The following is a 72,089-nucleotide window of genomic DNA, read 5'->3' as shown; positions in this document are numbered from 1 at the left end:
TTAAGATCAGGAACAAGACAGGGATGACCACTCTCACCACTCCTATTCATCATTGTTCTGGAAGTCCTAACCGGAGCAATTAGGTTAGGAAAATAAACAAATAAAAAGCATCCAAATCAGGAAGGAAGAAGTAAAACTACCCCTTTTCGCAGATGACATGATTCTATATATAGAAAGCCCCAAAGAATCCACAAGAAAGCTATTAGAACTAATAAATGAATTCAGCAAAGTGGCAGGGTATAAGGTCAACACACAAAAATACCAGCCAAGTTTCTCTACATCAGCGGTGAGCAAGTGGAATAGACTTGATTCAAATGTCACCTCCTCTTGGTAGCCGTCTCTTACCCCAAGGCTGGATTAGATGTCTCTTCTCTGGCCCACAATGCCTTATACATATCATTATCAAAGCATTTGCCGCTTCGTTCTAATTGTCATTTTATGCCTGCTTCCCACTCTTGAGTGTGAACTTCTTGAAGGGAGAGCCCAGTCTCACTCACCTATGTCTCCAGCATCCCAAATAAGGCCTCCACACCTGGTGGGTGCTGCATACCTGGTGGGTTCTGCATAAGTCTGTAGAGCACAGTGAGTCCCCGACTTACGAAGTATTTGAGTCAGGAGGAACCACACTTATGACTGTCCATTTTTTTACACGTTATAGTTAATAATATGTACTACATAGAATGTTGCAGCGCATAATTTGCTGATGTTAGCATTCTCGTGCCAACCACCCAAAACAAAGAACCAAACCAAATCCACTGCTGTTGAGTCGATTCCAACTTATAGTGACCCCAAAGGACAGAGAACTTCCCCATAGGATTTCCAAGGCTGTAATCTTTATGGAAGCAGACTGCCACATCTTTCTCCCTCAGAGCAGCTGGTGGGTTTGACCTGCTGACATTTTGGTCAGCAGCCGAGTTTTTAATCACTACAGGATCAAGGCTCCTTAAAGACAAATAAAGATCAGATTTATAAAGGTACTGATAATAAAAGGCAATAATAATGAAAACTGAAGGAAAAAAAAAAGAGGTATTCGACTTACGTCAGAACCGACTTACAACAGAGTCCTCAGAATGGAACCCCGTCTTAAGATGGGGACTACCTGTACAATGCCTAAGAGTGAATGATTGAGTTTGTTGTCTTGTGTTGGGGGTTTCAGGTGATGATGGGAAGGAGAATGTATACAGAAGATGATAGTACTGGGAAGAGCAACCTAAGATCTCTTTAGTGAAATTTACCCAAATGGCAGTCATACTACCCAATGTATGGAGACTGTCTTGGTTATCTAGTGCTGCTATAACAGACATACCACAAGTGGATGGCTTCAACAAACAGAAATTTATTCTCTCACAGTCTAGGAGGCTAGAAGTCCAAACTCAGGGTGCCAGCTCCGGGGGAGCTCTTTCTCTCTCCGTTCTGGAGGAAGGTCCTTATCATCAATCTTCCCCTGGACTAGGAGTTTCTCAGCACAGGGACCCCATGTCCAAAGTACGTACTTTTCTCCTGTCACTACTTTCTTGATGGTATGAGGCCCCCCGTGTCTCTCTGATCCCTTCTCCCTTTTATATCTCAAAAGAGATTGATTTAAAACACAATCTAATCCTATAGATTGAGTACTGGCTCCTTAACATAACTGCCTCTTATCCCACCTCATTAACATCATAGAGATAGGATTTACAACACACAGGAAAATCACATCAGATGACAAAATGGTGGATAATCACACAATACTGGGAATCATGGCCTAGGCAAGTCGACACATATTTTGGGGGGACATAATTCAATCCATCACAGAGGCTGAGTTGGGTCATATTTTCTCAAACCATCTCCCAGGTGAACTATTTCTCTTAAGTCTGTTATAATGTTCCTCTTTCTCATCTCTTTCATCTGGTCTTTAAGGCTGCTGAAAGGGGATTCCTGCACAGGTTTTCATCTGAAATAAATTCCACCAAAGGCTGGCAGAGCCCCATGGCTTTAACTCCTTGATGACACCCCTGTTTCAAAAGGGCATCAAAACTCTCTACCCACTCTTGAAACCGGCAGGGATTTTCTGAAAAGAGGCACTGGGGAGTTCATTTTTTGAAGGCCTGTTCCCTTCTTCAAGACAACAGTTACAACTCTTCTCTTGAGTAGCATTTTGCTCAAAATTCCGGTTTTACCTCTCGTTACAAGTAGAATTAGGGGAAGTCCAAAGCTTTCACCCATTTCCTCTTACTTCCTGTTTCTTTGAACAAATTTAAGGAAAAACTCTCATTTCTTTTTTTCTTAATATAATTTAATGCTTATTCAATTACTCATGAAAGAATATTTTAAAACACAGAAAAGTGGAAAGTAAAAGAGTCCCATTACTAAAACATCATTATGTGAAGAGTGAGCTACTTGTATCAGGTGGACACTTGAGACTGTGTTGGCATCTCCTGTCTGGAGGGGAGATAGGAGGGTAGAGAGGGTTAGAAACTGGCAAAATTGTCACGAAAGGAGAAACTGGAAGGGCTGACTCATTAGGGAGAGAGTTAGTGGGAGTAAGGTGTATATAAGTTTATATGTGACAGACTGACTTGATTTGTAAACGTTCACTTAAAGCTCAATAAAAATTATTTAAAAAAATAATAAAAAAATAAAACATCACTATGTTTAGAGTTCTTCTAGCCTTTTCTCTATCTTTTTATTATGTAATATTATATACACACCAAACAAGTGTATTTAACATGTATGTGTAACTTAAAAATCGCCACAGATTTGTTGTACTATGTTGCTGTGATGCTGGAAACTATGCCACCAGTATTTCAAATACCAGCAGGGTCACCCATGGTGGACAGGTTTCAGTAGAGCTTCCAGACTAAGACAGGCTAGGAATAAAGGCTTAGTGATCTTCTTCTGAAAATTAGCCAGGGAAAACTGTATGGAGCACAAAATATTACCCGAGACTTCAGCTTACTTACTTTTGATTCGTCCTCAGGAGAAATCGGTCACTGGTGAAGGACATCATGTTTGGTTGAGGGTCAGCAAAAATGAGGGAAACCTTCAATGAAATGGATTGACACAATGGCCACAACAATGAACTCAAGCACAGCATTATAAAGTTGACGTAGAATGTTTTGTTCTCTTATATGTGGGGTTATCATGAGTTGAAGCTGACTGACAGCAACTAACAGCAACAACATAATTTAAAGCATAGTAATAGAGAGAATACCCATGCACCTATCACTAACACATTCTTTAAGAAATAAACTATCAGTAACAGTTTTGAAGGCCCTGTGTGGCACCTCCCTGATCATGTACCTCTTCCTCCCAACCCACCCAAAGATAACCACCATCTTGAGTTTTCTGTGAGCATTCCTCTGTTTTTCTTTATAGTTCGTATTGTGTCCCAAAACAATACAATGTGTCTGATTTTTACATCATTGGAATGTACTATTTTGCAACTTGCCCTTTGCATGTATTATGTTTGCGAGATTCATCAATGGGTGTGTGTGTAGGTATAGGTCATTCATTTTCATTATCGTATGGTAGTATGTTATAATGGTGGTGTAGTGGTTAAGAGCTCAGCTGCTAACCAAAAGATCGCCAATTCGAACCCACCAGTTGCTCCTTGGAAACACTATGGGGCAGTTCTAGTCTGTCCTATAGGGTTACTGTAAGTCGGAACTGACTCTGTGAGTTTGGTTTCGGTTTGGTTATACTGTGCTCCAATTTATTTATCTGTTCTCCTGATGATGGGCCAATGGGCATGGGGGTGGTTTCCAGAATTTTTAATAAATAAAAAAGCTATGACCATTCTCATACAGATATCCTGGTATACATGTGAACAGTTTTCTAATTATGAAATTAGAAAGGAATTGCCGGATCATAACATATGTGCGTGTTATTTTCTGAAGTGGCAGTACCAGCGTACACTACCTTCAGGAGTCGGTGGTCTTTCTAGAAGCTCCATATCCTGACAGTTAGTATTGATATTCTTTACATTTTCACCGGTTTGGTGGATGTGAAATTTACATTTTCACCAGTTTGGTGGGTGTAAAATGATATTTCATCATGGTTTTATTTTCCATTTGTATGAATAATATTGAGTTTGAGCATTTTGTCATGTATTCCTTGGTCATATTTGGTTCCTCTTATAAAACTATCTGTTTCAGTCTTTTGCCCATTTTTCTATTGGATTGTTTGTCTTTGTTTACGGATTTGTAGGCCTTCTTTATCTATTCTGGATATCAGTCATTTGTTGATTATGTGTTAAAAGTATCTTCTTCAAATTTATGGCTTGTTATTTCATCTCTCGTGATTGTCTTTTAATGAATAGAAATTACTTTAATTTAGACAAATTTACCAGTCTTTTTCTTTGTGGTTGTACTTTATTTTGTGTTTATAACTTATCTTGTTTAAGAAATCTATCCGGAGATTATAAAAAAAATTCTTTTACATTTTCTTCTAACGATTTTAAGGATTTTCTTTTCACGTTCAAGGCCTTGTCTACTTTGAATTTTTTTGTGTGTGCTAAGGGGTATTGTTTTTCCCATTCGGATAGCCAAGTGTTTGAATTTATTGAACCATTTTTTCCCCTATTGGTATTCAGGGCCTTCAGGTTTTCTAATAAGTGTGAATCCGTTTGGAGGCTCTTTACCCTGTTCCATTCATCTATTTGTCAGTTTCATACTGTCTTAATTGTGGTTACTTTATAATAAATCCTGATGTCTAGTAGGCAATTCCCTGCCCAGAATTCTGCTTTGGGAGTGTCTTAGCCTTTCTTGGCTCTTTGCTCTTCCATATAAATTGCAGATTCAGTTTGGGAAGTTACCCGAAAAGCCGTGTTGGGCTTTTGATTAGAATAGTGTTGAATCTTTAGGGCAATATGAGGAGAATTGCCTTTCTATCCATGAATATGGTATACATCACCATATATTTAGGTTTTCTTTAATGTCATTCAATAAAATTTTATAATCTTCTTGGAAAGGCCTTGACAATTTATCTTATGTACCTTATATTTGTTGTTGCTTTTGTAAATAAAAAAAAAAAATGTAAATAGTATCTTATAAATAGTATAGGTTTTCTAAAATGTACTTGTAGTCATACTGTATATATGTGCTTTTTTCCATTTACATCACACATTACATAACCCTTTTCTAAGGGTCATTTAACATTTGCAGGCAGGATTGACTATTCCACTGTTATTGGACAGCTTGGATTTCTGGTTTTCATTTCATTCCAGTCTCATTAGATGTTGGTTTTACCCTAAGAACTTGCACTCTGGAGTCTGATGAGCTTGAGTGCAATCCCAGCTCTGTTCCTCACCTTAGGCCCTGTACGTAACCTCTCTGAATCTAATGTTTCTCATTTATAAAGTGAAGAAAATGAAGATACCCCCCTCAAAGGGTAATCGTGAGGATTAAATGAAATAATGGATGTCAAAGGCCCAGCATGGAGGTTGGCACATAGTAAAAACTCAGTGAAAGTTAGTTTTTATTATTATTGCTCTAAGAACTCAATGAAAGTTATTATTATTATTACTCAACAGAAACTTTTACTTTACTTCTATATTTCAAGGTATTGATTGTGCCAGCTGAAATCAGTATTTGAAAAATTGGGAGAAAAAAAATCAAGATTTCTGTTTTCCGTTTCACCTTCTCTCTCACACACACACTATGCCTCCTCCTACCCTCCCTCTTGGTGTAGTGGTTAAGAGCTACAGCTGCTAACCAAAAGGTCAGTAGTTCAATTCCACGAGGTACTCCTTGGAAACCATATGAGGCAGTTCTATTCTGTCCTAGAGAGTTGCTATGAGTCAGAATTAACTCGACAGCAACGGGTTTGGGGTCTTTTTGGTTAACCTTCTTGGCCAGGGTTAAATCTAGGTAGTCAGTATTGAACAGAGGTCTCTCAGGCCTTCCAGTTGTCAGTAAAGTAGAGAGTAAGAAAGTGGAGAGGATACCAAAATGTGACACAATTTTTAAATAGATGTAGACTTATCTCATGGACTTCAAGATGCCCAACTTCAGATGGTCCTGAAGGCCCAAGGATGCCACCCCAGGCTGGCTCTTGAATCTGTTCTTTGCTCCCCACTCCCCAGCCACTGCTTGAATTCAGGCCTCGCAGCTGCTCCTTGATCTCCCTGCCTCCTAACTTTCCTGAACTTGCCACGTGAGTAAGCCTTCCCACATCTAAACTCTACCTCCCGATGGTGTCCCTCCTTATATAGAGCCTTTCATGGCTCTTCATTGCTCTCTGGATGAAGTCTAGTTTCATTACTATGCTTTTGAAAACCCTGCATGATCTGGCCACCACCTAGTTGCTATCACTGACCCAACTCCCACTCCATGTTTTACACATGTTATCCAATGATTAGTGATACAAAGTTGTGGGTAGAAATCATTCTTCCATTTTATAGCTGAGGACAATAAGGCTCAGAGAGGTGAAAGGACTCATTGGAGATCCCACAACTAGAAAGTATAGGTATAGGATTTGAATCCAAGTCACTAGCTAGCTCCCAGGCCAGCTTTATTTCCCTGTACCTTGGCTCTCTCAGAGCCCCTGAGTGGTGCAAATAATTAACGCCCTCAGCTGCTAACCAAAAGATTGGCAATCTGAGTCCACCAAGAAGTGCCTTGGAAGAATGCCTGGCAATCTACTTCTGAAAAACCCTATGGAGCACAGTTCTGCTCTGACACACATGGGGTCACCATGAGTTGGAGCAGACTTGATGGCAACTGGTTTTGGTTTTATTATTACTTACAGAGTGCTAAGCACTTGTGGAGTAGTGGTTAAGCACTACAGCTGCTAACCAAGAGGTCGGCAGTTCGAATCTGCCAGGCGCTCCTTGGAAACTCTTTGGGGGCAGTTTCTACTCTGTCCTATAGGGTCACTATGAATCAGAATCAACTCAATGGCAGTGGGTTTGGTTTTTCTTTGGTAAGCGTTTGTATGAGGGTAGTGGTGGTTCAGTGGTAGAATTTTTACCTTCCATCAGGGAGACCTGAGTTTGAGTCTCAGCCAATTCACCTAACGTGCAGACACCACCCGTCTGCCAGTGGAGGCTCCTGTGTTGCTATGATGCTGAATAGGTTTCAGCAGAGTTTCTAGACTAAGGCAAATTAGGAAAAAAGGCCTGGCGATCTACTTCTGAAAAGTCAGCCACTGAAAACCCTATGGAGCACAGTTCTACTCTGAACACATGCAATTGCCATGAGTTACAGTCAACTTGACAGCCACTACTGTTTTGGTTTTGGCTCTCTCACCAAAGAATAAAGCTCCCTTCTCCTCAACTGAATCTAGTTTAAAATGCAAATTGCCCAGGGAAAGGCAACACAAAGATCTAGCTCAGTCACACTGACTCTTATCCGTAGCTGGGAGTGAAGGTGAGTAAGAGTGTCTGAAATGATTCAGGAAGAGGGTAAAGGTTAAAGAGCAGCCTGAGGTAAATGAAAAAGTATGCTGAGTTGCCTAAGCCTGAGCCCTGGGGTAGGCTGGGCCAAGCCTGGGAGCAGGGAGTGGTGGCCGGCTAATGGGAGGGGCAGGGCGGGGAGAGTGGTGTGGTAAGGACTGAGGGTGATGTAAATCAGGGGATGGAGGAAGTGATTATGACCAGGAAATAAGCATGCTGAAACCACCCTCTGAGGACTGGCAGTTTCCCCAGCATCTATTGACATTTAGAAAATATTAATATTTTGTGCCACTCATTTGCCGGACCACTCAATTATTCCAATAATCTTGAAAAGTGATTATTACTATTTCTGTTTTACAGAGAAGGAAATGGAGGCTCAGAGGGCTAAGACAACTCGCTCAAGGTCCCTCAGCTAGGAAGTGGCAAAATCCGTACTGTGTACAGGTTGGCCTCATTGTGCTTCTACTGTGCACCACTCTACAGGTTTTGCATTCCTCCTAATGTGGCTGAATAATTCGAGGGCCACAGAAGGATCATGAAAGTATCCTATGTTCTGACCGTGGCAAAATAGTCCAACGATACTGAAGAATTTAGAGGAAAACAACACTGGTAATCCTACCATTGGGTGGATGCAGCCCTAACCACCCCACCCCTCCCCCCATTCTGGGCATTTCCAGTACGGTTGCGATGGAGTTAACTTCAACTCATGGCAACCGCATGTGTGTCAGAGTAGAACTGTGCTCCAGAAGGTTTCCAATGGCTGATTTTTCAGAAGCAGATCGCCAGGCCTTTCTTCCAAGGAACCTCTGGGTCAATTTGAACCTCCAACTTTTCAGTTACCAACTGAGCATGTGAACGATTTGCATCAAAGACCTGGGAATTCCCTGCCTAAATGTCCCCGATTAAAGCCTGCACATGCCTCTTTCTGAGTCCATCCTTTCAAGGGTAGACTTAGTTCAGAGGAATGATCAAGGGCCCACTTTTGGGTGTGATTTAGGAGATAATATGGAAGCCATTATTCCCTGTCCTATAATGTGACCCAGCTGAATCTGGACTCACAAAGACACATCAACTGGGCCCTGAGGTATAAAGGCAATAGGGAGGAAGATGTTTTAGGGAACTTTTCACATACACTAATCAAACAGAACACAAAAGACTTTTCACTCTTATCTTTTTCTATTAGCATTTAGTGAATAGATTTGTTGGACCAGTGAAGACCCTCCTGACTGACCCTACTGAAAACTGTACCAATGATTATTAAGAAAGACAATTCAAAATGTAGAATCATGGTGATTTGGCAGTTTTTAGCCAGTTTTTTAAAAAGGTGAAGCTTTCAGCGGTTTTGCCCATTTGTAGTGTTAATATATACTGATGATTCTGTAACCTTCCTGGCTCTGGCTGCATGCTTGTCCGTTTTCTCACTTTTGTCTATTCTGTAATATTCCTTGGACTTGGGCAGACAGGCTTGTCCATTTCCTACTTTTGCCTCTTTGAGTATATGCTGAATAAAACCTTTCCTTTTGCTTTACTAAACTTTGTTGTTTTTTTTTTTTTTTTTTCAATGTAGAACAGGTGTCAGGGGGTGGACAGAGCTTGGACTTGCCCACACACAGCTTCTGGGTCAAGGGCAGGGGGGGAGGGGGCTAAGCTGTGGTTAGGGGCCTCCTTCTGCTCTCTTTTCTGGGCCCTGCAATATTAGGGACAGGTTTGGGTGGGGGTATAATTATTATTATTATTATTTTAATTGTAATGTACATCCATGGGAGAAATTCATTATCCCAAAGAGTGGGAAATGGCAAGCCAAGATCCCTGGCTCCTGCCCAGAGGTAATCACTCCGAAGAGTTTTAATAGCTCTTCTCCTTGGGTCACAGCAACGCCCTGGGGGAGTTCCAAGGGATAGAACTGTCCTGATATGACCATCAACCTAGTGTTTGATTTGCCAACTGCTCAGTTCTCTTAACTTCCGTCTTGCCCAGTGGGGAATGCCAGGATGAACAAGGAGAAAACAGGAAGCCAGAATGCTTGGAGAGCTGAGAAGAGAATTTGATAGGTGGGAGGGAGAGCCAGGAATGAGGTGGAGAGAGGGACTTGGGGAAAACAGCAGGGCCAGTTAAATAAATGGTGTTTTCCAAGGCTAGATGAACCCTGTGCAATATAATGCTCTCCTTGGCCTCCACGGGGAATCTGCAGTAAACTATACGGGACTGAGACTTCCGTTTCTGGCAATATGGTGGACCAGATCCTGCATACTCTTTGATATGTATATTTCACAAGAAAGAAAATTTAAAACAAAACCCCCTGACATTTGGCAATGAGGAGATGGTCAGGCTATACTGAAAGGAGCAGGGCAGCTCCAGGGGCCACCTCCATTTGTATAACATATCCATCCAGTTTTCTCTCCTTCCTCCCTCGCTGCCTTCTTTCCCCCCTCCTTCCTTCCCTTCTTTCTATTAGCTAGCGAGATGGAAAAATAACAACAACAGTTGCCACTGAGTTGATTCTGACTCATGGTGAACCCATTAGTGTCAAAGTAGAACCATGCTCCATGGAGTTTTCAATGGCTAATTTTCTGGAGGTGGATTGCCAGGTCCTTCTTCTGAGGCGAACCTGGATGGACTTGACACTCCAACCTTTTTTTAGCAGCTAAATGGTTAACTATTTGCACCACCCAGGGACTCCTATCCATCATCCAGTCACTTTTTATGCACAAAATGGATTATGCCGTTCTGCAACCTAATTTTTATATTCAATACTAGTGTTTGACGGCTAAGTCAGCCCACGGATATCTATCACATTTGATTTAAAAGCTGCATGTGTTAGGAGATATATTCTTTGTGTGTGTGCCCTTTAGGTGAAGGTTTATAGAGCACATTAGTTTATAGAGCACATTAGTTTTCCAATAGTTTATACACAAATTGTTCCCTGACATTGGTTGCAATACTCACAATGTATCAGCACTCTCCCCATGACCAGCCTGAGTTCCCCACTTCCATTTGTCCGGTTTTCCCGCCCCTTCTTGCCTTCTCATCTTTGCTTTTGGACGTATGTTGTCCTTTTGTCTCGTGTGGATGAATGTTCTAAGGAGCACTTTCCTCACATGTATTATTGTTTATTTATAGGCCTGGCTGAAAGGTGATCTCCAAGAACAGCTTCAGCTCCAAGTTAGAGGGTGACTAAGGGCCATTGTCTCGAGGGTTCCTCCAGTCTCTCTCAGACCAGTTAAATCTGGGTTTTTTTGTGAGAATTTTTTTTCTACTTTTTTTTCCCCCTACTCTAACCAGGACCTTCTACTATGATCCTGGTCAGAGTGATCAGTACTGGTAGCCAGGCACCATCTAGTTTTTCGGGTCTCAGGCTGGTGGAGGCTGGGGTTCCTATGGTCCATTAGTCCTTTGCACTAATTGTTTCCTTATGTCTTTGGTTTTCTTCACTCTCCTTTGCTCTGGATGGAAAGAAACCAATGGTAGTATCTTAGATGGCTGCTTGTAAACTTTTAAGACCCCAGATGCTATTCATCAAAGTTGGACACAGAATGTTTTCTTTATGAGCTATATTCTGGCAATTGACCTAGATGTCCCCCAAGACTATGGTCCTTAGCCTTCAAGCCCAGTAACTCAGGCCTATGAGGTGTTTGGTTATGTCTAGGCTGTTCCCATGCCTGTACACACTGCGTGAATATACATGCAACACATACAAATATGTATGTAGAAATATTCACAGCCAAACCTGTATACGCACATGGGTGAACTCCCATACACCCTCCCACACCTATTCAGCATACACACCTACCTATGTATCCACTCATAAATTATTGTTTGTTGTTACTATTATTGCAGGATTATGTATGTTACAGTATTTATCTTCGTTGCCTTTTATTCTTACATACCTCTCAGTATATTTCTTTGCCTTGGTCGTGTTGGGCTGACTTGCCTCATATTGTGTATTGTCTTTCCCTTCACCAAAGTTAACACGTTATCTCACTCTCTAGTTGGTGATTTTCCCTTCCTCCCCCTTTCATCCCTGGTAGTCACCAAAGAAGGTTTCTTTCTGTGTGTAAACCTTTTCTTGTCTATTTATAATAGCAGTCTCATACAATATTTGTCCTTTTGTGACTGACTTATTTTGCTCAGCATAATGTCCTCCCAATTCACCCATGTTGTAAGATGTCTGGGGGATTCATCATTATTCTTTATCATTGCGTAGTATTCCAGTGTGTGTAGGTACCACAGTTTGTTTAGTCATCCATTCGTTGATGGACACTTAGGTTGTTTCCATCTTTTTGCTATGTGAATAATGCTGAAGTTAACATGGTGTGCATGTCTATTCTTGTCACTGCTCTTATACCTCTAGGATATGTACCTAGGAGTGGAATTGCTGGTTCACCTGATATTTGTATTTCTAGCTTTTTGAGGAAGTGCCATATTATTTTCTAATGGCATTCCGTTAAAAAAAAAAAAAATTTTTTTTTTTTTAGACAGATACAAATCAGAATGACAATGAGGTACCATCTCACTCTGACAGTAATGGCACTGATCAAAAAAAACAGAAAACAACAAGTACTGGTGACGTCATGGGGAGATTGGAACTCTTATACGCTGCTGGTGGGGATGTAAAACGGTACAACCACTATGGAAAACAGTATGACGCTTTCTTAAAGAGCTAGAAATAGAAATGGGAGCCCTGGTGGCACAGTGGTTAAGAGCTCAGCTGCTGTTGGTTTTGTATATATACCCTTAATTATGGTGAGGAATTTCCCTTCTATTCCTGTTTAGCTGAGAGTGTTTTTTAATCAGTAATGAATGTTGGACTTATCAAATGCCTTTTCTGCATTGATTGAGATGATCATGTGATCCTTGTTCTTGGTTTTATTTACATGGTGGATTACATTGCTTGATTTTTCTAAAGTTGAACCATCTTTGCATAACTGGTATGAATCTCACTTGATCATGATTTTTTTTTATTATTATTCTATTGTATCCTATTGGCTAGAATTTTGTTGAGGATTTTAGCATCTATATTCATGAGGGATATTGGTCTATAACTTTCTGTTTTTGCCTGATCTGGAATCAGGGTTATGCTGGCTTCATAAAATGAATTCAGGAGTATCCCTTCCTTTTCTATGTTCTAGAAAAGCTTGAATAGTATTGGTGTCAACTCTTCCCTGAATGTTTGGTAGAATTTTCCAGTGAAGCTATCTGGGCCAGGGTTTTTGTTGTTGGGAGGTTTCTTGTTTTTGTTTTTTTATGACCTCTTCAAATTCTTCTTTTGTAATGGGTCTGTTCAGATTTTCTACCTTAGTTTTTTTAGTTTGGGTAGGTAGTGTGTTTCTAGAAATTTGTCCATTTCTTCTAGGTTTTCAAATTTGTTGGAGTACAGTTCACAGTATTCTGTTATGATCCTTTTTACTTCAGTTGGTTCTGTTATAACATCACCCCTCTCATGTCTTATTTGAGTTATTTGCATCTTCTCCTTCTTTTCTTTTGTCAATTTGGCCAGTGGTTTGCTGATTTTATTAATCTTTTCAAAGAACCAGCTTCTAGTCTTGATTCTTTTTCTGTTATCTGATTCATTTATTTCTGTTCTAATCTCATGGCTGTGGGCTTCCTTTGCTGTTCTTTTTCTATTTGTTCGAGTTGTAGGATTAAGGTATAGATTTTGGCCCTCTGTTCTTTTTTGACGTGTGTGTTTATTGCTAAATATTGACCTCTGAGCATTGCTTTTCCTACCTCAGGAAGGTTTTTTATTTTTTTTAACTTACTTTTTTTTTTAATTGTACTTTAGATGAAGGTTTACACAACAACCTAGTTTCTCATTAAACAGTTAGTGCACATACTGTTTTATAACATTGGTTAACAACCCCACGACATGTCAACACTCTCCCTTCTCGACCTTGGGTTTCCTATTACTAGCTTTCCTTTTCCCTCCTGCCTTCTAGTCCTTGCCCATGGGCTGTTGTGCTCCTTTAATCTCATTTTGTTTTATGGGCATGTCTAATCTTCGGCTGAGTATGTCACAAATGTTTTGGTATGTTGTTTTCATTCTCATTTGATTTTAAGAATTTTTTATTTCACTTTTAATTTCTTCTATTACTCAAATGTTTTTTAAGCAAGGTGTTATTCAGTTTCCATGTATTTGATTTTTTTCCTTATTCTTCCAGTTATTGATTTTTAATTTTATAGTGTGATCTGAGAAGATGCTTTTCATTATTTTGATATTCTTGAATTTATTGAGACTTGCTTTGTGACCTAGAATATGGTCTATTCTGGAGAATGATCCATGTGTGTTGAAGAAGAATGTGTTCTGTGCTGCTGTTGGGTGAAGTGTTCTGTGTATGTCAATGAGGCCAAGTTGCTTGATTGTGATATTTAGATCTTCTGTATCTTTGTTGAGTTTATTTCTAGTTTTTCTCTTCTTCCTTGAAAGTGGTATGTTAAAGACTCCTACTGTTACTGCAGAATAGTCTATTTCTCTTTTCAATACTATCAGAGTTTGTTTTATGTATTTTGGAACTCTCTCATTGGGTGCGTAAATATCTGTTTTGCTTATGTCCTCTTGTTACCAATTGCCAATCTGACACAAAGGGTCCTTGTCTTTTCTCGAGTAAGAATACATGCGAAAGACAAACGTTATCTTCAGCAAGCTTTATTTTGCTTGAGTCAAGCAAAAGGAGTCAGCGGGGATCTAAGCCTCCCCAAAAGACTAACTTGAGGGAAGCAAGGCTAGGGCTTATATGGGTTCAGTGGAGACAATAGAGTAATGGGCTTCTTCATTTAGCGGGCTTCTTTCAAGGGTGGGTACTTCTCAGAATGGCAGTGGTGTGTGTAAATTAGGTTGCACACATACCTGGAATCTAAGATGGAACCCACTGATATTCAAGATGGAGTCCTCTTGGCAGCCCTTGGCATCACTTATTATGGGATATAGCACAAGTGCACTTTATCTTCGACACTACATCACCATCTTCGGAGGGCTAAGGAAGGTCAAACAGCAGTCACACTCTGCTCCTCTGCGCATACAAAGCCTGCAAAGGAGGAGGGGACCAGAAAGACACTAAGAAGGAGATAGTAATTCACAGGCTGCCCCAACCCTATCTCATGTTGACAGGGTGGGTTCCTGTTTACCCAACTTCTAGATGGTAATCTTTTAAAAGCTCTTTTGTTCAGCCACCAGGCACAGTTAACCCTATCCGTCTCACTCTTACGGATTTGTTACCAATTGTCAATCTGACACAAAGGGTCCTTGTCTTTTCCCAAGTAAGAATACACCTGAAAGACAAACTTTATCTTCAGCAGGCTTTATTTTGCTTGATTCAAGCCAAAGGAGTCAGCAGGGATCTAAGCCTCTCCCAAAAACTGACTCTAAAAGGGAAGCAAGGCTAGGGCTTATATGGGTTTGGTGGGAACAACAGAGTAATGAATATTTACTGGGCTTCTTTCAAGGGGCTAGTATTTCTCGGAATGCAGGTGCATGTTAATTACATTGGTTGCTCGTGCATCTGGAATCCAAGGTGATATTCAAGATGGAGTCCTCTCAGCAGCCCTTGGCATCACTTATTATGGGATTAGCACAAGCACACTGATCTTTGGCACTACATCACCATCTTTGGAGGGCTAAGGAAGGTTAAACAGTGGTCACACTTTGCTCTTCTGTGCATGGGGGAGCCTATAAAGGGGGAAGGGACTAGAAAAACAGTAGGAATGAGATAGCAATTCAAGGGTTGTTTCAGCCTTATCTCATGTTGACAGGGTGTGGTTCCTGTTTACCCAGCTTCTAGACGGTAATCTTTTAATAGCTCTTTTGTTCTGCCAGCACAGTTAACCCTATCTGTCTCAGATTGACCATTTAATCATTATATGGTACCCTTCCTTGATTCTTATGTTGGATTTTACGTTAAAGTCTATTTTATCAGAGATTAATATTGCCACTCCTGCTCTTTTTTGGTTACTGTTTGCTTGGTGTATTTTTTTCCATCCTTTGATTTTTAGTTTACTTTGTGTCTCTTGTAGGCAACAAATTGAAGGCTCATGCATTTTTATTTATTCTGTTATTCTCTGTCTCTTGACTTGTACGTTTAATCCATTTACATCCAGTGGGATTATTGATAGGTATGAATTTACTGCTGTCATTTTGTTGTACTTTTTTGTGGTATTGACAGTTTCTTTGTTTCGCTTACTCTTAAGTGAGTTCTTTTTGTTTATGGATTTTCTTTTCATTTCCTTCATTGTTGTTGATGTTGTGTTTATTGAGTCTTTATGGTTTTCTTCTTTTTTATTTTGGTGAGTAGGTTTATTAGTTTTCTTTGTGATCACCCTGAAATTTACCTCCGTCTTCCTAAGTTTAAAACAGTCTGTTCTCTACCCTGACAGGGAGCACAACAGAGAATCCCTGAGGGAGCAGGAGATCAGTGGGATGCAGACCCCAAATTCCCACAAAAAGACCATGCTTAATGGTCTGACTGAGACTAGAGGAATCCCGGCGGTCATGGTCCCCAAACCTTCTGTTGGCCCAGGGCAGGAACCATTCTCGAAGACAACTCATGAGACATGAAAGGGACTGGACAGTGGGTAGGAGAGAGATGCTGATGAAGAGTGAGCTATTTGTATCAGGTGGACACTGAAGACTGTGTTGGCATCTCCTGTCTGGAGGGGGGATGGGAGGATAGAGAGAGTTGGAAGCTGGCAAAATTGTCACGAAAGGAGAGACTGGAAGGGCTGACTCATTAGGGGGAGAGCAAGTGGGAGTACGGAGTAAGATGTATATAAACTTATATGTGACAGTCTGACTTGATTTGTAAACGTTCACTTGAAGCTCAATAAAAGTTAATAAAAAAAAAAAAACAGTCTGTTCTATCTTGATATCACCTTGACTTCCTTTCCATATAGAAGTTCTGTAGCTATACCATTTATTACCCTCTTTTTTCTCTGGTCTTTGCTATAGAGGAACAATATGGTGTGTCTGACTAATGTGCCATCTTGGCTCCTCCTAGGAGACATATTCTAGGAGGGTGAAGTGCTCTCTTCATGTACACATGTCTGCATCCATAAAGCCCTGACATCTGCCCATTCAATTTTTTTAAAAGTGCATTTATTGGATTCTTGCAGTAGCCTTCTGCCTGGCCTTCTTTCTCCTCCTATGAGAGTATATTCTCAGTACAGCAGCTGGAGTGATTTTTCTCTCTCCCCTGCTCAAAACCCTCCAGCGGCCCCCACCTTCTTGGGCTAATAGGCCAAGGCCCTACAATGGCCCCCATGCCCTACATGATCAGGCCTGGTTAGCTCCCTAACTCCACCCATCTCCTCTGTCACTCACACTACTCCAGCCACTCTAACTTCTTGGCTGCTCATCAGATAAGCCAGCCATGTTCCACCTAAGGGCCTGGGCACTCGCTTTTCTCTGTGCCTACAACTTTTCCCGCAATACCAGCAGGACTTGCTTCCTCATATTCCTGGGCTTTTTATTCCAATGTCAAGTTCTCACTGAGGGCTTCTCTCGTTGTTGCAGTGTGCTGTTGAGACAATTCTGACTCATAGCGATCCTATAGGACAGAGTAGAACCGCCCCATGGTGTTTCCTAGGCTATAATCTTTACCGGAGTAGAGTGCCAGATCTTTTTTCCCATAAAGCGGCTGGTGGGTTCACACTGCGACCTTTTGGTTAGCAGCCGAGCACTTAACCACTGTGCCACCAGGGCTCCTTAAGGCTTCCCTGGTTGCCGTATTTAAAATCGAAACCCCTGTCCACCGCAAGCTCTCTCTGCCTGCCTTTCCTGCTTTATGCTTTCAGCATCACTTATTACCTTCTGACATATTGTGTATTTTATGTATTTATTTGTTTACTGTCTGCCTGTCCCCACTACCCTCCATGAGGGTAGACATTTTTGTCTGCGCTATTATCCCTGGAACCTAGAAAAAGTGAGCATCAGGGATGTTTACTAAATATTTGCTGAATTAAATAGATTATAGAAGCTGATTTCTGTGGCTATGTTTCATCTTTGCTTGTTGAAGAGAGAGAAACATTCTGACCATTAAAACATCTACTTTTGACTTTTCCTATTCAAGGTTGAATTGTTCTCTCTTATCTTCATTTTCCCAAGCTTCTTTTGCATTTTATAATATTTTATAATGACTCAAAATGAGAAGAAACAGCTGCAAACATCCATTAATAATTGGAACATGGACTGCATGTAGTATGAATCTAGGAAAATTGGAAATTGTCAAAAATGAAATGGAATGCATAAACATCAATACCCTAGGCATTACTGAGCTGAAATATAGACTAGTATTGGCTATTTTGAATTGGATAATCATGTGGTCTACTATGCTGGGAACGACAAACTGAAGACGAATGTTGTTGCATACTTCGTCAAAAAGAACATTTCAAGATCTATCCTGAAGTATAATGCAGTCAGTGATAGGATAATATCCATATGCCTATAAGGACGACCAGTTAATACGATTATTATTGAAATTTACACACCAACCAACCACTAAGGCCAAAGACGAAGAAATTGAAGATTTTTTAACAACTTCTGCAATCTGAAATTAATAATACATGCAATCAAGATGCATTGATAATTACTGGTGATTGGAATGCAAAAGTTGGATACAAAGAAGAAGGATTGGTAGCTGGAAAACATGGCCTTGGTGATAGAAACCATGCCAGAGATAGCATGATAGAATTTTGTAAGACCAACTACTTCTTCATTGCAAATACCATTTTTCAACAACATAAACAGTGACTATACATGTGACCTTGCCAGATGGAATACATAGGAATCAAATTGGCTACATTGAAAGTTACGATGGAAAAGGTCAATATCATCAGTGAGAACAAGGCCAGGGGCTGACTGTGGAACAGACCATCAATGGCTCATAAGCAACTTCAAGTTGAAGCTGAAGAATATTAGAACAAGTCCATGAGAGCTAAAGTAAGACCTTGAGTATATCTCACCTGAATTTGGAGACAATCTCAAGAGTAGATTTGATGCATTGAACACCTAATGACCAAAGACCAGACAAATTGTGGAATGACATCAAGGATATCATACATAAAGAAAGCAAGAGGTCATTAAAAAGAAAGGAAAGAAAGAAAAGACCAAAATGGATATCAAGAAACTTCAGCTCTTGAACATCGAGTAGCTAAAGCGAACAGAAGAAATGATGAACTAAAAGAACTGAATATACGATTTCAAAGGGCAGCTGGAGAAAACAAAATAAAGTATTATATGTGCAAAGACCCGGAGATGGAGAATAGAAGGAAAGAACACGCTTGGCATTTCTGAAGCTGAAGGAACTGAAGAAAAAATTCAAGCCTTGAGTTGCAATATTGAAGAATTCTACACGAAAAATATTGAATGATGCAGAAAGCATCAAAAGAAGATGCAAGGAACACACAGAATTACTGTACCAAAAAGAACTGGTCAACATTTAACCATTTCAGGAGGTGGCATAGGATCGAGAACTGATGGTACTGGAGGAAGAAGTCCAAGCTGCACTGAAGACATTGGCGATAAACAAGGCTCCAGGAACTGACAGAATACCCACTGATAAGTTTCAACAAACGGGTGCAGTGCTCAAAGTGCTCACTTGTCTATATCAAGAAATTTGAAAGACAGCCGCCTGGCCAACCAACTGAAAGAGATCCATATTTACGTCTATTCCAAAGAAAAGTGATCCAACTGAATGCAGAAATTATCAAACAATGTCATTAATATCACACACAAATAGAATTTTGCTGAGGATCATTCAAAAGCAGTTGCAGTAGTACAGGGAGAGAGAACTGCCAGAAATTCAAGCCGGATTCAGAAGAAGACGTGGAATGAGGGCTATAAATGCTGGTATCAGATGGATCCTGGCTGAAAGCAGAGAATACTACAAACATGTCTACCTGTGTTTTATTAGCTATGCAAAGGCATTTGACTTTGTGGATCATAACAAATCACGGATAACATTGCGAAGAACGAGAATTCTAGAACACTTAATTGTGCTCATGAGGAATCTGTACATAGACCAAAAGGCAGTCACTTGAACAGAACAAGGGGACATTGTGTGGTTTAAAGTCAGGAGAAGTATGCGTCAGGGTTGTATCCTCCCACCATACTTATTCAATCTGTATGCTGAGCAAATAATCTGAGAACCTGGACTATGGGAAGAAGAACGGGGCATCAGGATTGGAGGAAGACTCATTAACAACCTTCGATATGCAGGTGACACAACCTTGCTTGCTGAAAGTGAAGAGAACTTGAAGCACTTACTGATGAAGATCAAAGACCACAGCCTTCAGTATGGATTACACTTAAACATAAAGAAAACAAAAATCCTCACAACTGGACCAATAAGCAATATCAGGACAAACGGAGAAAAGATTGAAGGTGTCAAGGATTTCATTTTACTTGGGTCCACAATCAAAGCCCGTGGGAGCAGCAATCAAGAAATCAAATGAGCCAAGCACTGCATTGTTCAAATCTGCAGCGAAAGACTACTTTAAAGTGTTAGAAAGCAAAGATGTCACCTTGAGGAATAAGGTAAGCCTCACCCAAGCCATGGTATTTTCATTCATCTCATATGCACGCTAAAGCTGGTCAATGAATGAGGAAGACCAAAAAAGAATTGATTTCTTTGAATTACGGTGTTGGTGAATATTATTAAATATACCATGTATTGCCAGAAGAATGCACAAATCTGTCTGGAAAAAGTACAGCCAGAAACTTCCTTAGAAGCAAGTATAGCAATATTTTGCCTCACTTATTTTGGGCATGTTATCAGGAGGGACTAGTTCCTGGAGAAGGACGCTGTGCCTGTAAAGTAAAGGGTCAGCAAAAAAGAGGAAGACCCTCAACGAGGTGGATTGATACAGTGGCTGCAACAATGGGCTCAAGCATAACAACTGTTATGAAGATGGCACAGGACCAGACAGTTCTGCTGTACACAGGGTCGCTATGAGTCAGAACTGACCTGATGGCACCTAACAACAACAAATACTTAAAGAAGTTTATAGTTGATATGTATACTATCTCACAGATCCCCCAAATAACTTAATAAAGAAAGAAATTATTATTGTCGAATGCTATAGTGTTACTTGGAGTCCCTGGTTGATACAAATGTTTAATGCACTCAGCTGCTAATTGAAGGATTGGAGGTTTGAGTGCCTTGGAAGAAAGTCTTGTCAATCTTCTTCCGAAAGATCAGCCATTGAAAACCCTCTGCAGTACAGTTCTACTCTCTGATGCACATGGGGTCACCATGAGTTTATTGGTTGGTTATATTGTCACTCTCCACTGAAAACCCTCCAATGGGGGTTCCCAATGTACTTAGACTAAAAACCAGGTCCCTTACCAAGGCCAGACAAGCCCACTTGCACCATTCCCCTCATCCCCAACAGTGTTCCACCTATCTGGTCTCCTTTCATGTCCTTAGGGCCTTTGTACTTACTGTATCCTCTACCTGGAGCACCATCCCTGGCTCTTCAAAAGTCTGGTTCTTTCTCATTGTTCAGGTCTCTGATCAGGCATCGTCCCCCCACCCCCTACCAGAGGCCTTCCCTGACCACCCATCAGTCCCTCTGTATCGTAACATCATGCTGGTTTTTTCCTTTTTATCCAATCTCCCATTAACATGTTTATTTACCTGCTTACTTGTTTATTGTCTCTCTCCTACTCTAGCTCTGGGCTCATAAATGTTTAACAACCAGCTTTGGCGGGCAGGGCTGGAGGGAACTGATTTTTGGTGTTAGCCAATTTCTGTTGAGTAAATATGCCTACCACAGCTGATTTCAAACTACCGACATGATAGCAAACATCTTGCAAAATCCATGGTAACTGAACAATCTGCTCTGTTGAGTTGGTGCAAGATGGCTCCAGCTTCCCCCACTAGAATGTAGATTCCATTGAAGGCAAGAGTCTTGACTTTCTTCTTCACTGTAGTATCTCCAGTGTCTGTAACAGTTCTGAGCCCAAAATTATCACTGAATAAATATTTGTTGAATGAATTAAACTCTTTAACTCACTTTGAAGACCTTTCATAAATTGGCCCTTTTGACCACCCTAGTCTTATAGCTGGCCCCCTAACACCTTATGGTGAACCCTCAGTGACATCCAGGTCCCCCAAAGGCCACATGTCCTCTTATGTGTCTCTACCCAGAGAACCCTAACCCTGCCTGAGTTCTACTAGCCTTTCGGACTCAGCCTGACTTCTACAGGCAGTGTTTCTGTCACCCCACTGGATTACATGGCCTCTGGCTCCCCCAGCCCCTTGTGCTACCCTCTCACTGGCCTGTCATCTCTCACCACAGAGACCTTCTTCCTTCTCTGCCTCCCTGGGGCTCCTGGAGGGAAGCCATGTCTAATTTATCTTCCTGACCCAAGTAGCTGGCACAAAGCAGGGCTCACATAAGGGCATTGAGTGAGTGGATGAGTGGCCAAATGGCAATTTCCTGGGAAAAACTCACCTACGGCATGATTTGGTCAAAGGCTGCTCCTGCCCTGATCCAATCATGAAAGAATGGAGAAACAGATGAGCAATTAAATGCCTGAGTCCCGAGTAATGATGATTAAGGAATGCTGGGAAAGGACATTATTACAAGGCTCTGAAAGCATTTGAAAGCTCACAGTTGGGGAGAGTGGTGTGGCAGTGGAGCCTGATTGTTATCAGAAGGGAGTGGGGTGCCAGGCCCCTCATTACTGCCTTGTTAGGTCATCACAAGCCAAGAGTAAGGCGAGGTGTGGTTTGAGCCCCACCTGAGCTCAGAAAGAAGATCCCCTTTTGAGAGGCAAAGTGACCTAAAGGATGAGAGGACCATGGGAAGATCTGGGGAAAGGGGCCCCAGTTGGGGGCTCTGCTGATAGTTTTCACAGCAGGAGACTGTGAAATCAGCTATTATTGTGGATTGATCTTCATCTCCCCTTAATCCTGTCCATTTTGGCTTCATGTATTTTGAAACTTTCTTATTAGGTAAGAACACTTTAAAATTGTTATATTTTCTTGATGAATTGATCCTTTTATCTTTATGAAAATACTTTACCTCTGGTAATACACTTTGTCTTGAAGTCTAGTTCGTCTGGTATTAACAAACCCACATCAGACTGCTGTGGTTAATGTTCGTCTAAAATAAATTTCCCTTTTAAACTACCCATATTCTTATGTTTAATTTTGTCTTTTTTAAGCCATCATTGTTTGAGCTCACTTTTTAAAAAATCCGATATGACAAGACCTGCTTTTTATTTGGAGTATTTATTAATGTAACCATTGATGTGGTTGGGCTTGAGTCTATCATCTTCTTAATGTTTATTGTATTTAAAATAAAGATTTTTATTTAATTTAAAATAATATTTGTCTCAGAAAGTGATTGAGAGGATTCAGTGCGATAATACTGGCATAGTGCTTGGCACAGGACTTGCTGTTAGGTGCTGTCAAGAGTTCCGACTCATAGTGACCCTATAGTGCAGCCGAGTGAAACACTGGGCGGTCCTACGCCATCCTCACAGTTGTTATAACCGGAGTTGGCCTATAGTAAAAAAAAAACAAACCAGTTGCCAGGGAGTCGATTCCAACTCATGGTGACCCCATGTGTATCAGAGTATTACTGTGCTCCATAGGGTCTTCAATGGCTAAGTTTTCAGAAGCAGATCACCAGACCTTTCTTCTGAGGCATCTCTGGGTAGACTTGAACCGCTAACCTATCAGTAACCAGCCAATCTTGTTAACTGTACCTCCAGGGATTCCTGGCATACAGTAAAACCAAAAAAACCAAACCCAGTGCCGTCGAGTGGATTCTGACTCATAGCGACCCTATAGGACAGAGTAGAACTGCCCCATAGAGTTTCTAAGGAGCGCCTGGTGGATTCAAACTGCCGTCCCTTTGGTTAGCAGCCGTAGCACTTAACCACACAGGAGAAGCTGTTAGTGTGTATTTGTTCCCCAGGATGTCAGGTCCCTGTTATGTCCCCAGCAACTAGAAACACACAGTGAGCACTCAATATACGCTTGTTGAACCCACGAGTGAATCTCAAACCCCAGCGCCCTCTGAATCCTCACAAATTACATCACTATCTTCTGGTAACAGACTCAGGAAGACAGCTCAAAGCCCCTAGCACTGGGTTCCCACCGCTCAGTGCTGCAATCTGCCCATTTCCCTGCTTACCCCGCGCAGTCCTGCCAGGGAGTGACCACACAGGGTATGACTGGATGACTCGGCCAGTGGCTGAGCACTTCTCTAAACGCACCCCAGGAGGGTGGAATCCCCAGGGCCTAGCTCAGGAAGAGCAGATGACTTGGACCCCAGCGTAGTCCACCTTCCCGTTAGCTGAGCGCTGGTCAGTAGGCCGGCCGGACCTAAAGGTTCTGTTTGGGAAGGGAACAGAATGTGCCTCTTCAAGGGGAGGGACATTGCACAGGCTCCCATCAAGCAGGAAGTGAGCTCTGGTCTGCCCCACACCACAATCTCTTGGTTTGAAGCTCACTTCTCTCCTTCCGTTGAGCCTGCTGTCATCCTGGGAAGCAATGGGCTCACTGAGACGAGTCTTGGGAAAACCAGCTAACACCTAGGAGTCAAGTTTGTGGATGATCCCATAGTAATAATGGCCCACTTTTAGTGAGCACTTACTCTGTGCCAGATCCTGTGCTAAAAAGTGAACATTATTTCATTTACTCTAAAGAGGCGCCCAACTCTTCCCCAAATACTCTGTACTTTGATGTAGTTGAGCCTTTGCGTAGACTGTTCCTCAGCTTAAAATGCCCTTCCTTGGTTTATTGACCTAGCAAACTGCTCATCCGTCAGCACTCAGCTCCTTTGTCACCTCCTCTCAGAAGCCTTCCCCAGCTTGTCCCACGTGGGGCCCCGCAGCCACCGTTTAGGTTTGTGTGTCGGTCTCCCCCTGAGCTGCGGCCCCTCCAAAGATGCCAGCTGTGCCATATCCACCTCCTTATTCTGATGTCTACCTCCATGGCCAGCACACAGTAAAGAAAACCAGCTGCCACCAAGTCAGTTCTGACTCACATCAACCCCATGTGTGTCAGAGTAAACAGTGCTCCACAAGGCTTTCGGTGGCTGATTCTTCAGAAGTAGATTGCTAGGCCTTTCTTCCGAGGCACCTCTGGGTGGACTTGAACCTCTAACTTTTTAGTTAGCAGTGAAAATGTTAGCCATTTATGCTACCAGCTTATAGTAGAGGCACTGTAAATATTGCATTCTCCCTTCTCAATTCCTTGGCAATTCATCTCTATCTTTTATGTACTCCTCACCCCTTTTGTCTTTATATCATATATTTTTTTATCTTTATTTAAAGAAGACTGTCCCATTATAAATGTTTATAAATGTAAGTTGCATGATAACTATTAAGGGCACCAGACAGGAGACGCTCAATTATCTGCCTGTACGATCCATGGCTATCCTCAGCAAGAATCATCAAAATATCTATAGGAGAGGATGCAGTCCGAACATGGAAGAGGCTGGGCTGGAGCTAACGTTTTCTGAGCACCTGTATGTGTCAGGCATCGTGCTTCACCTACTTCCCACCATAATCCTGTGGTTGTTGTTAGTTGCTGTCAATTCTGACTCATGGTGACTCCACGTATGAAGAGTAGAATTGCTCCAAAGGGATTTCAAGGCTGTTACCTTTTAGAAGCAGATCACCAGTCCTTTTTTTCTGAGGCACCTCTGGGTGAGTTTGAACAGCCAACTTTTAGGCTAGTAGTTGAGTGCTTAACCATTTTGCGCCACCCTGGGACTTCTACCATAATTCCATGAAGTGGGAATCATGGTCCTCTTTTCATAGATGAAAAACAAAAGGCTCAGAGAGGTGAAGTGACTTGTCCAAGATCACATAGCAAGATCATGCAAACCTGCCACTGTGCTTAGTTCTGGTTGGCATTATGTACATGATGTCTGACACCCCCTCTAGACTGTAAGAGACACAGAGCTGGGATTTTCATTCACCTCACATGCATGCAAAAGCTTGCAATGAATAAAGCAGACCAAAGGAGAATTGATGCATTTGAATTATGATGTTGGTGAAGAATATTGAATACACCATGGACTGTCAGAAGAACAAACAAATATCTTGGAAGAAGTACAGCCAGAATGCTCCTTAGAAGGGAGAATGGCAAGATCTCGTCTCCTGTACTTTGGGCATGTTATCAGGAGGGACCAGTCCCTGGAGTAGGCCATCATGCTTAGTAAAGTAGAAGATCAGCGAAAAAGAGGAAGACCCTCAATGAGATGGATTGACACAGTGGCTGCAACAATGGGCTCGAACATAGTAAAGATTCTGAGGATGACACAGGACCTTGCAGTGTTTCCTTCTGTTGTACATAGGGTCACTATGAGTTGGTACTGACTCAACGGCACCTAACAAGAACAATATTATGATACCCTTTTCATAGAGGAAAATGAAGGCACAGAAAAGTAAAGTGACTTGCCCAAAATCACACAGTAAGGGAGTGGCAGAGCTGGGATTTGATATGGGTATTATGATCACCTTTTCATAGATGAAAAGTGAAGGCACAGAGAGGTGAGTGACTTGCCCAACATCACATAGCAAGGAAATGAGAGAGCTGGGATTTGAGCCCCATCTGCCCAGTCCCAGGAGTTGGACAGGCAGGCTGCAGTGGCCCTATTCTGTGACAATGTGGGAAGAATCGAGGAGTACTGTAGGAGAAGGGAAGGATACACCTGCCCCTGCGGATCAGACCCAGACTCCTGGGTGTGCAGCCCCTGAGTTCTAGATATCCTATGTCATGGTTCCCTGGACAGATGTTAGCTGACCTGCAGATCCACCCCACATTCCTCCAACACATTTAACCACCTTCTCTTGAGACTGCTCCTCTTTTCAAGTAGCTTTTTCTTTTTTCAAGTATCTAGAAATTTTTATTTCTTCATCCTGTCCTAAACATTTCCCTTTGGCTCCCTGGACCAAGGCTTGGATAACCTAAACCCCAGAGGATTGCACAACACCCACCAAAGGCTCCAGGAACCCGCAACTTCTCAATAATGCTGAACTGGGTGAAATTTCCCAGTAACCACCCCCTCGGCCTGACTAACGCTTTCTGGGCTTGGCAATGCAATGTCCTATTTTTAAGGAACCCAGTCATTTGGTTTAGATTCTTTATTTGTTTCATTTTAATGACCTTCTGAATCACTCATTTTTCTACTTCAGAACTGATTCACTCCTTGCCACTTCCTTGTATAGAAATTCAACCTATCCTTTAAGGCTCAGCACCAACAACCACCATCGCCAAAAATTGTCCTCATCCTCACCACCCCCTCCCCAGGAGAGTCTCCCCCTCCCCATACCATTCATGTGGTATTTATTATAGTATTGTCATTATTAATATAATGATGATAATAATAGCCCAATCACTTGCGTCATTTCTTACAATTCTCACAATGACCCTAAAAAGAAAGTAATTATTATGTCCCCTGAATAGATAACGAAACTGAACTTCACAGAGCTTTAAGCCTTTAGCTCAAGGTCCCACAAAGTAAGTGATGAAGGTGAGATGCTTAGCCAGCCCAGCTAGACCCAAAGCAAGTATCTTAAAAGATGGGGGGTGCCTGCCATGGTGCTTGGTTCTGGTTGTTACTATGTACTTGATGTCTGTCACCTCCTCTAGACTGTAAGCAACATGAAATGTTCTGTTCTCTGTTGCATACATATCTGGGAACAAATTGCTAATGTTCTGTAGATGTTGACCACTGGCTAGAGGACTTCCTGTCCCTTCTATAGTGTTAGTTGCTTGAATCTTTACACAATTTTGTATTTCTTACAACATCAAGCACTTGGTAGCAACCTCAGTCACTGTACATTGAATAAAGGAAGTTAGGTCAGGCATGGGCTTGGAAGATTCTGGCGGAAGATTCTAGATGGAAGTCTTCCATAGGAAAGGTACAAAAAAATATCATTATAACTCAGGACAAGACCTCTTCATCATCTCTTTTTTAGTTTGAACTAACAAAATCTTTCAGGTGAAGGGTTTAGTTTAAGTTCATCCAACAAACACTCCCTGGGTATCTACTGTGGACCAGGTCCTGCATGGATAGGCTAGCGCTATGGATGGCTGTGTGAGCCACTAACCAGGCTGAGGTCCTTCGGTGTCCATCCCCTCTCTCACTCTTTCTGGTAGACAAGCTCCCTGCTGCCCTGAGACATATCCTCTGAGGAAGATAATAAAAGGAATTTCATTTATTCTTTTTCTGTTGGCCAGAGAGTTTCCTTACAACTAGTCAAACACCTCCAATGTGATGGGTATTCAATGAGACTATAAACTTCATTCCAGGTAGCTTACGTTTTGTATGTTTGCTATGTTGAAAAGCCCTTCAAAGATCAAATAAAATCTATTGTGTTTTATATAAAATCTTTGTTCCAAATTAACTGTTCTTAATCATAAGGGTCGGATCTGCAATTGATCATGGGGATGGCACAGGACCAGGCAGCATTTGATTCCACTGTGCATGGGGTCACCATGAGCCGGGAGCTGACTGGATGGCAGTTTACAACAACATACCATTCAATTTAATGCTTCTTACCTCAAATTCTGCTTTATCTAGTATCAATATTGCTAGCCCTGCTTTCTTTTTGTTTGTCTTTTCCTTATACTTCTTTCTCCCAGCCTTTTGCTTCAATTTTTTTGTCTCACATGGGTCTTCTGTTACCAGCATCTCATTGGATTTCTGGTTTTGGAGTTTGTTGCCCAAATTGCTAGCTTCTACCTTTTGATAGACACGGTCTACCTTGGAGGTAGGAGAGCCAAGTAGTTAAGCCTGGCCTCTGGAGCCAGGCTGCCTGGGCTGCCAACATTTACAGAGTGCTCAATTCATAGGTACTGCTTCCTCTCCTGTTCTCAACCCAAGGATAAGGAAGAGCGTCCCTATTTGACAGCTGGTAAAGCTGAGCCCAGAGATGGGAAGTCAGTTGCTCAAGGCCACATAGCAGAGAACATTCAATTGGCATGCCAATGGACCCACACATCTGGGGGGAACCTATTGGCTGTCTTCAAATCAGGAGCTTCCTTAACTCTAGGCTTCTTCTTGTGGGCAAGGAGAAGACTCAGGCATGATGAATGAGAAGTAAGAATAACAGCATCGAATACTTAGAGCTCACTGTTTGCCCAGCACCAAATCATGTGATTCAAGTGTTTATCTTGTTTACATTTCTCTGCATAATGATTAAAAACATGAACTCGGAAGCCAGACAGCCTGGGTGTGAATCTTGGCTCTGCCCTTTACTGGCTGTGTGACCTTGGGCAAGTTACTTTACCACTCTGGGCCTTAGTTTCCTTATCTATAAAATGGGGCTGAAAACAGCATGTAATAATAGGTCCTTAGCACATGGCATATAACGGGTAACGTGCTTTGATGGCCAAGGTGTGCCTGATCCAAGCCATAGTCTTTTCAGTTGCCTCACATGCATGCAAAAGCTGGATGATGAAAAAAGAAGTTGGAAGAATTGATGCATTTGAGTTGTGGTGTTGGTGAAGAATATTGAATGTACCACACACTACCAGAAGAATGAACAAATAAGTCTTAGAAGAAATAAAACGGGTATGCTCCTTAGAAGAGAAGATGGCAAGACTTCATCTCGCTAACTTTGGACCCATCAACAGAAAAGACCAACCCCTAGAAAAGGACATCATGTTTGAAAAATAGATGGTCAGCAAAAATGAGAGAAACCCTTAATGAGACGTATTGACAGTAGCCACAACAACGGGGTCAACTGTATCAAAGATCATAAAGATGGCACAGGACCAGGCAACATTTTGTCCTGTTGTACGTAATGCCTAACAACAACAAAACACATAGTACATGCTATGTAAATTTACTATTCCATTAAAGTTGTTAAGCATTTCATTTTATTTGAATCTACAATCAACACCCATGGAAGCAGCAGTCAAGAAATCAAATGGCATAGTGCACTGGGCAAATCTGCTGCAAAAGAACTCTTTAAAGTGTTAAAAATCAAAGATGTCACTTTGAGGACTAAGGTGTGCCTGACCTAAGCCATGGTGTTTTCAACTGCCTCATATGCATGTGAAAGCTGGACAATGAATAAGGAAGATGGAAGAGGAATTGACACCTTTGAATTATGGTGTTGGCGAAGAATACTGAACATACTACGGACTTCCAGAAGAACAAACAAATCTGTCTTGGAAGACGTACAGCTACAATGCTCCTTAGAAGCGAGAAGACTTTGTTTCACTTATTTTGGACATGTTATCAGGAGGGACTGACTAGTCCCCGGAGAAGGACATCGTGCTTGTAAAATCAGCGAATGAGAGGAAGGTCCTCAACAAGATAGATTGACACAGTGTCTGCAACAATGGGCTCAAAAGTAGTGACGATTGTAAGAATGGTGCAGGACAAGGCAACGTTTCATTCTGTTACATATAAAGTCGCTATAAGTTAGAAGTGACTGGATGGCACCTAACAACAGCATTCCATTAAAAAAATCTAATATCAGCTTCCTCTTTCCTTGGCTTATGAAAAAAAAAAAGGTGAAGAGTGAGTACATAAAAGAAAACTGATAGGAAGGAATGGTTCATTTTTCAGAGCTGGAAGTAAAAGGGAAGAGACTTTTTCAATAAAGAAGACATCAGAATTGATAGCTGTGGTCTCCATTACAAATTGGGAAACTGGGGCTCAGAGAGGGTAAACAAGTTGCCTGAAATCACGCAGCCAACAAGCAGCAGAAGGGGGATTTGAACTCAGACCTGTCTGACGTCACAGCTCATGTCCTTAATCCCAATGCCATATGGCTGGTTCTCGATGGTCATGATGGAAAGATCTGGTGCCTGGATCTGCACTGAAAATGGAAATATGAGTCACTGACCATCCCCAGGGAGGGCTGGGAGTGTGAGGAGCTCAACTATGGGGCAGAATGTTCCGCCAGATGCTGAGGAGTCGCTGCCAGCACCACTCGGTCTTTTTCATGGTGAGGAAAGGGAGGAGGAGAACTGAAGGAATAGGGGTCAGCAGTCAGCAGAGTGCAGCCTGGACAGGGGCCACGGGCTCGGCCAGTGATGTCAGGCCCAAACATCTGGCCTCTGGAATGCTGAGGCCCCAGAGGACAGGCCAAAGTTCCTGCTTCTCCCCTTGGCAGGCTACTCCTCTGAAATAATCCAGGCTGCTGCGTTGAGAAAAGTCTTGGGCTTTCTAGGCTCTCCTGGAGCAACCTCTACCATGATACGTGAAAGGAGCACTCAGTGCCCACTGATGAAGATCGGGTCTCTGTAGACAAAGCAGAAGATGAAAAGGCAAGGCTTTGGAGTCAGACAGCTCTGGTATTGATCCCCGGCTGTGTGGCCCTTCCTGTGACATAGGGCCATGTTTCTCCTTGGCAGAGAGAGCAAGCAGAATGCTTGGCACAAACAGGGTGTCCAACCAGCTCTTGCTGGCCACCTGTGCTGTGAACAGAGGAGTAAAGGTGTTGTGTGATGTCCCCAACAGCATGAGCACACAGTAAGTGCTAACACCTTACTGACCTGCCTTGATAGAGACAAAGTGCCCCACCTTCTTTTTCTGGTTCCGGTTTCTACTTTGTCCCAAGGAGAACAAAGTCCTTTCTGGCTTCTTCCAAACAACAACTGAAAATGACTAGTGAAGGGTAGCTCGGCCTTTTCACCCTTATTCGCACAATTGATGGGGCCCCACCTGACTCATTTTCAGTGCTTGTGGTGGCTGTACCCAGGAAAGTTTGGGACTGGCCTGTGTGACTTGCCGAGATGGGTGATTCATTTGGGTCCCAGCGGGAACAGAAGCACAGGTCTTCCCAAGACCTTCTCTGCTCTGACTGGCCCCTTCCCTAGGCCAGGGCATGAGTCAACCTCCACCTTACTGGGCTCCTGTTTTCATTTTGCCTGGGTCTTTAGAATATCAAACAGCAACTTCCTCTTTTCTTTGCTCTTGTTGGGGGGGGGCGGGGCGGGGAAGGTGAGTATGTTAAGGGGAGGATTGAGAAGAGGAACAAAGTCATTATTCCTTGGTGGTCACTGAAAGGGAACAAAGTTTTCAGTGAAGGAGGTCTTTGAAGCCATAGCTTAGCCCCCATCACACTCCGCCTACTCTGCCTGGCTGAAAGCAGGGCCTACAGCCTGCAGTTCAAATCCTGTCCCCCACCAAAAAAAAAGTGGAAAAAAACAACCTACCCTCCACAATCTTTTGGGGGGAAAAAAAATATATATGTATATATACTTGAGAATGTAATTTGCCTGGGGCACTAGTCACTGAGTCCTCACTTGAATAAACCAATGTGACTTCAATTTCCTTGTCAACAAAATGAAGACAGTCCCCTCGAGCTGGCAAAATTGTCACAAGCAGTAAAGAAGATAATGAATGTAAAGCATGGAGCTTCAATGAGGAACCAGGCAGTGGAACCGGGTGTGATCTTCTGGGATTTGTGTCTGCTCCTACATTACCAGTAAACCAGTTGCCATGGAGTCAATTCTGACTCATGGTGACCTCATCTGTGTCAGAGGAGACCTGTGCTCCATAGGGTTTTCAATGGCTGCTTTTTGGGAAGTAAATCACCAGGCCTTTCTTCCGAGGTGCCTCTGGGTGGATTTGAACCTCCAAACTTTAGTCGAGTGCTCCACTTATGTGGAAGTCAGACCCTCAGTTATCCAATACTCCGCTGTCAGCCCAGACTAACTAAGCTGGAATTCTGAATGGTGCCTGATAGTTAGAAGGCCCAAGCACGTTTCTCTGATGCCCTGGCTGAGACAATCCGGATAGAACAAGGTAGAAAGTAGAAGCAAGGTGTCCTTGAAACGGCAACATCTCAGTGTGACATGGACTGAGTCACTTCCCATTCCCGGGAGGCAGGTTTTTTGTATTGATCAGTACAATGGAGATAGTAATTTCCACCTCACAGGGTTTCAGGGACTTGATGGGCATGGCAGAGTGATTTAGAGCCTGGCTCTGGGGTTGAAATCAGCTCTGCCACTAAGCAGCAACGAGAGGTCATCTCATTATGCGGAACCTGGTTGCTCATCTGTAGAGTGACAGTCATCATGATCTACTCAGAGGGGTGCTGTGAAGACTGGATGAGATAATCATGTAAGGTGCTCATGGCTCTCAATGACTGATAGTTACCAGCACTGAGTTTAGTCTCTGGCACACAGCAGGGGCTCAATAAAGGCTAGCTATTGTGAGGAGAGTGATGCTATCAACAGAGAGAACAAAAATAGGCTCGCAGAGTGGTAACCATCAAAGGAACAGTGAGGATCACAATCTTATTTTAGATCACCCTCTTATTTGACCAAGGGGGCCATGGAAGCCCAGAGGGGTGAAGTGCTCAGCCTCAGGCCACCACAAGTTAAAGGCAGAGCCAAGACTGAAGCTCATATATCGTGTCCAGGGCTCTTGGCTGACCTTACTTCACCCAACAGACAGGGACCATTTAGGATGAGGACACCCAAGGGCCTCAGTTTCTCCTGAGGAGATTCGATGTGTGACCACCCAGGGCAGGAATAAGGAGTTTCAGGCTGGCTTCAGCAGTCAGATATGGCTGGAGGGAATTAACAGTTGTAGTTGTTGTTAACTGCCCTCATGTAGGCCCTGACTCAGGGTGACCCCATGCACAACAGAACCAAATGCTGCCTGGTCCTGCGCCATCCCCATGACGGGTTGTGAATTAGACCACTGTGATCCATAAGATTTTCTTTCTTTCTTTCTTTTTTCTAGTGTGCCTTAATTTTTTTTTTTAAGTGAAAGTCCACAGCTCAAGTTAATTTCTCATATAAAAATTTATATACATATTGGTATGTGACCCTAGTTGCAACCCTAAAATGCGACAGCACATGCCCCCTTTCCACCCCATGTTTCCCGTGTCCATTCAACCAGCTCCTGTCCCTTTCTGCCTTCACTTTCCACCTCTGGACAGGAGCTGCCTATTTAGTCTCATGTATCTACTTGAGCTAAAAACACATTCTTCATGAGTATTATATTTTATAGTCCAGTCTAATCTTTGTCTGAAGAGTTGGGTTCAGAAATGGTTTTACTTCTGGGTTAACGGAGAATCTGGGGCCATAAGGTTTTCATTGGCTGATTTTTGGAAGTCGATCACCGGGCCTTTCTTCCTAGTCTTAGTTTATAAGCTCTGCTGAAACCTGCTTAGTATCCTAGCAACACACGAGCCTCCACTGACAGATGGGTGGAGGCTGCGCATGAGGCTCATTGGCTGGGAATCAAACCTGGATCTCCTGCATGGAAGGCGAGAATTCTACCACCGAACCACCGATGACTGAATTAACAGTAGCAGCAGGGAAATGCACGTGTGTGTGTGTGTGTGTTTGAGAGAGAGAGACTGTGTATATGTGTGTGTGCGTGTCTCAGGGACAACTACTCTAGACAATGACAATGACCACCATTTGGTGAGTACTAACTGTATGACAGACACTGTACAACTGTGTGCATCTCACTGATGCTCACATCCACCCTCTGCGGTGTCATCCCCAGCAAACAGGCACAGAGAGGCTAAGTAACTGTCCCAAGGCCCCACAGCTAGCCTGTGGTGGACTAGAACCTGTGACCCTCCCCACCGCCCTGCTGCCTGAGACAGGCCATTCCTTATGTCTGTGTCGCCCTCCTCACTGAGTTACTATTTTCTCACCTCTGTGATCTCGTGGTCTTCTTGTGTGCAGCCACATAAGGCTCAAAAGTTCTGAGCCCTGGGCCTGGCACTTAGTAGGGTCTCATTTGTGCAGCAGATATTTCTGAGCCCTACCACCTGCCCAAGGAGCCCTGGTGGCACAGTGGTTAAGCGCTCAGCTGCTAGCAGAAAAGTTGGCAGTTCAAACCCACCAGTTGCTCCGTGGGGGGAAGATGTGGCAGTCTGCTGCCGTAAAGATTACACCTTGGAAACCCTATCAGTTCTCCTCTGCTGCATAGGGTTGCTATGAGTATGAATCGACTTGATGGCAATGGGGTACCACCTGCCAGGGCCTGTGCCAGCTGCAGGACTAGCGAGAGAGTAGAATTGGGCTTGGTGCTGGCAATCATGGACACATGGCCTCAACTGGGCAGGAAACTCACCTGCCCACAGTCTGTGTCCTCCTAGGCTCCAGAGGTGGGCAGGGAGCTCCTGTTGGAATGCTCACCGAGGCTGGGGATATGGCTGGAGTCAGGATTCAGGGCTTCAGGTCCCTGCTCTGCTCCTGCTGGCTTGCTGAGTGACCTTACCAGCCCCCGCCCCTTACTAGGTCACCATTTCCCCAACAGAGCACATGAGATGGGGTGGGTTGGATGGTTTCATGAAGCCCATTCAGCTGACAAGGTCAGTGGGGCTGTGACTTGCTGGATGCCCCCAGTCTGGCTAGTGTCAGGCTTGGGCTCGGGTCTGAGAGTCCAAGGGGCAGCCCTCAGCCCATCTTCTGTGGCAGGGGTGGCAGTCTATACCCAGCCTGGCCCCGCTATGTCTCACACAGTGGTTCACAGGGTGACATCGCATGTCATGTGAGTCACTCCCCCAAGCAGACAACCTAGCCCTGGGAAGGGTCTCCTTCTGTCTGTGTCATCAGGAAAATCAATAGCAGCAAAAACATCCAAGGACACTGGGTCATGCTTTACCAAGTCCCTTTGCAGACATTTTCTGATTTCAAATGAACGATAACAGGTACCATTCGCCAAGTGTTGCAGGTACAAGGGGCCTTTATACGTGCCTCTAATCCTCACAACCCCCCCTTTTGTGGTATTATTAGTATCGTCACTTTGCAGACGATGAGACCAAGGCTCTGAGAAGTGGAGGCAATGGTATAAGGCCACGGAGTTTGGAAGTGACAAAGCAGCAGCAACAACAAAAACAACAACAAAGAGCTGCTGTTCTCGTCCATTCTGACCCCGTGTGTGTCAGAGCAGAACTGTGCTCCATTGGGTTTTCATGGCTGTGATCTTTCAGAAGTACATCATTAGGTCTTTCTTCCAAAGTGCCTCTGGGTGGACTTGAACCTCCAACCTTTTGGTTAGCCGCCGAACGCGTTAACTGTTTGCACCACCCAGGGACTGACAGAGCTGGCAAACCAAGTGTGTCTCACCCCAGCTCCTCTCCAATGAGCTGCACTGTTGCCTCTTTTCATTCGTCCAGAGCACCTACTCTGCGCCAGGCACCTTGCCAGATGCTAGGGTACAAAGGGGAGGAGCCAGACAGGCCTCTTCTGCCTGCGCGGCAGTCTATACAAGCATCTGAGGTGGTGTTCTTATTCATCAGAGGCAAGACAATAGAGCTTTCCTGGCCTCAGCTAAAATCCTACCAGCTCAACCACTTACCAGCTGTGTGACCTTGGCCAATCACCTCCCCTCTCTGTGCCTCAGTTTCGTGGCTGCCCTCGGTGAGTTACTCTGAAGAGTAAATTAGGTGACTTATGTCAAACAGGACAGTGGCCAGCCTGGAGAAAGCATGCAGGACACAGTCGAGTTTTGTTATTATTCCATCTGCAAGCACTTTCTGCCAAGATGTTGTCATTGTCACCCCCATTTGACAGCCAAGAAAACTGAGGCTCTGAGGACCCAAGTGGCTTATCTAAGGCCAGAGTAAGAGGAAAGGCTGAAATGGAGACTGGAGGGTCTCAGATATGTGTTCTCTTTCACTTGAACCCCTTGGCACCTGGGCTCCTGTGACCCTTCCCCTCCGGGTCTGTGCCGATTCCCTAGGAATTGGAGTGGGAGACAAGGGGTTAAGCAGGTTGTTGGTGGCATGGCAGAAATCCCAGGAAATGCTGGGCCAAGAGGACTTCTAAGAAAAACGGAGGTGGAAAAGGACGCACTCCTCCCCCTGAGGGTCAGGAGTCAGCAGTCAGCCTGGCTCAGGCCCAGAGACGCCCCCAAGGGGGCCCTAGTCTCCAATTCAGCTTGGCTAAGCCTACTGTGCGGTCTTCCAGGCCAGGCTTGACCAGCCCCCCTCCAAATCCTTCTCCCAGCTGCCTCTCTGCCTTCCTGAGCAGATAGACTACTGACCGCAAGGCCTGGGCTGAGGCAACTGGGGCTGGGGACAAAGTCCTCTGCCCCCTTCACCATTCATATGCTTCGAGAACACTGTGTGTGAGCACTTTCAGGTCAGGGGTCTTAAGTTCTGTCCTGGTTCTGCCTCTTTGCTGGGACCCTGGTCATAGGACTAGATGGATCTGAGCCCCAGTTTTCTCGTCTGTAAATAGGTTAATAATAGTACTGCTGCCCTGTGGGTAGGTGAGGCTTTAATTTCGCTAAGCATGAGGTGTAGAGCCAGCACCCCAGCGATGCCAGCTTCCTGGTCTAGAAACAGTTACAGGGACCTTGCCTGGGGCATTCTTCGGGCTGGGAGTGGGGATTTCTCAGTGCTTTTCTATGCTGTAGGCATGCAATGGGCTCCTGGCCTGTGTCAAGAAGGGAGACCCCTCCAGGCAGAGTCCTTGGGAGAGTATGGGGTTGGGGGGCTGACCATAGCCCAGCCTTGTGGGCCACAGGGTGCTGTAGGGTCCTGGAATTCAGGAGCCTGCGATTGAACCCCAGCTATGATATGGCTCTGGACCCAGGCCTGAGCCTCACCTTGGGTTATCATCTATAGCCGAAGATCCGGATACAGCCCTCACAGAGCACTGCGTGGCGCTTACATTAGACGAGGCGCCTTCAGCTGGCTCTGGGTGCCTTTCTGCCTGCCCTTTCCTCTGAAACAGCCCATCGGCCCCTTCACCAGAGGCGGGGCCTATGCTGTGTAAGGGTGAGGTCACCAGGATGACACGGCCCCATGCCCTGACCCAGTGGAGTTCTAAGGCTTCTGTCCTGAGGACTGGTGGGGGACCTGGGGCCCAGACGCTCCCCTCACTTCCCAGGGGCTGCTCCAGGAGCTCCTCCAGGGACTCCTGGCTTCTCAGTCACGCTCAACCTCCCTGGGGGGCCTGCTGCAGCCCTGAAGGAGCCCAGGGACTTTCGAAGGGGTTTTGGAGGGTTTCGTTGGGCAGCTCAGCCTCTACCTCTCCTTTCCCCTGGCTATTTATGGGCGTTTCCTGTCCTCTGAATAGGTTAAGAAAAGGGAAGCGAAAGAAGCTCAACATCTAGGTTCTTTAACAGCTGGCAAATCTTTTCCTTTATTACCAGTTTTAAGACTAGTACGTGCACATACATTGAAAAGTACAAGCACCCCCGTCAACCCCGTCCACCCCCCCTCAGGAGGACCCAGGTGCCAGGTTGGCTGGGGACCTTGCCACTCCATGCTATGTGATCACAGACCCACGTACATATACGCCATCTGTAAAAAAAGAAGTGAAGCCATGCTCCAGATTTCAATCATTCAAGGAACAAATAGTGAACACCTACTATGTGCCAGGAGTCCCTGGGTGGTTAACAGTTAAAAGGTTGGTAGGTCAAGTCCACCCAGAGGTACCTTGGGAGAAAGGCCGGGGGTCTACTTCTGAAAAATTAGCCAGTGAAAACCCTGTGGAGCGAAATAAGTCAGTTGTAAGAGGACAAATTTTTTATGACCTCACTTCCATGAAATAAGTAAATATATAGAAACCAAGATTACTAATGGTTATAGGGGTGTGAGGGAGGGGAAAAGGAGGAGTTTTCGGGGAGGGCATTGAGTTTATGGCAATAGCAATGTAATATTTTGGGGAAGATAGCATTAATGTTGGCACAACATTCATTGAATTATAAATGTGGAAGTCGTGTGTCGGTGAAATGTTTTGGTATATATATTTTCACTACAATAAAAACGAAAAACAAACAAAAAAATCTAAGATACAACTATCAGTCTCATATAGGCTGGAGCAAAAAAGAAAAAAGGAAACCAAAGACTCAGAGAAGAAACTAGTCTATAGGACTAACAGTCTACATGAACCATGGCCTCATGTACCCTGAGACCAGAAGAAGTAGAACTTGGCTACCACTAAGGGCCTTTTCATCAGGGCCACAATAGGGGGATCCTGATAGAAGGGGAGAAAAATGTAGAACAGGACTCAGATTCTCAGAAAGCCCACACTTACTGGACTGGTTGAGACTAGAGGACTCCCTGAGACTATCACCCTGAGATACTCCCTAAACCTTAAACCAAAACTACCCCCTGAGGGCACCTTTTAGCTAAATAACCGGCTGGCTCATAAAATAAAGACTATTACCAGTGAGTACTGTGCGCCTTTCAAAAGTCATCTATATGAAACCAAATGGTCACCAATTACTCTAAAGTAAAGATGAAAGGGTAAGGGGACGGGGAAACCAGATTACTGGAAGCGAAACTTCCAGAAGAGAATGAATGAGAACGTTAACACATTCTGAAAAATGTAACCAACGCGTCTGAACAATGTGTGTCCCAAAAACCCATCCCCTTCAAGTCATTTCCAACTCATAGTGACCCTATCGGACAGAGTAGAACTGCCCCATAGGGTTTCCAGGGAGCAGCTGTCGGATTTGAACTGCTGACCTTTTGGTTAGCAGCTGAGCTCTTAACCACTGCGCCACCAGGGCTCCAACGATATGTTTAGTAATTATTAAATGAAAACCTAACTTGTAGCGTAAACTTTTACCAAAAACATAACAAAATATTACCAAAAACAACAATAACAAACCTACACATCACAATTCTAATCTAACACACACAGGGTTGCTGTGAATCAGAATCGACTCGATGGTAACTGGTTTTGGTTGTTTAGTTTTACTATGTGCAAAGCGCTGTGCAGATCCCTTAACTTGCTTTTTCCTCTCAAAAACATATGCCAGCCACTGAAGATATGCCTTAGGATTGGTTGTTTTCAGCCTGGCTGTACAATGGAACCCTTGGGAAGATTTCTCAAGTCCCCTTGCCCAGGCCATGCCCTGCGTCAGTTACATGGACGCTCTGGGAGGTGTCAGGATTTGCTGAAGATCCCAGGTGGCTCCAGTGCAGGCACGGTTGAGAACCCCTGTTCTGGGCTCCTCGCCACAGCTGTGCTAGGAGCTGGGCCCCTCCATGTCATATGTGGGGTGCCAGTAATGTTGCCAGGGCTCTCTGGTTTTAAATCTGACAGTGCTGCTGTCTGGGAAAATGGAAAGAAAGGAAAAAAAGTCAAGGAAATGTCTCTTCATTTTAATCACAATGTCACATTCTCTGTGTTTCTCTTTAGGAAGTTTACTCTGCCATGGTCAAGACCTGGGTGGGCTCAAGGTGTCCCCTCTATCAGTCGGAGAAAGCTGTCGATAATGGACAAGAAGATGCCACTTTTGGGGGCCCAGTACTGATTTGTCCTGTGAAGACCCTCACCCAGTTTATCTGTGAGCAAGTAAGCCAGGTATTGCCTGTTTATACCTTTCTACAGAAACAATTTTCTAAACACTGACCCCCATTCTAGAATTTGGTGTTTTAACAATTGGGCAACTTACTAATTGTATGTGTGTGTGTGGTGGGGATGGGGGAGCAGGTCTGGAGAATTGTGTCCTGTCCTCTGCATTCTCAGCATCCCAGCTGGTGTGGCCTATGGCAGGTATCAATACCTATCTGCTGAATAAAGGAACTTGAAGTGGCATGGTTTGTGAGGCATGGACTCCAGGCATTGGGTGAGGGGCTCACTGGCTTGTCCCATGCAGTCCCCTTAGTGACCCATGAGAGAGGTGTCGTGCTGCCCTCCGAGCCGTGAGTGAGGAACAGAGGCTCCAAGACTGGGAAGTCGAGGTGGTGGTTGGCATGGCCATCCTGCCCTTCGCTGCCCAGCATGCCCGCCTGTTCGGAGCAGACCCCTGCTCCTGGGCTTCCCCAGAAGGGCTCAGCCTGGCTCCCCACTGTCTGCTGGACAGACCACTCTGTGACCTGGAGCAAGGGCTTCTCCTTTCTGGGCCTGTAGCTCTTGGGGGATAAATAGTGAGCGGGATCCCATCTATTGGATTTGGTGCTTGCTATGTGTCACTCACTGTGCTGAGGACTTTGCACTGGTAAGCGCAGCTCATCCTCACACAACCAAGTCAAGTGAGTACTGTTATTATCCTGTTGACACACACATCAGCCCTGTCGTTGCTCTGCCCACGAGCTCCTGCTGCTCCTTCCCCACTCAGAGTAGAAGTCCAAATCCTTCTTTCGTCCTCCCTCTCTTCCCCCCTTTCTCTCTCCCTTCCTTCTTTCCTTTCTCCCTCTCTCCTTCCCTTTCTCCCTCTCTCCTTCCCTTTCTCCCTCCCTTTCTTTGTTCATTCCTTCCTTTCTTTTTAAAGGTAACATTTTTATTACCCAGATTTATCAGATTCTCCAACCGAGGTTTTTAATTTTACCTATATTTTCTGTTTACTTTCCATTCTTTGCCAAACTTTTTAGAGAAAGAGTAAATTGTTCGCTCACTTTAACCACATTTTTGGAGATTTTCTTCCTTTTGTTGAGCATTCTCTTATTTAAAAAACAAAAAAACAAACCCATTGCTGTCGAGTTGATTCCAACTTCTAGCGACCCTATAGGACAGAATAAAACTACCCCATAGGGTTTCCAAGTCTGTCATCTTTACTGAAGCAAACTGCCGCATCTTTCTCTAACGAAGTGGCTGGTGGGTTCCAACCGCTCGATTAGCGGCGGAGCACTTAACCACCCCAACACCCAGGCTCCTATTCTCTTATTTACAGGATAAAATCACATTCTATTAAAACTACCATACTTTTGTTATATACTTTTTTCTTTTTTGTTATTCTACCCTAATGGAGGTCTCAATCAAAGACCTCACTAATGAAATCAAATTCCAAAGCAGCATCCTCCTTCCGTTGGCTGTAGCTTTCCAATCCCTCTCATTCCTAATTTAACAAGACTTCAGCAAGTCTCATGTGAGCTGGACTTTGTTCTAGAGTTCTGAGAATAAAGACTAAGTATTTGTCCTCAAGAGGTTTGTACCAAGTGGAGAGTCAAATACATGAATCAACGCTGATACAAACTATGCTGTGGGCTGTGCTGTGATATTATGATGCATGGTGGTCTATGGCAAAGAGGAGGCACCTATCCCAGCCTGTCACAAGCAGGGAAGGCCTCCTGGGTCAGGTATAAACTCAATCTCCAACTGAATCCTGAACTGAGCCTTTTTTTCCTTAAATAGCTTTATGGAGGTATATTTTAAACATCATAAAATTTACCTTCTTCATATGTACAATTCAATGACTTTTTGCAACTTTACCACGTGGTCCAACCATCACGATTAATCAATTGTAGAACTTTCTCATGGTCTCCCAATAAGATCCCTCATGCCCATTTACAGTTAATCCTCATTTCCACCCCAGTCCCAGGCAACCACCAATCTACTTATTGTCTCTATAAATTTGCCTTTTCTGGATATTTCATATAAATGGGATAAGAATATGTGGTCTCTTGTGTCTGGCCTCTTTTACTTGTATAATGAGGCAGGGGTGGTTCAGTGGTAGATTTCCTGCCTTCCATGTCGGGGCCGCCCATCTGTTGTGGGTGGCTTCTGTGTTGCCAGGATGCTGAACAGGTTTCAGCAGAGCTTCCAGACTAAGATAGGCTAGGAAAAAAAGGCCGGATGATCTATTTCTGAAAATCAGCCAATGACAATCATATGGATCATAACAGAATATTGTCCGATATAGTGCCAGATGATCTTCCTAGGTCGAAGGCACTCAAAATACACAGTGGATACAACAATGGACTTAAGCATACCTACGATCATGAAGATGACACAGGACTGGGCAGTGTCTTGTTTTGTTGTACATAGGATTGCCATGAGTCATTGCCATGAGTCAGCTGATTTGACGGCAGCTAACAACAGCAACAATGTCTTTAAAGTTCATCTATGTGGTAGAATGTCAGTAGTTTGTTCCTTTTTATTGCTGAATATTATCGTCCCGGTGTATGAGTATACCACATTTTACCTATCCATTTATCAGTTGATGGATATTTAGGTTGTTTCCAGATCTGGGCTACATGAACAATGCTGCTATGAACATTGACACACAAGTCTTTGTGTGGAGTATGTTTTCATTTCTCTTGAGTAGATACCCAAGAGTAGAATTGCTTGGTCATACAGTAATTTTACGTTTAACCTTTCGAGGAACTGCCAAACTGCCTTCCAAAGAGGCCACGCCATTTTATATTTCCACCCGCAATGTATAAAAGTTCTGTTTCTCCACATCCTAGCCAACATTTGTTATTATCTTTCTTTTTTGATTGTAGCCATTCTAGTGGGTGTGAAGTAGTATCTCATTATGGTTTTAATTTGCGTTTTCCTAATGACTAATGATGTAGAGCATTTGTTCCTGTGCCTAGTAGCTAGCCATACATCTTCTCTGGCAAAAATGTCTGTTCATATCTCTTGCCCATCTTTGATTGGGTTGTTTGTCTTACTGTTGAGTTGTAAAAGTGTTTTGTAAATTTTAGATACAAGTCCTTCATCAGATTTTATTTTGCAAATATTTTCTTTGAGTGTGTTGCTTATGTTTTCACTTGCTCAATGGTGTCTTTTAAGTGCAAAAGTTTTTAATTTAGATGAATTTTAATTTATTAATATTTTATTTTATAAACCATGCTTTTGGTGTTGTATTTAAGAAATCTTTACCTAGCCCAAGACTTTGAAGATATTTTCCCAAGTATTCTTTGAAAAGTTTTATTATTTATGTTCGCTCTTAAATTTAAGCCAGTGATCCATTTGAATTAATTTTTGTATATAGCGTTTGAGGTAAGGTTTTAAATTCCTTGCGTAGTTGAATTTATTTAGCTTTTCTTTTTTTGTTTTTGAATTTTGCTTTCTAAATAGGAAGACTTTCCTCATTCCTGGTTTTAAAGGAATTTCCACATGTCTTCTTCTAAAAAGTGCAAAGTTTCATTAAAAAAACCTGGATCTCAATTCGTTTCGGGTTTATTCAGGTGTTTGCTGAGTCCAATTTTTTCTGTTTTCCAAAAGACTATCTAATCGTCCCAGCACTCATCGCTTATTAAAAAGCTCATCATGTCCCAGTGATTTGAGATGCCACCTTTATCATACACCAAATTTCCATACACAGTTGGGTAAATTCCTGGACTTTCTATTCAGTCCCATTGGTCTGTCTGACTATTCATGCTTCTTACTACATCATTAAATTATAGAGGCTTTAGAGTATTTTTTTAACTTTTTTTTTCTCTTCAATTATTGTGGTAAACATATATGCAACAAAACATTGGACATTTCAACAATCTTCACATTTACAGTTCAGTGACATTAATTATATTCACCATGTTGTTTACTCATCATGTTTATCTGTTTCCAAATTACACTATCACCCTTAACGGAAGCTCAGTGTTCCCTAATCATTTACTTCTCCTTTTCCTCTTCTTCCTGCCTACCCCTAGCAACCGCTAATAAACTTTGGTCTCTATACACTTGCTATGGTCAGTGGCGTCACTAGGGTTGCTGCCACCCAGTGCGATAAGCCATGTTGTCACCTCACCCCCCATGCACTTCCTGCTCCCCTTCATGTTTTAAACTGTCAATTTCTCTATTTAGTTATCAAAAAGTTATAAAATCAATAATGGTTATACATGTAAGTTTATTATCCATTTTAATCATAGAATAATATGTGATATAGTTGTAAATTGCTTAAATGCAATATTTCTTAGATTACATGAATAGTAACAATAAAATTGTTTTGTAAAATCTTTCTACACTGAATTACTTTATTAGTTACAACGTTATTAGTGACCGAGAGGAAGCCTTTTTGAATTTTTTTCCTTTTCTTTTAATTACTACTTCATTCTCAAAAATGTTATTGATGTAAGTTCACAAATACTAATTACCACAATATTGTAGCTAAAACACCAGAAAATTTGATAAAACCAGCAACTATAAAAACACTGGCAGCAATGAAAACAATAGACTGTACTTGTATAGCACCCAGATGAAACCCCGTGATTCTAAGCGTCATTGTAATTCAGTGATAATGACAGCTCTGACCAGATGGCATTAGAAGGTTCAAAATGTAAATTAGTATACAGTTTTAGCCTTGTAGGTATATTGATACATGTGAACTGGGCTTATGAAAAATGTTTTGTTGTTTTAACTAACTATAAGGATATTTTTATAAAAAAATAATAAATTTCTGCTGAAACACCGCACTTAAATTTAATAGACAGTCCTTTTGGTGTCACTCCCTCTGATAGTGTCACCCAGTATGGTCTGCACCCCCTGCACCCTCCTAGTGACGCCACCCTCTGATAGTGTCACCCAGTATGGTCTGCACCCCCTGCACCCTCCTAGTGACGCCACTGGCAATGGTATGTTTTAATGTCTGGTAGGCTTATCCCCACCTTACTGCCCTTTGTTTTTAGTTTTTCTGGCTATTCTTGATTGTTATGTCCTACCAACTTCAGAATCAACTTGTTTAACTCTAGAGGGAAAACAAACACCTCAGTATTTTCATGAGGATCATGTTAAATCGATATACTTATGTGCCAAATGGGTATTTTTATGGTTGATTTGTCCTTTTTTTTTTTTTTGTCCTATCCAAGAACAAGGGATGTCTTTCCTCATGTTCACATAGCTTCCACACATGCAGAGAGGCTCTCTTTGAGGTACGAGTGAGCCACCCAGATGTGAGCCACCCAGAAGTGAGCCACCAGCCACAACCTGAGAACACTGAGAAGCATTTGTGTGCCTTCCTGTCCCTGAGCCCAAGCAGGCCCAACCAGGCCTGTTTCTTGCTGCTATGGAGTTAGATGAGTGAGCCAATGAGTGCATCAGAAGGCTGGAGGTGTGACTTCACTCTCAGTGGGTGGCAAACCATTGAGGTTAAGGCCAGTGAATGAATCATTTGTCCAATGTGGCTCAGTGAGTCAGGGGGGCCAGGCAGAGCCCCTGAGTTTGGGACATATTTTCTTTTCTTCTTCCTTTCAGACCTAGAAGCAGCCCCTCCAAGTCACCATCACAAGAAATAAACAGTGAAATGGTGCAACACTCCACCCTCATGCCACGCCTGCTGTGTGCTATGGAGAGATAAGGACAAAAGATTTAGAAAACAGAGAGAAGGAACATGGAGTACTAAAGCCCAGCTCTGCTGCTTACGTGCTGTGTGGCTTTGGACAGTTAGTTAACCTCTCTGTGCCTCGAGTACCTCATCTTTTCACATGTAATGTGAGGTAACCTCACAGGGTTAGGGTTGTGATCATATAAGGAAATGAATATAAAGCACTCAGCAAGGCGCCAGACTCCTAGCAAGTGCTCAATAGAAACTAGCGATTATGAAGAACAGCCCCCAATAACCTGCCCACAAAGCCAAAACTGAGATGCACAATTTCTGAGTCTTCAAGTATGATTCTGAACTTAGTGCCAATAACATTTCCTCCTCCCTTCCGTGAGGAAGAGTTTGGAATAGACAAACTATGACCTCATTTGCTCCCTCCAACTTTAATTACTAAAGTGTTTTTTAATTATGAAAAGGAAATCGTGTCTCAATTCACACTCTGCCTAAGGAAAAAAAATGACAAACAGAAAGCTGTCACTTCTCACCCTGGCGTCAGTTTCCCTGGTGCTGGGGCGTGGCTTGGGGCACATTCTTGGGTGTGTCCTTGGTTCAGGGACAGGCCTATCTGAGTCGTGGAGGCCCTTCTGCTTCCTGGTCCCTATCCTGGGCTCCTGGATTGTCGTCATGTGTTTGTTTGTTCAACACACCTGCTTTGAGGCCAACCCTGTGCTGGGGACAAAGAGAGGCAAGATACCGTGTCCCTGCCCCCAGAGGGAAGGAAGAAGTGGTCACCAGTGGGGTCCATTCATACAGGCTGCTGGGGTTCCATCTGACCTCTCAACAAACTTGAGTGTTAGTCTTTTGGGATTTTTACTGTCTCCATTTTACAGAGGAAGAAACTGAGGCTCCCAGAGAGAAGTGATTGATAATGGAGGCCCACCTCTCTGAGGCATTTAGTCTAGGCATTTCTATTCCACATCAGCCTTTACGTCTCCACGTAGAGGTCCCCTCTTCTGGGCACCTGTCCTTGACAGTCCTCTCCCAGCTGGTAAGGGACCATTTTCTCAGCTCCCCAATGTCTACCCTGGCACTTAGCACCTGGACTGTACTTGTTTGTTACCAAGTCTGTTCCCCTGCTTAAATGTGTGTTGGTGGACTGATGGCAGCATTTTACTTTCTGTACGCTTTAAACCTTTTTTCATTGCTATATTTTACTGAATCTAAGATACTATCAATTGTAACAAAACAAACCAAACCTGTTGCCATAGACTGGATTCTGACTCATGGCAAACCGATGTGTTAGAGTAGATACTGCTCCTTAGGGTTTTCTTGGTTGTGATCTTTACAGAAGCAGATTACCAGACTTGTCTTCCACAACGCCACTGGGTGGGTTTGAACCACCAACTTTAGGTTAGTAGTCGAGGGCAAACCATTTGCACCACCCAGAGACTTCTATAAATTATAAGGCTCCCATTAATTTATGCACCACCAAGAAGGAAAAATGCTGTCAATTAACTATGTCCATTAAGTACGACAAGCCTCAGCTTGTAAGTCACATCCTACCTTGAGAGATGTTAAAATACCAGAAAATGTTCCTTAGAAGCAATGAAATTTATTATGAAAGAAATTTCTGCTTTCGAACCATCCTAAGGGGAGATGTCATAAGTATCCATATGATAATACTAACAAAGTTGACTGTTTTCCTGTGCCAGGCATTGTTCTAAAGGGTTTTTCATACATGAGCTCACATCAGGGATTGGCAAACTTTTCCTGTGAAGGGCCAGAGGTAGATATTTTAGGCATTACCTGGCATACGGTCTCTGTTGCAACTACTCACCTCCCATTGGAGTACGAAAGTAACCGTAGACAATACATAAACAAAAGAGTGTGGCTGTGTTCCAATAAAACTTTATTTGTGGGCACTAAAATTAAAATTTCATATGATTTTCATGTGTCACAAAATATTATTCTACATTTTTTTTCCCCCAACCATTTAAAATGTAAAAACCATTCTTAGTTTGTGGGTAGTTCAAAAAGAGGTGGCAGGCTGTATTTGGCTCATGGGCTGTAGTTTGCCAACCTCTGTGTCATATAATCTTCCCCACAGCCCTATGAGATAGAAACTTCTATCATCCTCATTTTACAGATGAAGAGCCTGAGTCCTACAGAGGTCAAGTAACTTGGCCAAGGTGAATTGTCAAGCTGAGATTCTAGCCCAGGCAGTCTATCTCTGTCACTTTCTTGTTTTTTAATTTTATTGTGGTGGAATATATATAACAAAAACTCTGCCATTTCAACCATTTCTGTAACTTACTTTTAACAATGCTTTCGTCCTAAACATAGTTGCCTTTTCATATTTTTAACTTTTTTCCTGATTATAAGAGTTAACACATTTGTGTTAAAAAAAAAAAATTAAACCACAAACCATACAGAGTTTATGTTAATGATGGTAGAATAATTTAGAAAAGGATAGTGTGATGGTTAGGGTTGTATGTCAGCTTGGCTGGGCCATGATTCTCAGTGGTTTGGCACTTATGTAATGATGTAATTATCTTCCATTTTGTAATTTAATATAATGATATGATCTGATGTGATCAGCCAATCAGTTGTAAAGGGGGTTTCCTTGGGGGTGTAGCCCGCATCCAATATTTATGGACATTCTGGCAAAGCTTGCTGGCTTTTGCTCACTCTGGATCCTGCATTCAACTCATCATCACCTGACCTCCAGTTCTTGGGACTTGAGCCAGCAGCCTGCCCTATTGCCTGTCAGTCTTGGGATTCGTTGGACTCTGCAGTCTGTGAGCCAGCAGCCTGGCGTCTGAACTGCCGATCTTGGGTTCAACAGCTCTTATAACTATGTGAGTCAGGAGAAGCCTCCAGCCTACTGATCCATGGACTTGGGACTTGCCAGCCTCTACAACCACGTGAACCATTCCTTGAGATAAATCTCTCTCTTTCAAAAGAAAAAACCAAACCTCTTGCTGTTGAGTCGATTCTGACTCAAAGTGACCCCAGGTGATATAGTACAACTGCCCCACAGGGTTTCCAAGGAGCACCTGGTGGATTTGAACTGCTGACCCTTTGGTTATCAGTCAGAGCTCTTAACCACTGCGCCACCAGGGCTCTGCTTAACTGGTTTTACTTCTCCAGAGAACCCAGCCTAAGACAACAACAACATAGCAATAATTGTTGCACAACATAATCCACGTCACTGAATTATATATGTAGAAATTGTTGAATTAGCAGATGTGTTGTGTATATTTTCACCACAGTAAAAAAAAAAATTAAACAACACAGAGCTATAAGAAAATGAAAGTAACTCCACCCTCCAGAGATGAGTTCTGATAACTATTTGAACACACAGCTCACACAGTTTTGCTGACTAGAGTTGAAATATTCTGGACACTGTGTGACTTTGATCAGGTTGCCTAACTTCTCTGGGCCCCTTGTCTGTCAAATGAGGGGGCTGGAGGAGATGACGCATTTCTGCAGGCTCTCTCAGGCCTGATCATGGAGATCTCCTTGCAGGGATTGTGCAATAGCAGCTACTTCTGACCTAACAGGCTGGGTGTGGAGGGTGAAGTCACCCCTTACCAGCCCCTCTGGCTCCCCCAAGTCCCAACCACTGAGCGACTGTGGAGAGGCAGTAGGGAGACCAGGGCCTGAACTCGGAGTCCTGGGAAGCTCTAGGTACCCTTCAGGGCTGGTGCCAGAGACCAGTCAGCCCAGTGACCACAGGCAGGCAAGCTGGAAGTTAGAGATTTAGTCTGGGATGGGCCTCGGAGAGGCGCAGGCCTCAGTAGACCAGGGTTCAACACAGTCAGATGCCCAGGCCCAGCTCCATCTCTTGAATTAGACTGGCCCTGGGTTTGAATCTGTGACTGATGATTACCAGCTGTCTGACCTTGGGCAGTCCCCTCTCTGAGCCTGTATCTTTGCCTATAAAATGAAGATAGCTGCCCTGTCACAGGGTCACTGATGAGGAGCTGGCAAAATAATACCTGTGATGTACCTGGTGCAGAGGAGGGACTCAATAAACAACAATTTCTTTTCCTCTCTCTTCTGATACTTTCAACAGAACACTTTAAAGAAATTCTTCCACCATTCCACAAATTGTGAACCTACTATGTGCCAGACACTCCATTAAGGGCAGTGGGGTGGCGGTAGAGAGGGCACAAAGATGAGAAAAACACAGGCCCTGCCTCCAGGGGAGTAAGACAAAGATCTAAGCGGCTTTCACACAACCAGAATGTTCGGACAAAGCTCCAGGGCCCAGGGAGGCTTCGTGGAGGGGACTCTTTGCCTGGGTCTTGGAGTATGGGGAAGATTATGGCAGACATCAGGGGAGACAGCATGGTAGCAGCAGGAGGGGAAGCAGTTCATGCAAAGGTGTAGGGGTGGGAAAGGACGAGAAAACTTCCAGAAACTCTGGCCCACCTAGAATGCCTAGAGTACCGCAGGAAAACAAGGAAAGAAGCAGGAGGCTGGGCCAGGTGGCTAGTCGAGGTGATGGTGGGCTTTGCACTTGGTAGGAAAGAGGGAGTCATGGGAGGATACTGAGCAAGGGAGGGGACCATCATACAGCTGAGGGGAGACAATTTAAGGGCTGTGGGTTCTAAAGGAGAAAACATGAGCTCATGGGACCCAGCCCTCTCTCCTGAGAGCACCCCCCCGCCCCGGGCATGACACACACGGTTATACTTACTCCCGGATGGATATTCCACCACCCATCTGTCAATTTTTCATACTATGGTGGCTTGCATGTTGCTGTGACTCTAGAAGCTATGCCACTGGTATTTCAAATACCAGAAGGATCACCTAAGGTGGACAGGTTTCAGGGGAGCTTCTATACAAAGAGAGTCTAGGAAGAAGGGCCTGGCAATCTGCGTCTGAAAATTAGTCAATGAAAACCCTATGAATCACAATAGAATATTGTCCAGTACAGTGCTGGAAAATGAGCCCCCTATGTTGGAAGACGCTCAAAATACATAGTGGCCACAACAATGTACTTGAGCATGCCAACAATCACGAATATGGAGCAGGACCGGGCAATGTTTCATTCTGTTGTACGTGGAGTTGCCAGGAGTCGGAGCCAACTGGATGGCAGTTAACAACAACAGGTGGATACTATTCCTAGTTTACAAAGGAGGAAACTGAGGCTAAGAAATGTTAAACCACTTGTCCAAGGTCACCAAAAGACAGTAGCCTGGATCCATTGTCTGTCATCAGGTTGCTCTAGGGGTATGAGCCCAGGCAGGGCATGAAGTTCTGGAGGCTTGTGTGACATTGTTCTGTTGGAGCTCCAACTTTTATTCTCCTGTGATGCCAGAACAGACTCGAAGACTATTGAGAGCTAGATTAGGACTGGGTTGTAGGACAGTGTCAACCTGGCTTTATCCTTTAACATACTTTCTCCTGCTGAGTCTCGGCATATCCCCTAGAGGTAAATGTTATTATCTCCATCACAGGGAGGAGGGAGCAGAGGTTCAGAGAGGTGAGTGATTTACCCATGCCCACACACTAAAGATGGGAAGCCCAGGCCAGGCCCTAGACTGAGTCCAATGCCCTGGACCCTTCCAACCACCCCACAAATAAACACATAAGTTGATTTCTAAGCACGCCTAGAATCCAGAAGTGCCCTGGTCAAAGGCCCAATTCTTTTTCCCAAGCCAACATACATTGAGTCATCCTCCTTCGTACCCCTTTGCCAGCCGGGCCCCCAATTCCAGCCCCTTCTCCCTTCTGGGCCTCTCTCTGGCTCCATCCCCAGCCACAAGCAGCATTTCCACTGCCTGGATTGGGTGCCTTGTTGGCTACACCTTTACCACCTGTCTCTGGGCGGGTGACCAGAACACACCCCCTGACCCGATCCATTGTGTGTTCATTGGTCTTAAGGGATGATGGCCTTTCCCTGAACTGGGGGAATACTGGGCCCTCTGTCCCAGCCACACCTACTGGCCTCTGTCATCAGCTTCTGGCTTGTGGTGACTTTCTCCCCAAGTTCTAGTGGCAAACTCTGCAACACACAGTGGCATGATGATATAGCAACGGCTCTGTTGGGAAGGGGAAAACCAAGAGATTGGGTGAATCATAGTGAGGAGGGATAGGGTAGAGCCTGGGTTCCATCTCTCACCTGGGCCTCAAGCCAGCCACAAAGTAGGCAGTTATATGCCCATCGTACAGGTGTAAACTGAGAGGCTCATCTAGGATCCTACAGCAGCAAAATGACAGGGTACGGTTCAAGCCCACTTAAGGATGAGAGGGAAAATCCAAGGAGGTCAGCTACAGCTACACTGTGCCGCTACCACTGTAATATCTGTATATAAAAAAAAGTTTTCTTTTTTAAAATTTTAGTAGGGGGTAAGTATAATGAATGTTCTCGGTTAAAAAAAAATGGCAGATCATGTCGGTATGCAATGAAATGTCAGCAGCTGTAGCATTCTATGATTCAATGCACAAAATATGTTGAGTTCCTCAGCTGAATAAGTAGTATAAACAAATAAAGCATTTTTTTTTTCCTTTTTCTCTTTTTTTAAGATGGGGGGGGTGTTGCCGTTATCTGAGATATCTTGGCTGTCCTTGGCCAATGTTCATCTGAAGAAAAGAAAAATGCCCTAAAAGAGAGTGAGACAGAAAAAATAAATACATAAATAAGGCACTCAGTGCCCTCAATTTTTATAGAAGAACCTTGGAGAATGTGTAGACGCAAAGGCAAGACAAATGCAGAAGTTGCCTCTGGTGATCCAATGCACAGAGCAACAACACAGGGCGGCTGGTGAAATCCCCTCTAGAAGAGGGAAGAATGTTCTAGACTCAGCCCGGTGGCGCAATGTTGATGTTTGTTTACCTAACGCGCCGGTGTTGCCTCAGCGGTCTCCGCTGTCCAGGGGTCGCCTTTAGGGTTCAGGGCGCGGTAATCGCACTGGTGTCCCTGAGTGTTTGGGGGTGAAGTTGTGGCGGGGGGGCGCTCAGGCCCTGAAGCGCGGAGGATTGGTTTTAGAGTTTAGCCCATACGAATGGAGAGAATTCGAGCGCGGGGGGTAGGCCGGCTCCTGTTTTCCGTTGTGACCCCCGAGCCCAGCGCATAGTAGACGCGCATCAGTCCGTATTTGTGGAATAAAGAAATGTAAAAGAAAAAGAAAGATAGAGAGAGAATTTCTTAAGCGAGCGTGACGAGAAACGTGTCTGTCAGTCCCTGGGGGCGCTGTGGAGCCGCGCTGTGGGTCGCCTTCTTTCTCAAACACCAAATGCCGAAACCCAGACGGCGATCTTGCGACCCCCGACTCAGATTACAGCCCCTTGACTTGCCTTCCTCGGCTCAAAGTATTTTAGTGGACATATGACTAGGGATAACATTTTTGGTGGGGGTTTAACTAGAGTGCTTTTTACTTGTTAAATGTCCATTTTTAAAAAGTAACAGGATTAAGAGAAAGTTGGGGAAACAGGAAACTATTTCCCTGATCCCTCCACCCCTACTCACCCTGACCATTCCGGTAGGAACATTTGTAGGGCCAAAGCTATTTTTTTCTCCAACCCTCGCCTCAGGTTCCTCTGGGTCCCTGGCTTCACGATTTCCTAGCAGTGTAATGCTGGCCAAGCAAATCGCTTCTCCTTGGGACCTCAGTCTCCCGCCCGTGACTGACGAACAAATGCGAGAAAGAGGGACAAACGTAGGCAAAGGAGCAGGCAACCCCTATCCGCTCGGATCTGCGCGGAGGGGCGCGGAGAAAGACGGGGCCGCGGTACAGGCGGAGGGGAGCGAGCAGAGGAGGAGGGAGGAGGTATTTTGATCGCTCTCCCGGCCGCTGCCTCGGGGAGGTCAGCCTTAGGCTGGCAGCGCGCCCTCCTCCTCCTCCTGGGCCCGGAGAGCGACGCAGGCCAGGTCCCCCCGGGACGCGCTGGGCACAAGCCGGCCGGCGGGCGGGGACCGAACCCAAGCCAGCGCGCAGCGACCGGGCTTTGCTCCGGGGCCGATGACGTCTTCCCCTTTGGCTCTGCCGGCGCCCAGCCGGGCTGGGTAGGTGACGTCACCGCCAGGTCATGTGACCGCCATTCAAACAAACAAACCCCCTTCTCCGGCGCGCCCGCCCCATTCTGCCCTGCCCCCGGCGAGACCCATATAAGCTCGCTCCCCCGGGTCGGCTCGCTGCGAAGGACGCTGGGGCTCGAGTTGCTTTGAGGGTAGGAGGAGTAGAAGGGACAGCAGCAGGAAGCTGAGACAGCCCGGAGTCCCGCCCGACGGCCTTTTGCTCAGTACAAAGGCAGTTTTTGGTTCGACGCAACCAGACCCCGGGTCGGGCTTTACAGCGAAAGCCACCTCCCCGCCTTTGGTTTCCGAGGACAAAGAGCACCCGAAGAACCTACACGCTGGGGGCGCTGGGACAGGCCATGGTCATGGAAGTGGGCTCCCTGGACGCCGGAAGCCTGCGGACGCTGCTGCGGGAGCGCGCGGCGCACTGCCTGCTGCTCGATTGTCGCTCCTTTTTTGCTTTCAACGCCGGCCACATTGCCGGTTCGGTCAACGTGCGCTTCAGCACCATCGTGCGGCGCCGGGCCAAGGGCGCCATGGGCCTGGAACACATCGTGCCCAACTCGGAGCTGCGCGGCCGCCTGCTGGCCGGCGCCTACCACGCCGTGGTGCTGCTGGACGAGCGCAGCGCCACCCTGGACTGCGCCAAGCGGGACAGCACCCTGGCCCTGGCCGCTGGCGCGCTCTGCCGGGAGGCGCGCACGACGCAAGTCTTCTTCCTCAAAGGTACGCCCTTGGGGAAGCTCGGGAGTGGGCTTGCACGCCCCTGAGGCTTTGCCGGGGACCACTGGCCCACTGCTTCGGGGAGCTGCTCCACCTGGAGTGCGTGGCCGCCGGAGCCTTATCTCTGGGGGCTTGTCATTGGCTCTGTTTGGCTCTAGGAACAAAGACATGGGGCTCTCCCATGTACACTTCCAGCTCTGGTAGATGGGGGAGTTGTGTGAAGGTGCCCTCTCCCACGGGTACTAATGGGAAAAAATGTCTCTGTATTTTCAGGAGGATATGAAGCTTTTTCGGCTTCCTGCCCGGAGCTGTGCAGCAAACAGTCGACCCCCATGGGGCTCAGCCTCCCTCTGAGTACTAGCGCCCCTGACAGCGCTGAATCGGGGTGCAGTTCCTGCAGCACCCCACTCTACGATCAGGTTAGTTGGGGCCTGTGCCAGAGGGGAGGAGTAACAGCTGGCAGAGACCTGGAAGAGCAGTGCCAGTGAGAATACAGAAAGTGACCTGCAGCTTTATTTATAACCAAGGGGATGTAGGGATATTATTTATTCCACAACTACATGACCTGATGGAGCAGTCTCTAATTGCTGGCACTGTAGAAATGACTTGTTAGTCCTGTGCTATGGAAGCAAATGAGCTTTGTCTCCTATTTACTGATCCTCCAACAGCAGAGTTGAGGAGTTGACCTAGTATTTGAAATGGACTTTTCTAGCAGAGAGTTTTTGTGGGTGTGGGCACTGGCATTGACTCTGGGCAAGCTTGACGAGTGTTGGGTATTCCTGCGTTTCAGGGTGGCCCAGTGGAGATTCTGCCCTTCTTGTACCTGGGCAGTGCCTATCATGCTTCCCGCAAAGACATGCTGGATGCCCTGGGCATCACTGCCTTGATCAACGTCTCAGCCAATTGTCCCAACCATTTTGAGGATCACTACCAGTACAAGAGCATCCCTGTGGAGGACAACCACAAGGCCGACATCAGCTCCTGGTTCAACGAGGCAATCGACTTCATAGGTAAATGGAATGGATGCCTGAGACTTCTCTGCCTTCTTCCCCCATTTCAGCCACTGAGCCTGGCCTCCCAGGCAAGGACTTGAATGAGATTCTTCTGAGCCGGCCTCCAGATATTAAACACCAGTCTGCTGTGGGCACCATCCCTGCAGAATAGGGTTTTGATGTACTGGTTTACAAATTATCTAACTGAGGCACAGAAAGATGAATTGATTTGTCCAAGATCAGTCACCTATTGGAGAGGCTGGGTCTGGGGTTAAATCCCTCCCTGTTCTTTGTACAGCCCCCACATTGCCTCCAAGAATTGGTGTCCATGTGATGGCATGCAATAACCAGCATCTCTGGACAAGACAGGCATGACATTTTAAGGTGCCCTATGCCTGAGGTTGGAGTTGTTCTCCTGAGCTCCCGAGTAACCAGTTGCCCTTTTGTTTTCCAGATTCCATCAAGAATGCTGGAGGAAGGGTGTTTGTCCACTGCCAGGCAGGCATTTCCCGGTCAGCCACCATCTGCCTTGCTTACCTCATGAGGACTAACCGAGTCAAGCTGGATGAGGCCTTTGAGTTCGTGAAGCAGAGGAGAAGCATCATCTCCCCCAACTTCAGCTTCATGGGCCAGCTGCTGCAGTTTGAGTCTCAAGTCTTGGCCCCACACTGCTCGGCTGAGGCTGGGAGCCCCGCCATGGCTGTGCTTGACCGAGGCGCCTCTACCACCACTGTCTTCAACTTCCCTGTCTCCATCCCTGTCCACCCCACAAACAGTGCATTGAGCTACCTTCAGAGTCCTATCACGACCTCTCCCAGCTGCTGAAAAGCCCATGGGAGGTGATCTGATCTTCACAACCCACCAGGACTCCAGGCTCCTTCTTAGAGGAGAAATGCAATAACTCCGGGGAGGGGACTCAGGAGGGCTGGTCCTTATTTATTTAATTTCGCCCAACTTCCACTGGGTTCCTCAGCGGTCACAGTGATGACTTCGTGTCAAGATGGTTGCTGAACTCAGCACATTTGGGGCCAATCTATAGTGGGTACATCAAGTCTGTCTGACAAAAAGGGGCAGAAGAGAAAGGACTCCGTGTACGAGCCGGTTTCTTTTTGCTTGCCCCCGTTTTTTGTAGGAACTCTTCATGCTTGACATACCTACCAGTATTACCATTCCTGACGACACATACACACATGAGAATATACCTTATTTATTTTTGTGTAGGTAGTCTGCCTTCACAAACATCAGTGTCTACTCCTAGAAAAACCAAATACCTCAATTTTTGTGTTTCAGTACTGTAATATCCTGTAAATACATCCTAAGATTTGTTTTCAGCACTGATGGAAAACACCAGTGTTGGTTTTTTTTTTTTTTTAGTTGCCAACAGTTGTATGTTTGTTGATTATTTATGACCTGAAATAATATATTTCTTCTTCTAAGAAGACATTTTATTACATAAGGGTGACTTTTTATACAACAGAATAAATTATAGTATTTCTACTGAAATCTCAATGCTTTTTTTCTCTGACAGCCCCTGCTTTATCCCTTTCCTCTCCCTCTCCCCCCAGTGAAACGGGGAGAATTTAGACAAGGACCTAAAGAACATGTGTGTTGGGGTCTGATCCCATATCCCGTGGTGACCCCTTGGTCCCAAAAGATGGCCAGATTATAAGGAAGGCAGGCAGGTGATACCTGTCATGAAAAACCAGGTGCTGTAGCTGAACTCTTCAGTACTGGGTCCAGATGCCATCCATAACTCTTTCCATGTTACCCAGGGAGCCCAAGCGCCCCCCAGAACCAAAGCTTGAAGGAAACAGCCATTTGCCTGGATTGCCTTATTCATTTAATACCTTAAGCCTGCCTCCTCTCTCTGAGCTGTGCTAAAGTTACAAGGATGATGAAGTTTTCTAAAACACTTGACATAAATGTGTTCCTACTATGTGCAAGGCAATGTGTATTTAAAACAACTCTGCAAGACCTTTTGCAAATGAAGACGTTGAGACCCAGTATAGCTGAGTGGCAGAAGCGGGGGAATTGGGACCTTCCATCTGCTTTGTTTCCTAATTCTATGTGCTTTGCACTTTATCACTTGCCTCTCTCATGTGGTCTCTGCTTTTAGAAAGAACTTTTGTTTTTGTGAAAAAACATTGAATGGTTAAAAAAAATTCAAGCACTGTAAGCAAAAAACAATATAGACAAATCATCTGAAATCCACCATCGCCCCTCCCTTGACCATTATTAACGTTTGGATATCTCTGCCAACATCTCTGGGTACATCCATAGCGCACTCGGAGCCTGCGTTAGGCTCCTTGCTGCTTTGATTTCATGATTTTGTTGAAGATAGGCAATTAAATCTGATTTGCTCTAGGGCCGTATTTTGAATTTTTACTCTTGCTGAAGCAGAGAAGGTATAATTGACTTCCAGCCTGTCAGCCAGTCTGTACGCACTGAACTAAATAACAGTGGAGCTCTTGGGTTACTGGCTCCTTAGCTATTGCTCTGACTTGCTTGTTGCTGGACAAAGTGCTGTCGGAAGCAGAAAAGGAAATATCCCACTTGGCCGATCCTGGGGCGGCCCGTGCTATGGTCCTGGCTCAGTCCCATTGTTGGAGGCCTTGACACAGAATCAGTGTCCTTGACCTTTCCCCACTGGGTCACCATCTGCCACCTGATTCCCAGGGCCTGAAAGATCCCTGTGTTCTAAGAACTTACCCTGGGCTGGAGAGCTCTTTCCTCAGCTGGGTTTCTGATTGCAAGTAAGTATGTTCACGCCTTTCAAAACAAACCATACCCAATGTTTTTATCAACCCCTAGAAATTTACTGTCGCAAATATCTCCCTTCGTGGAAATGTGCCAGCGATTTCTAGTCCGTGGCAGATGCCACGACTGACTTCCCTGTGGGCTTCAGCTATCACTTTCTGCTTGGCAGGCACTGGCTGAACAAAAATTAATCTCCGCTGTGATCTATGTACACAGTGGAAAAATACAGCGGCTGCCTAAGGGAGCCGCCAGTGAAAACAATTCACTCACTTCTTCCAGGGTAAGCAACTCCACCTCCCGCCAGCCCCAGAGAGTCAGGAGCATAAACCCCTTTCCCTTAAGATTGAATTCATGGTATTTGGGCCCTCCAGAAAATGTTACATTTGGCCTGAAACTGCTTTTCTTGGGAAAAGAAAACAGAACAGTACCTCATGATGCTTAAACTACATTAAAATGTTTGTTTTCCAGTGGGAGATTGAAATGGTGAGAACTACTGTTTCATACTGATAATGTGGTCCTAATAGCCATCTGCCAGTCACTGTGCTGAGTGTTTTACACATTTAATCCTTGAACAACGACGTGGGGGTAGTTATTACCCCCATTTTGCAGAAGAGAAAACTGAGGCTCAGAGAGGTAAACTGACATGCATTAAGGTCACACAGCAAATGAATGGTATTGTAGACATTGGAACCCAGGTCTGAAAGAAAACTAGGTTAGTGAAGTCCTAGTTTAGTTTGGAAGACAGCTTGAGGGGACGGGGAAAAGGTGAGCTTTGGAGGCGATCAGACTTAGCCATGGCTTTACTCTGTGTTTTGGGTGGAAAAGCTGTTTATCCCTTTTAGGCCTCAGTTTCCTCATTTATATGATGAAGCTCATAAAACCTGCTTCATTTTCAAGGAGGAAAGAGGATCATGAATGTAAAGTGCCTGGCAGGTAATAGGTCCTAGAGAAACGTTTAGATCCCCTTTCCCTAGGTCCTCTGGCAATTCTCAGGCTTCTGTTTTCCCACCTATAAAATGATCATTTGCACTGAATCTAACCCGTAACTTTTCTCCCAGCTCTCTAACTCCCAGCTCTCTAACTTGTTGTGTGCCATAAAAAACTCTGGTGATGGTTGTGTGCTCTCCCAAAGTCATTTAATTATTAACTCTATTGCGACTCTATGGCACACACTAGAACTCCCCTATAAGGTTTCCTAGGCTGTAATCTCTACAGGAACAGATCACCAGGTCTTTTCTGCCTTAGAGCTGCTGGTGGATTTTAACAGCCCACCTTTTGGTTAGCAGCCAAGCGCTTAACCATTGTACCATCAGGGCTCCTTTCTCTCTTTAAGAAAACAAAACAAAACAAAACCAACCGGTGCCCTTGAGTAGATTCCGTCTAAAATGCATCAATGCATACTGTACGCTTTTCTCTGGCTTGCAGGCACTCATTATTTCATCAGGAGACTTCCAATCCCAAATGCCTCCACCGCATCCTCCACTTTCCTTTGAATTTTGCAAATCGTGGCTAATTTGCCTGGGCCCTGTAGCGTCCTGTGCCCTTTTCTCTCCCTCCCCTGGCGCATACGAGGATGACCTCATGGTGTGTACACCTTTAAGATTATATAAATTTGTGACCATACAGCCTTCGAATCCACGGTAACGCGGAGGAGTTTCCCTTTTGTGAGGAAAGCTGTCATGTCACTTCCTGCTGCTGACAAATCAGTTTAGGAGATTAAACCGGGGGGGTGGGGTGTCGGAGGCGGCCTCTGAGAAGTGCTGGCTCCGGTGGTTTTCGGTTGCCATACACAGAGGCAAACAACGCCTTGCCATTCTGGCCGGCCCCGCCCCGCCAGGCCTGGGGCTCTGGTTTCCCACACTTCACCCCGGCCGCCCCGCATGGACCCAGGTCACCCCAGGGCTGTTTTTCTCCACAGGTTGCGGTTTGGGGAGCAGGTGGGAGGGCTGCCCACCTCTTGGGACTTTCCTGGGGCTCTACAGGGCAAGCTTATTCAACAACAGCCTCTGAACACAGACCAGACTCCGATCCCCTTCAGCAGCTCAGGACGCGTCCTCTGTGCGTCGTCTGGAGAACAAAGGCTTTGCACGTTGCTAACGCCACAGTGGACAAAACTCTGCTAGGAAAAATCCCTTAAACAACCTTCTTGACTGTGGCATCTAAAGCTAGGCAGCAGAGCATTCACTCATTCATTCATTCAACAAATATTTACTGACCCCAGGGATACTTGAGTGCAAGACAAAGTTCCTACTGTCAAGTGTCAAGTAACAATGGGGGTAGGGAAGAGGAGGAAAAGAAGTACATAAATAATTTTTTAAGGACAAAGGCTATGAAGGTGGTTTAAAAAGGCAGGCTACTGTGGTGTAAGGGAAACCCTCAATGAAATGGGCCGAGGCAGTAGCCACAACAGCTCAAACATAGGAACGATCGTGAAGGTGGCACAAGACTGGGCAATGTTTTGTTCAGTTATACGTGAGGTCACCACCATAAGTAGGAGCCAACTCCATGGCAACTAACAACAACAATTGTGCAAATTGGAGGTTTGAGGCCCCCCAGAGGTGCCTTGGAAGAAAGGCCTGGCAATCTACTTCTGAAAAATCAGCCATTGAAAACCTCATGGAACACAGTTCTACTCTGACACACATGGGGTCGTCATGAATGGGCATTGACTCCATGGCACTGATTGGTTACTCTAGATTTGAGTGGTCAGGGAGGCCTCTCTGTGCAGGTGACTGGCTGAATGTCTTTCAGTGACTTTCCATTGCCTATAGATAAAGACATGGCAGCCAAGTCCAAGACGAATTCCAGCCTAATTTATCAACTTTTAACGCCTCCATCAGCCTTACACTTTATCCACACCAATCCACTAACCATAAAAAACCAGTTGCTGGGAAGAAGATTCTAGAACAGGAAAGCAGCAAGACCTGAGGTTTGAGAGGGATAACTGTGGCGTTATGGACAAAACACTTGACTTGGAGTCAGGTAGACCAGAGTTCAGGAGTCCTGGTAGCACAATGGTTAAGAACTCAGCTGCTACCGAAGGGTTGGCAGTTGGAATCTACCAGCTGCTCCTTAGAAACCTTATGTGGCAGTTCTACTCTGTCAGATAGGTCGCTTCGAGTCGAAATCACCTGGATGGGAATGAGTTTGTTTTTTTTTTTAGACCAGAGTTCAAGTCGATTCTGCCACTTATTAACTGTATGACAGTGGGTGGGTATCCAGTCTCTCTGAGCTTCAATTTTCCCGTGTTTAATATGGTCTAACAATCCCCAACTTTCATAAGCTCTTTAAGGATTAAAGGAGAGGCGATCAGTCACCTCTGGGCACATGGAGAGGCTTGGGAAAGGCTTGTTATCCTCTTATGATTCAGCTGGCCCCCATTCTGTCACTCAAGCAGTAGCACCCCACCCCCACCCCCAAGGGCTCTGGCAGAGGGGAAAAAGGGAAAAGGGGGCTGGCTATCTTGCCAGCATCTTGCACACTGGGTCTGTGATCATATACTGCTCCTGTCTGGGCCATCAGAGCTTCATCCAGGGATGTAGCCTTTGCTCTAAAATCTTCCAGCCCTGTCTCCTGACCTTGGGCAAGACACTTTCCCTCTCTGGGCCTTAGTTTCCCCATTTGTAAGAAGCACCTAAAGTGACCTTCACATATCCTGCTTTCCCGCCAGCTCTAAGGCCCCTCCTCACCCAAGCCTGGGAAGGCTCTCGAATCCCTGGGGTTCTTTTGGGCTAGTTCATGAAGACAGAGCGGGGAGGAAATAGATAGCCTCTGGGAAGGGGCAGCAAGGGGTCTTGGACCTTTGGAAGGTGGGTTGGTGTAGTCGAAATGTAACTGGCCATTATAGGAATGGGTCCACTTACAAGATCCTGCAGGGGCATCACTTCCTCTTGGCTCTGAAGCCCACCTTTCTATCCAACCTGGGCAATCTGTTTGCATGGACTACTGTTATGGATTAAATTGTGTCCCCCAAAAATGTGTGTCAACTTGGCTAGGCTGTGATTCCCAGTATTGTGTGATTGTCCACCATTTTGTCATCTAATGTGATTTTCCTGTGTGTTGTAAATCCTACCTCTGTGATGTTAATGAGGCAGGATTAGAGGCAGTTATGTTAATGAGGCAGGACTCAATCTACAAGATTAGGTTGGGTTTTGTGTCAATCTCTTTTGAGATATAAAGGAGAGCAGTGAGCGGGGCAGGGGGTGGGGAGGGGGGATCTCATTACCACCAAGAAAGATGTGCCAGGAGCAGTGCATCCTTTGGACCCCTGGTCTCTGTGCCGAGAAGCTTCTAGACAAGGTGAAGATTGATGACAAGGACCTTCCCCCAGAACTAACAGAGCGAGAGGGAGGCTTCCTGGAGCTGGCACCCTGAGTTCAGACTTCTAGCCTCCTAGACTGTAAGAGAATAAATTTCTCTTTGTTAAAGCCAGCCACTTGTGGTATTTCTGTTATTGCAGTCCTAGATAACTAAGACAGGCCATACTGCAAAGCTGGGGTTTAAAAGCTTCTCCAAGACTGACACTAATGGATAATTGAAGTTGGCTGTCTCCTTCATTCTTCATGTATTCCCTCACTCACTTATTCATTTATTCAGTAAACATGTATTAAGTACCTGTGCTTTGCCAAACACTGGGCATTTACCTCTCCCCTGCTCTTACTCATTCCCTTCTGGGATTTGTGGATTTGTCTGCACTCTCCAGACCAGACTCACTTTGGCACAGCATTCAAGATACCCCCAGGATGTGACCATTGCCTTCATTTCCAGCATCATTCCCCTTCTTTCTGCTCCTGCCCTCCTTTAAGACTTGTAATTCCCTCAACACAGTATGCCCTTTCTTGCTTTTCGTGTGCTATTCCTGCTGCTTGGAATGGCCTCACTCTACTCAAAATATTACCAAGTCGGTAAAACCTTTGACCTTTAAAAATTTTCCTCTGTGCATCAAATGACAACCTGAGCACAGCTCATCACAGCATCATCCCACCGCTGTACCCCAAGGGTTGTAAATTCAACTACCTCTTGGGCCAGACGGGTAACATAATGGAAAATTGGGTCAGTGGGAACTGTGTGACCTGAGGAGTTCATGCCCTGTCCTGAAGGGGAAGTTGCTACTTAAGATGGAAATGTGGGCCCAGTGTTGCCAGGTCTTCCCTCTCCCCCTCTTTTTTTTTTTTTTTTGGTATGGTGACCCCATGTGTGTCAAGAGTAGAACTGTGCTCCACAGATCTTCCTGTTTCTAAAAGAAACCAGGAATTTCTGTTTTTAGGCAAAATCTGCTGAATTCAGAAATACTGTATGAGCCAAATAAGACATCTGCAAGCCAAATAAGACATCTGCAACCCAGATTCATTGGCTATGATTTTGTGACTGATGCTAGCCATCTGTTTATGAGTCAGTTGAGGTAAGGATCCCTCCTCTGGATCTTTGGGTCCTCCGAGGCTTAGTCTGGAGCTTAGTGAGCAGCAGGCACTTTATACATTGTCTTCTGAGTGAGTGAGTGACATTCAGTTAGCCCCTAGCATGTACTCAGTAGGTGTTAGAATAACACAATCAAAGAAAATTCTGAGATCCTCTTCCAAATGCTTGGGACAAAACTGAGAGTCAACTAAGAGCTATGTGACCTTGGATGGGTTACTTCTCTCAAAGCCTGTTTCACATCTCTAAAAAAAGGAGTAATGAAAGTGTTTGCTTCACACTGGTAATTGTAAAAATTAAATGTAATAATATATATTAAAAATGTTTTGCACAGTACTTGACACACAACAAACAATAAATGTTTGGTATTTTAATCATCATTGTCATTATCATCATCATTATAAGGGCAAGACGAAAAAAAGAAAATCAAATTTTACTCTCTAGCCTGCTCTCCCCAACTGCAGACTTGTGTATTCAATAGCCTCCTTGACGTACCCCTTTGTTTGTCGAATTGTCTTCCAAACATAGCAATGTCAAAACCAAACTTTTGATTTACCCACAAACCAGCTCCTTCTGCAGTCTTCCCACCTCTGTAATGGAAACTTCATTCTTCCTGTTAGCTCATGTCAAAAACTTTGGCGACATCCTTCACTCCTCCTTTTCATAACCTATATCCAACTCATTAGCACATTGAGACAGATCCATTTTCACAATGTCTATCTTCAATCATCTCGAATCGACTCGACGGCACTGGGTTTATCTTCAAAATATATTCACTTCTTATCATTTCAAAAACTACTTCTCTGCTATAACCACCATCATATCTTGCCCACATTTCTGAAGTAGCCTCCTAGCTAGTCTCCCTGCGTCTGTCACTGTCCTCACTCTATACTTAACAAGTAGCCAATGCTATCTTTTTAGCATTTCGCTTAGTGCAGATCTGTTGGTGACAAATTCTCTCAGTTTGCTTGCCTACAAATGTTTTGATTTACCTTAGTTATTGAAGAGTGTTTTCACTGGGCAAAGAATTCTAGTTTAGCAGCTGTTTCATTTAGCACTTTGAAAATACATTCCATTGTCTTCCAACTTTGATTGTGTCCATTGAGAAGTCAGCTGTTAGTCTTATTTTTATCCCTCTGAGGGTAATCTGTCTTTTTCTTTGGCTGCTTTAGGATTTTCTCTTTGTCTTTGGATTTTAGTAGTTTTATTTTGTGTCTATTTATACTACTTATGATTTGTGGTGCTTTTGAATCTGTGGCTTAATGTGTTTCACTCACCTTGGAAATTTCTTGGTCATTGTTTCTCTATTCCCTGAGTCATTTAATATTTTGCCCAGAGAATCCTTCAATATGTTGCAACTCAAGGCTTGAATTTTTTCTTCGGTACTTTCAGCTTGAAAAATGGCAGGTGTGTTCTTCCCTTTTGGTTTTCTAACTTGAGAGCTTTGAAGATTTCATTATAATACTTTACTTTGTCTTCTCAAGGTGCCCTTTGAAATCTTCAGTTCAGCTCTTTTACTTCATCATTTCTTCCATTTGCTTTAGCTGCTCTACATTCAAGAGCAAGTTTTAGGATCTCTTCTGACATCATTTTGTTTTTTCTTTCTTTCCTGTCTTTTTAACCACCTTTTGCTTTCTTCACGTATGATGTCATTGATGTCATTCCATAACTCATCTGGTCTTTGGTCTTTAGTGTTCAATGCTTCAAATCTATTTTGGGGAAGATCTGTAAATTCAGGTGGGATATACTCAAGGTTGTATTTTGGCTCTCAAGGACTTGCTCTAATTTTCTTTTGCTTCAACTTCAATTTGCATATGAGCAATTGGTGGTCTGTTCTGCAATTGGCCCCTGGTCTTGTTCTAACTGATGATTTTGGGCTTCTCCCTCATCTCTTTCCACAGATATAGTTGATTTGATCCCTGTGTATTCCATCTGGTGAGGTCCACATGTACAGTCACCATTTATGTTGTTGAGAAAAGGTATTTGCAACGAAGAAATTATTGGTCCTGCAAAACTCTATCACGCAATCTCTAGTGTCATTTCTGTCACCAATGCCAAGTTTCCCAAATACCGATCCTTCTTCTTTTTTTCAAGTTTTTGCATTCTAATCACCAATAATTATCAATGCATTTTGAGTGCATGTTTGATCAATTTCAGACTGCAGAAGTTGGTAAAAATCTTCAATGTTTTCATCTTCAGCATTAGTGGTTGGTGCGTAAACTTGAATAATAGTTGTATTAACTAGTCTTCCTTGTAGGCGTATGATATTATCCTATCACTGACAGCATTGTACTTCAGGACAGATCTTGAAATTTTTTTTTTGATGATAAATGAGATGCCATTCTTCTTCATTTTATCTTCCCAGGCATAGTAGGCAATATGATTGCCTGATAAAAATGGCCAATACCAGTTCATTTCAGCTCACTAATGCCTAGGATATGGACCTTTATGCATCCTATTTCATTTTTGACAACTTCCAATTTTCCTAGATTCATACTTCATATATTTATTGCATGTTTCAATTATTAATGGATGTTTGCAGCTATTTCTTCTCATTTTGAATTGTGCTACATCAGCAAATGAAGGCCCAAAAGCTTGACTCCACCCACTTCATTAAGGTTGACTCTGCTTTGAGGAGGCAGCTCTTCCTCAATCATATTTTGAGTGCCTTCCAACCAAAGGGGCTCATTTTCTGGCTTACATCAGACAACGTTCCACTGCTATTCATAGGATTTTCACTGGCCGATTTTCTCGGAAGCAGACCTCCAGGCATTAAAAGACTATGGAAGGAATATACAGAGTCACTGTACCAAAAAATTTGGTGGATGTTCAACCATTTCAGGAGGTAGCATATAATCGAGAACCAATGGTACTGAAGGAAGAAGTCCAAATTGCAGTGAAGGCACTGGTGAAAAACAAAGCTCCAGGAATTGACAGAATACCAATGGAGATGTTTCAAAAAAGGATGCAGTGCTGGAAGCACTCACTCATCTATGCCACAAAATTTGGAAGACAGCTAGCTGGCCAACTGACTGGAAGAGATCCATATTTGTGCCCATTCCAAAGAAAGGTGATCCAATAGAATAAGGAGATTATCAAACAGTTTTATTAATATCACACGCAAGTAAAATTTTGCTGACGGTAATTAAAAAACGGTTGTAGCAGTACATTGACAGGGCACTGCCAGAAATTCTAGCTGGATTCAGAAACATGTGGAACAGGGGATATCATTGCTGATATCAGACGGACCCTGGGTGAAAGCAGAGAATACAAGAAAGATATTTACCTGTGTTTTATTGACTATGCAAAGGAATTTGACTGTGTGGATCATAAAAAATTATGGATCACATTGTGAAGAATGGGAATTCCAGAAAACTTAATTGTGCTCATGAGGAACATATACTTAAACAAAAAGGCAGTTGTTTGAACAGAACAAGGGGATACTATGTGGTTTAAAGTCAGGAAAGGTGTGCTTCAGCATTGTATCCTTTCACCATACTTATTCAGTCTGTATGCTGAGCAAATAATCTGAGAAGCTGAACTGTATGAAGAAGAATGTGGCATCAGGATTGGAGGAAGATTCATTAAGATCCTGCGATGTGCAGATGACACAACCTTGCTTGCTGAAAGCAAACAGATCAAAGGCTACAGCCCTCAGTATGGACTACATCTCAACATAAGGAAAACAAAAATCCTCACAACTGGATCAATAAGCAACATCATGGTAAATGGAGAAAAGATTGAAGTTGTCAAAGCCTTGATTTTACCTGGGTCCACAATCAACATCCATGGAAGCAGCAGTCAGGAAATCTAAAGATGCATTGCATTGGGCTAATCTGCTGCAAAAAACCTCTTTAAAGGGTTCAAAAGCAGAGATGTCACTTTAAGGACTCAGTGTGCACCTGTCTCAAACGTTGGTATTTTCAATTGCCTTTTATGCATGCTAAAGTTAGACACCACTATCCCCTCCATTCACCTCTTCCAGCAGTACTGGCCACCTCACTTTTTCTCATGTGGGCCAAGTTCACTCCTGCTTCAGGGCCCTGTGCTGTTCACTCTGCCTGGACTGATCTTCCTTTAGATCTCTGTAGGGAAGGCACCCTTATCTCCTTCAAAAGTCATCATATGACTAAGTCATTCCCTGACCACCATCCCATTTAAATTAGCAATGATCCTTCCTAACCCTGCCACTCCCGCATCCCTTTCTCTGCTTTGTTTTTCTCTATAGCACTTATGGAGTGCCTGGGTGGTGCAAATGGTTAATGTGCTCGGCTGCTAACCAAAAGCTTGGAGGTTTGAGTGCCCTCAGAGGTGCCTCAGAAGAAAGGCCTGGTGATCTACTTCTGAAAAATCAGCCATTGAAAATCCTACGGAATGCAGTTCTCCTCTGACACACGTGGGCTGGGCATGAGTTGGAACGAAGTTGACGTCAGTTTCACCATCCAATATTTTTATATCTGCTTATGTTCTGTCTCCCCACTGCTCCACACCTGTAAGGTCTTGAGGGCAGGGACCTTGTTTGTCTGTTTACTACTGGATCTCCTGCGCTTAGAAGAGTGCCTGGGATGTAGCGGATGCACAAAAAATAAGAGCAAATAAATGAAAAAATCTGTGAAGGCTGTGGACAAGTCCTCTCCTTTCTGAGTGGATCCTGGGCCCAAGCTAAGGGAAGTGATTCTTTTCTGCACAACTAGCCTCTTTACACATGAGGCAATTTCCCTTGGAAAGGTTCCAATAACACACAGTGGTGTGCAAATGAAATAAAGTGCATGAAAGTGCTTTGTAAGCAGGAAGCAACACAAGGCTCCTGGCTACCAAAGTCCTGGTAATTCTGGGGCTCAGCTCTTAACATCAAGGCTGTGATTCTGGAAAGGATAACCATGGGAAAACCTGTCTCAGAGACTCCACTGTGAGCCCCATCCTCCCACCACTTCCCCCCAACATTTCCTCCCTCCCATCTGAAGGAGAATTCCCCATGGCGTGTGCCTCTAATGAGGAGAATGGGGCATGAATGATTCATGGGGAAGTCTGTAGGGCTGCTTGCGGCTTATGACTCATGGGTTCTCATCTAATAGGAGGATTAGATATCCACGCTGAATCTCCTGGAAATGTCCTTTGCCAGGGCCTCTGGTGACCATAGGGGATTCTCCTCTGGACTCCCACAAAGCTCTCAACAGGCACCTTCCTGGCACTCATCATTGTTCAATTGTATGCTGTTGCTCAGTAAATACTTATGGGAGGCAAGAAGGAAGGGAAGGAAGGAGTGAGGGAGAGGAAGATGGAGGAAGGCAGGGAGGAGTCACCTGCCTCCCCCACAAGACCATGAGCCATTTGAGGGCAGGGGCCTTGTCTTTTTCGTTTCTGTGTCCCCAGCCCCATTGCAAGGCTTCACATATTGTTGGGGAAATGAATGGTTGAATAATGAAGAGAACTTTTGGGGTTCCTGATTGACCCCATTCTAGGATAGTCCCAGCCTGGCAGAACCTCACGATGGGGTTTGGTGCCAGCTGGGTTGGGATTTGGTGAATGACCCTAGAGAGGCTAAAGGCAGATGGTCTTCGTCCTGGTTGAGAAAAATGCTCTAGCCCTGCCCACAGTTCAGTCAGTTAGAGCCCACCTCTACTGAGCTTTCACTGGTGACAGGCCCATGTTGGACATGGGGCCCCCAGGGATGAAGAAGACATGGTCCCTGACCTTGGGATCTCCTGGCAAGTGGCCAAAACCGATGGGTTTACCCATAATTTTAGTACAATGGTCTGGGAGCCATAGCCAAGGTGCAGGCAGGGTACAGGGATGGCTGGGACAGGGAGATGCAGGGAAGAGTGAGTGGGGAGAGGGAGAGAAGGCTTCCTGGAGGGGGTGACCCTTGATCCTGAGAAGTCTGGAGACATGGCGCAGGGAGGGAGTCTGTCCCCAGGGTGTAAAGGCATGATCTGAAGCCAACTTATTCTTGCTCAGTAGATTTTGTGGAAGGAAGAAAGGCCCCAGGACTTGCCCCAGGCCCAATCTACTTGCCCTAGAACTGAACTCCCAAAAGGCTTCATGGGGGTCCCTGCACTGGTCTCCTGTTAGGTAAAACGGACCAGGGCCCTGTGCCTCCTGTGGTGGGTACTTCAAAGTGTGGGCCCCGCAGTGCCCTGAGCGTAAAGAAATGATCACTGGGGAAGACTGATTGGAAAGCATTTGGCTTGGACCCTGGGCCCAGCTTCCTCTCAATATTACCATTAGATGAATTGTTTAAGCTGCTCTTTCATTACAAGGCAGAGGAACGTCTGTTGCAGGCATTATTGGCCACCCTGCTTCATCACATCATCATCAGCAGCAGCAATAACTAACACTTTAGGAACAGGGGTAAAGGCCTTCAGGTGGGAGCTTTGAGTTCTACACTGAAGTGTGAGATTTCTTTGCTGTTTGACACTCAGTAAGTTACATAACCTCCCTGGGCATCAGTTTCCCGTCATAAGATGGGGAGAAGATAAGCCAAGAGACTCGCTATGGACCTGAAATGTGCAGAAAGTACAATGTCCCATGAAGGTGAGATAACATTATTATGACCGCCTTATAGCGCCCTACCCCCAGCCGCAAGTGAGCCATTCTGGCTCCCACTCCCTCTTTGAACTTGGCATGGCACAGCTGGGCTACTCCAGCATTCAACCCTCGTTCCTCGACTACAAGTGCTTCCCTGGTGTGAAGGGCCCTGCTGTCTTGGAGAGGCAAGACCTGGGGTCCCACAGGGCCATTGTTCGTCCTGTTGTGAAGGCTACAGGAAAATGGGAACAACTTTATTTCCAATGTCTCTGACCAGACCTAGTGCCCAGTATAGCCATGATAGCTCAGGATGGGAGAGGAAACATAAAGGAAGTTTTTTTTATTGAGTACCTACTATAACCAGTTGTTTTACATATGCAGCTTCTTTTATTTAATGCTCTCATTAGGATCTGTGGTGGGGCTTATTATTATTACCAGGAGCCCTGGTGGCGCAGTGGTTAAGAGCTGGGCTGCTAACCAAAAGGTCAGCAGTTCAAATCCACCAGCCACTCCTTGGAAACCCTATGGGGCAGCTCTGCTCTGTCTTGTAGGATCTCTATGAGTCGGAATCGGCTCGACGGCAACAGGTTTAGATTCAGTGTTTTCAAGTGTGTACCAGTCATTGTTCAGTTGACCCCGACTCATGGTGACCCATGGGTGTCAGAGTAGAACTGTGCCCCACAGGGTTTCAGTGGCTGATTTTTTGGAAGTAGATCACCAGGCCTCTCTTTCAAGGTTCCTCTGGGTGGACTTGAACCTTCAACCTTTTGGTTAGCAACCAACCAGTTTAAGCATTTGCTCTACAAGAAAAGCCTAGTGATCCACTTCCAAAAAATCAGCCATTGAAAACCCTATGGAGGACAGTTTTCTTCTGATACACACACACAGGACCAACATGAGCTGGAGTTGACTCAACAGCAACTGGTAGTAGTAGTAGTAAGGTGTGTGCAGCTTCCAGGAAGTATCCTTAAAGAGAGGGGGACGCCTTTCTCCCCCTTTTGTCCTTTCTGCTGTCTGGAATACAGATGTGATGGCTGGAGTTGAAGCAGCCATCGTGAACAATGAAGTGACCTTGGAGTGAAGGCTGAACAGCAAGGCAGGAGGAGTCTGAGTCCCTGAGGATTGTTGGAGGGTAATTCTCCATGGTATTTTTACATCTCTTGTAACAGCTTTTGTCTAGAACTATCTTTTTAAGAATGTTTGTATGGTAAATAGCCTGAAGGGAACAGAAATAGTGTCTCCTTCTAAAGCAGAGGACAGACTTTTTCCTGACCAGGATAATAAAGATAATGTCTTTCTCTAGGGCAAAGGTTGGTCAGGTTTGCTAGGAGCCATTTATAAAATAAGGAGTTTCAGAGGTATATTCACTAATTAGATAGTAGACCAGAACTATTTCAGGTGAAGGGAAAGACAACACACAATACAGGAGAGGTCAGCACGACTGGACTAAACCAAAAGCAAAGAAGTTTCCTGAATACAACCAAATGCCAGGGTAGCTGGGATGGGGGTTTGGGGACCATGGTTTCAGGGGACATCCAAGTCAATTGGCATAACAAAATGTATTAAGAAAACGTTCTGCATCTCACTTTGGTGAGAGGCATCTGGGGTCTTAAATGCTAGCAAGCGGCCATTTAAGATGCATCAATTGGTCTCAACCCACCTGGAGCAAAGGAAAATGAAGAACACCAAAGACATATGGTAAAGATGAGCCCAAGAGACAGAAAGGGCCACATAAACCAGAGACTCCATCAGCCTTAGACTGGAAGAACAAGATGGTGCCCGGCTACCACTAATCACTACCCTGACAAAGAAAAAAACAGAGAATCCCTGATGGAGCAGAACAGTGGGATGCAGATCTCAAACTCTCGTAAAAAGACCAGGCTTAACGGTCTGAGACTAGAGGGACCGTGGAGGTCATTGTTCCTGGACCCTTTGTTAGCCCAAGATTGGAACCATTCCCAAAGCCAATTCTCCAGGCAGGGATTGGACTGGACTGTAAGATAATGATACTGGTGAGGAGCGAGCTCTTTGGCTCAAGTAGACACATGAGACTATGTGGGCAACTCCTGTCTGGAGGTGCGCTGAGAAGGAAGAGGTAGGCAGGAATGGTTGAATGGAATGGGGAATACAGGGTGGAGAGGAGGAATGTGCTATCTCATTAGGGGGAGAGCAGCTAGGAGTTACATAGTAAGGTGTGTATAACTTTTTGTATGAGACACTGACTTGAGTTGTAAACTTTCACTTAAAGCACAATAAATAAATAAATAAATATTTAAAAAATTAGGAGTTTCCTAAGCTCAGTATCTCACTGTGACACAAATCTACTGCATATACAGCATTTACCTGGGCCCACTGCATTGGCCCCATGGAACTTGAGGGGAAAGGAAAACAGTGCAACTTTGAAGCCCATGTGGCTGTGCTATGAGTAATAAAG

General features: G+C 44.4%; 1 protein-coding gene across 1 annotated transcript; it reads left to right on the top strand.

The window, feature by feature from the left end:
• Positions 1–53,491: 53,491 nt before the first annotated feature.
• Positions 53,492–57,166, top strand: DUSP1 (dual specificity phosphatase 1). The gene is made up of 4 exons (XM_003404659.4): positions 53,492–53,966; positions 54,237–54,382; positions 54,754–54,973; positions 55,410–57,166. The coding sequence occupies exons 1-4, from the start codon at positions 53,600–53,602 to the stop codon at positions 55,778–55,780; spliced, it is 1,104 nt and encodes a 367-aa protein (XP_003404707.1). The 5' UTR covers positions 53,492–53,599; the 3' UTR covers positions 55,781–57,166.
• The last annotated feature ends 14,923 nt before the right edge of the window (positions 57,167–72,089 follow it).

The sequence above is a fragment of the Loxodonta africana genome, chromosome 2, assembly GCF_030014295.1.
Source record: "Loxodonta africana isolate mLoxAfr1 chromosome 2, mLoxAfr1.hap2, whole genome shotgun sequence".
In the NCBI taxonomy this organism is placed as follows: Eukaryota; Metazoa; Chordata; class Mammalia; order Proboscidea; family Elephantidae; genus Loxodonta; species Loxodonta africana.
Note: the sequence above shows the minus strand (reverse complement) of the source record. Positions and strands in the feature narration are given on the sequence as shown.

Excerpts from the sequence above, each read along its gene's own strand:
- DUSP1 (XM_003404659.4), top strand. The coding sequence starts at position 53,600 with ATGGTCATGGAAGTGGGCTCCCTGGACGCCGGAAGCCTGCGGACGCTG. Across the intron at positions 53,967-54,236 it reads GCAAGTCTTCTTCCTCAAAG|GAGGATATGAAGCTTTTTCG; the intron begins GTACGCCCTTGG and ends CTGTATTTTCAG. Across the intron at positions 54,974-55,409 it reads CGAGGCAATCGACTTCATAG|ATTCCATCAAGAATGCTGGA; the intron begins GTAAATGGAATG and ends TTTGTTTTCCAG.